At 37.1% G+C, this 60948-nt stretch overlaps 1 protein-coding gene across 1 annotated transcript; it reads left to right on the forward strand.

Moving 5' to 3' along the window:
• Positions 1 to 50548: 50548 nt before the first annotated feature.
• Positions 50549 to 52219, forward strand: LOC149250398 (putative disease resistance protein At5g63020). Its single transcript, XM_089453637.1, has one exon. The coding sequence runs from the start codon at positions 50549 to 50551 to the stop codon at positions 52217 to 52219; it is 1671 nt and encodes a 556-aa protein (XP_089309763.1).
• Positions 52220 to 60948: the final 8729 nt, after the last annotated feature.

The raw sequence follows: 60948 nt of genomic DNA on the forward strand, positions 1-60948 counted from the left end.
AATCCCCTTAAACTTCTTTGGCATCCCCATTTATCCATTATGAGGTATGCTAGCTTATTATATTCACTTTTATATCTCAATCATCTTAATGCTTATACAAACAATGAATCATTGGTTGACACTTACTATAATAAAGCTAACTTTCATGACATTTTTCATGCTATTTGATAATACTAAATTTCTTATACATGAATTTCTCATCAAGCTACCTATAAACACCTTTTCAATAGGCATGGGTCCAATGAATCCTAGAATCCTCCTTAAATTCCAGTATTGTCTATGATGTGGGAATTGATGGGTAATATTCTGATAAGAAAGTGAGCTTTTACATAAACTTATGCTTTCAACTTGAAGATTTCAATTCTTTGTGGTTTTTAAGCTTTTTATTTAACTTAACAATGTAAACTTTGAAACGGGAACTATAAACTCAAAACGAGAAATCTAACCAAAAATCCCCATAAAAACATGGAAAACATTTTAAAAACGAAAAATGTTGATGTTGGAATATTGGAAAGCCGGAAAATTTTAAACTTTTGACAATTTTTCAACCATTACATTATGGAAAAAAATTATGATTAAAAAAACTTTAAAAATGAACACTTGAATGAAAGAGTCATTATACCAGGAGCAATTTCTTTTTTAAATGCTCAAAATATGACGACTTTAAAATCTTAGCCTAAGACAATTTGACACATTGCAACAAAAATTTAAAAGTCAACCATCAAATTTACACACAGTGTAAGCAAACTCAACCGACTGTAATCAAAACTTAAATACCAACCATGAAATTGGCAAATTGTGAGGGAAAACTTGATCCTTTATAACGAAAACTTTAAAATCAACAACCAAATTGAGATATAATGGGACTGGGTTACTAGTCGAATATCAATACCGAACCTATAGGAAAAAATAATAAATAAATAAACAGTCAGCCAAAGAGGCCCAACCCAGCAGCCGAGCAGCCCTCGGCTGGGCAGGCTAATTAAAAAAAAAAATTATGAACATTATTAAAAAAAAATTGAAGTTGTGGGCTTGTAGGCTGATTCCTGGAATCAGCCTGCAAGCCCCAGGCTACTCTGCCACTGGGTTGGGCAGCCTTCGCAGCTCCGTGCAGCCACCAAGGCGGCCCAGCCCAACGATACAATGACCCTAGGCTGACTGGCTGATTCCCAACCCAAAGACACTTGGTTGCTGGTCTGGGCCGCCTTGGTAACTGCGTGCAGCCGTAAAGGTGACCCAATGGCCCTGGGTTGGCTAGTCGATTCGGAGAATCGTCCAACTAGGCAACGATTGTTGGGACGCCAAGGTGACCTAGCCAAGCGGCTGAGCGGTCATGGGTTGACCGACCGATTCCGAGAATCGGCTAGCCAGGCCAAGACCGCCTTAGTGGTTACACATAGCCGGCTAAGGCGGCCCAAACTAGGGCTAGTTGGTCACTGTGCTGGGCCACCTTGGCTAATTGCACACATCCGCTAAGGCGGCCCAACCCAGCGGCCCTGGGCTGGACAATCAATTCCGAGAATTGCCAACTCAGGGCCGCTCAATCACTAGGTTGGGCTGCCTTGGCAGGCTGTGCACAGACTGACAAGGTGGCCCAATCCAATAGTCGAGTGGCCCTGGGCTGGTCAGCTGATTCTCAGAATCGACCTACCATGACTAGGCTTCAATTTTTATTTATTTTTTATTAATGTTAATAAATTATTTTTATTTTTTTTTAATTCTCATTTTTTTAATGTTTTTAAATTTTATTTTATTGTTTTTTATGTTTTTTCCGTTGTATTTTTTTATCTTTATAAATTTTTTTAATGTTTTTTTTTAATTATTTGAATTTATTTTTTTTGGATTATTTTTTCATTTTTTTTTAATTATGCGTGTTTTGAAATATATATAACTTTTTTATAGCTTTTTTTTCAACATTTTCTACAAGTTAATTTTGTCCTTTTTTTTTTGTTTTTTTTGTTTGTCTCTTTTATATATTTTTTTAATATATTTTTTAATGTTATTATTTTTTTTTTGCAAAAAAAATAAAAAATTTCTTTAAAAAAAAGCATTTCAAAGAAAAACAAAAAAACATATGTTTGGAAATCCCTTTAAAAAATTAACATGCTAAGATGAAAAATAAATAGAGAAATACTAAGGACACAAGAAAATTTAAAGTGTCAAAAATGTCTTTAAAAAAGAATGAATGCTTATGTTGAATGTTTTTCAAAATCCGCATGAAAATCACCAACATTTTAAAAAAATTGTTTATATTCGATACATACAAAAAAAAAAAAATTAAAGTGTCAAAATTATGGTTCAAAAAAAAGATGTATTATGAATCAACACTTTTCAAAATCGATTGTTTTTTTGCTACCTCAAAAAAGTGGATAATCGTATCAATTTTCATTTCAAAGTTTACATTGTTATTTGTAAATAAATGATTAAATAATTTACATTTTAAGAGATTTGATTCATCTTTATATTTAGTAGCTTTGAGATTAAGATAAATTTTTAAAATATAATGTAAATAAATTTATCAAACACTAAGAGAGATCAAATTTTTGAAGTGTAATTTTTTATCATTTATATACATAACAACATCTTAAAAAAATAACATAATTACATTTTAAACTCAAATCTATTAAACGTTTAGAAATATAAATTCATTAAAATGTAATTTTTTTATCATTTATATATATATCAAATTCCTTAAAATGTGATTTTTTTTTATCATTTATATATGTATTGTTTGTATCTACTAAGTAAAGAAAAATGCCACAGATATTGGAAGAGCACCTTATGTATATAAGGTGGTAGTCAATATCCTTCCCAATGTAATTGTAAAACTAAGGATGCTCACCTTCTAAAAGCAAAATGAGGGGATGAGTTTACAATGAGATTTGAAAATAAAGTAACATATAAAAATAACAAGCTTTTTTAACTAACCAATTGTTTTATATGACATTCAATAAGAAAAATGTTTTTAATTCAATTCTTAAAATTATTTAATCATGTATTAATCTTTTAAATTCTATATAAATAAAAACAGTTATTTTATTTCATATATACTTTTAAATATTAACAATACTTTTTAAAACCACAAATACCATATTTTTATTAATTTTGATAAAAATCAATAATAATAATATTATTAATTTTAATTTATTTAAAATCTATTAAAAATATTAAAATAAATAACTAAAATTTATGATAATTACAATATACTTTGCATTTTTAAAATATAAATTCATAATTTTTTATATATTAAAAGATTAACTTTCGTTTTTGCTCGAGACATTAGAGGTGATGGGAGCGGTTCGTCAGATTTCGCAGCAGAGGAGATTAATAGAGAAATGATGGTCGAAGGTAGTGACATATCGGAAATCTACCGGCGGCAATCGGAAGTTGAACCCAAGTGGTACCCCGCGGACAGGAAAACGCTTTATTTCCAAAGTAGGATGAACGCAAAATCCCTATATGATTTCCTAATTTGGGGAGGTTCGGAGAATGCAGTTGAGGGGAAGCAGCGACGAACTAAGACCTTAGAAAACCAGAGATTGGTGAGTGACAGAGCCATGGGTAACATGGAAACCAGACAGAAATTGAGAGGGGCAGAGGAGCAGCACAACGCAGAGGTGGGAAACAGGAGCTGGAAGGGTAAAAGCATTCTGCAGGACGAGCAGCCGTTTAAGATATGGGATGTTGAAGATGATTCAGAAGAAGACCTGGGTCCTGATGAAGGGAGAGAATGCCTTCACCCTCAGGAGAACTCTGCGGATGATGTTAATCAGCAGACGGGGGAGGACCAGGCCGAGTCGCTGGATATGAATGTCCGACGATATGGCTTGAGGAAACGAAGCAGAACTCCCAATAGGGAAGGGGACTCGGAGCGGAAAAAAGGCCGAGGGCAGAGGAAGAAAGCGCAGGAAGAGGGGGAGAATTCCAAGCGCGACCAGAAAAAAGATAAAAAGCAAAAGAAGACTGTGAACCATAGGATTCGAAGGGCTGAACAGGCATATTACCGCAACTCCAATCCTGCTGTGCGCAGAATTATGCAGTATCTTGAAGAGGAATCGCTACAGGATCAATCTGCAGAGGAGATGGAAGAGTGGGAGTTCCTGCTTCATGACCCTGGTCACACCAGGGGGCGAATGTCATTATTCAAACAGTCTCTTCATATCTATTGGGTAATGAAGGGGCTAATGGCAAAGGCTTTGGAACAAGTGGCAAAGGAGATGGTTGAGTTGGCCCAAGAAAAGCCAGACATTCGCAGAGAATTGAGCTTCATTCGAATAGTAATGGCGAGGCAGGAGGAGAAGCTGGATGCTATCCAGCAAATGCTGAACCGGGACCATCCAGAACCAGCGGGAGCAGCCAACCAGCAACCAGATGGGGGCAACGATTGACATAAGATATGTTTAGAAACTGCAATAGTTTTTTTTATTATGGCTTTTTACATGTTAAAGATAGGGAAAAGCAAGTAGTGCAGATCAGTAGTATTAGTAAGTCTCAAGACTGCATAGTTTATTTAGCTAAGACAAACAGACTGTGGACCTTCTATTTTTTGGCTGCAATTAAAAACTATAGGTGGATTTCTGACCCGGTTTCCCCACGTGGGCGGGCTGCAATATTTTTGAAATGATGTAATGTTTTGTTGATCAAAGTAATAGAAAGAGTACCATCCTAGCTTACAAAAAAAAAAAGATTAACTTTCGTTTTTATTATGACTAAAATATGTATTTTTCTACATGGTCATCATTTTCATTAGGACTACATAGTCATAATAATGAGATTAACTTTCATTTTCATTATGACTAGACTATGTATTTTTTCACAGTGACATCATTATTAACCTTCACTTTCTTTTACAACATGGTCACAAATGATAAGGGAACCAAAATGTAAATTTACTCTTACAATTATCTTCTCAATAAACATGACGGGATGAAAATGGATAACCTCATTTTCTTAATAAAGGTTACAGTGATAGGAATGTATAACAAAATGGATAACCCTCATTTTCTTGTGATGGCAATGTACCCTACTAAGACCCATAGAAATGTATAACCCTCATTTTCTTAATAAAGATAAGAGTGACGGAAATCTACCCTAGTAAAATTGATGAAAATGTGTAACCATCACCCTTTTAATAAAGGTGAGAATACAGACCGATCTACATATTTTTTACATTTCATTTTTTATAATAAAGTTGAGAGGATATAAGTATATAACTTTCATCTTTTTAATAAAGCAAAGGAAAAATGTTTTCAATTAAATAATTGTTTTATTTAATATTTAATTTAATAACTTAAAATTTATGTATTTTTTTAATTATATATTAATTTTTAAATTCATTTTTTTCTATTATTTTAGATATATTTTAAAATTTTAACCTTACTTTTTAAATTCACCATGATTTTATTAATTTTAAAACTAATATTAATAATAGTGTCAAATTTAATATACTTAAAATTAATAGTTAGTATTAAAAAAACAATAAAATTAATAAGTAGAAAATTACCATGTTTAGAATATGTTTTTTATTTTTAAATTAAAAAATCATTATTTTTTATATGTTAATTTTATTTTAATTATTATTAACTTTTATTCTCGTTGGATTGAGGATTGCTCAAAAACTCTAATGTAGTATTCATGAATGAGAGGCACAAATTTATTATAATGGAGAAATAATTTTGCTTCATTTTTTATGTGAGTTTTTGGTTTTGTACAAATTCTTTGTAGATTCAAATTGTTTGTGTAATTTTCTAAAACAAAAGACTTGAATCTACTCTACTCATTAGCGAAAACAATTAATCAATTGAGAAATCACAACATAAACATGAGACAAGATTCAATCACATATGCTCAAAGATTTATCTAAGGGGAAATCAACTACTCAAAACCCCATCTTATATATATTGCCGTAGTCAGAAAACAGAGAAGAAATACAATGCATGTTCAATCCTAAACAATCTCTGCACAAGTATAATCTATCTCGCTGACTCTAGCCAATGCTTAGCCAATTCTGCTACTTGCCAAGCTCCTATTTCTTTGGAAATTAGCCCCCTATTAATTAGGGAAATTCCCAAATAGAATTGTGCAGTCCTTGTAGGCCCTTCTTTGACTGCATGCACCACTTGTATAGCTCGAAAGATTATACAACTGATAATACATTGCCCTTGAACTCCAATCTCAACTGGGTAACTCGAATTTCATGCATGCATGAGTTAATTATAGTTGATTTATCAGTTAACTGGTTGAACACTGAAGCTCCACCCCATTGCTAGACCTCCTACAAGTTCCTCCAACAGTTGGAACTAGTTTAACTAAATTTAACGCAGTTTAATAGAATTAAATTATTAAAACTCAAACAAAACTCAACCTAGGATCCTAAAATTTAGGAACCACTCTACATGACTCAAGTTAGGCCCTCAACTTGAATTAATTGAGCTAACTAGGTAGAATTAAATTAGTTAACTAATTCTTGTTGTCTTCTGATGTGGAATTACAATTTTCTCCAAATTTATCTCAAGGGAAAATTAAATAAGATTTTATTGTTGTCATTTTCAACATTACCACTCAACAAGAAAGGGAAGATGAAGTGTCAATGCCACATCGCTAAACCGTGCAATATAATCTCCATGCCAATAGTAGAGGAAAAGAAAAATACAAGAATCTATATGATAACAACAAGAGGGGTTTAGAGTTACCTAGGTTGTGGTGACCTCTTTGCATTAAGGGTGAACAATTGAAGAGGATACTTGCATGACAATTTCTTTGAGAGCATGCGAGATGATGTGGTCTTCGTTTAGAGAGTGTTTAATTCTCCATGCATTGTGTATCCTCGTGCCCCACAGTACCAACACCAAATTCTCCCCCACACTTCCTACTCGCAAAGCCACTCTTTTATCAGTTCTCTCCAGAGCCTCTCGCAGGTATGATAGACATTATTACCCTGACTTGCTTGTAATCAAATGCTTATAGCAACCCAAGATTTCTCATGAGCATCTATCTAGGTCACCTTCACCAAGATCCTGAGCTTTTTCCCCTCAACTCTGTGACTCTACCAAACTCTCTGACCTCCTTTCCTCTTTTGTATGTTGCATCCCATGGTCGATAAGTTAATAAATACTCACATGCTTATGCATGCATGGCCACCCCCTCCATTTAATGCGTTCATCTTTACAGGGTGGTAGGAACGATCCTAAGCCCACCATTCTCCTTGATTGACATCTCATCAGAGATAGATATTTTAAATTTTATATACAGATAAATCTCTAAATTCTTTATTTATATAATTAAAATACCCATATTAATTTTTAATATATTATAAAGAATTGTGTAATTTTAGGATATAAGGAAAGAAAATATATAGTGGAGAGAGTCACACCAATAGCTATTATTTTAACTTATTTAAATAATATATTATTTTAGATTTTATTATTTTATATAAAATTAAATGTTTATTTTTTATATAATTTAATTTTTAGAAAGAAACTCAATTTACAATCAATGTAATAATATAATATATATATATATATATATATATATATATGTATGACATAATCCCAACGGATCACATCAACTCAAAAGACTATATTTTTTTTCCAGGAAAATGAATCATATTAGTTATATCTTTGGTTATGAGAATGCCCATTTCATCAAAGTAGGTATGGATTTTCATATCTATTTTATCATAGTGGGTTTGGAATTTCAGTTGAGTCGCATGTTAATCTTATCGAAGTAGGTTGGTAATATCATGCGAGACAAAATTAGGTAGCAATGTAGGTTTGGAATTTCAACCAAGTCGCATGGTAATCTTATCAAAGTAGGTTGGTAATATCACGGGGGAAATATTAGGTAGGTTGGTAATATTATCCATATGGAAAAGTTGTATTCGAGATATGAAAAATGATATTAGTTATATCTTTGGCTATGAAAATGCCCATCCCATGGGCTATGAAAATGCCCATCCCATCGAAGTAGGTATGTATTTTCATATCTATCTCATCGAAGTAACTTTGGAATTTCAGTCGAGTCACATGTTAATTTTATCGAAGTAGGTTGGTAATATCATGTGAGGTAGGCTCACGGTGATGGGGTGTACTGTTAAGTCACTTTTTATGTGAAGGTCATCAGTTCGAAACTCCGTGGAAAAAAATCTAGCCATGTTAAGGGTTGGTGTGGCCTAGGTCAGGTGCAATCCTCAAGTGATTTTGATGGCTTAGATGTCCCTAAGTTGCATTTTTTCAAGACATAGGTCAAACCTGATGTAATATCTAAGAACTTAGACCACTAGACAAAAAAAAAATATCAAACAAAGAAAAATTAGGTAGGTTGGTAATATTAGTTATTGAAATAGGTTGAAAATATCACATGAGGCAAAATTAGGTAGGATGGTAATATTATCTATATGGAGAATTTGTATTTGAAATAGAAAGTGCATGAAGAGAAAGTTATGTTTGAATAATATTTTGAAAATTTAATTGAAATAAACCAAAAAATAAAAGAAAGGAATGAGATTAACTGCTCCATTTTTATCATATTTCAAATTTCCAAAATACAATAAAATCAATTAAATGTAAAAATTAAATTAATGTGTGTATATTTCGTAGATCTATCCAAAATTTGAAAAAATCCATAGGAAAAGTTGTTACATGAATAGATATCCAAGACTAATGTGTAATCTATCCAAAAATTTAGTATCACATATAAAGGTGTTGATATAATAATCAAAACATATGAAGGCCATTTAGTCTATTATATACAATCGCTTTAAAAATCCATAACAGAAAGTCTAACATATGGTGCATCTAGAATTTAGACCCCTATCAAGGAAAGGTATATGAAAATACTCACGTAATCTGTCATTTTGAGACTCTAAAATCATCCAGATAGCATGACTCAGCCTAAGGCCCTCCTGAGAGAGGGAGTATGCCTTGGTGTTGACTTCCTTGTAGACATGAGAAATTGTGAACATTTTAAATTAATCTTTTGAACTATAAATCTCATTGACAAGAGGCACAACCCCAAAATTATGAAATATGAATGCTCCAATGAACCAATTGATAACCAACATTGAGTCTCCAAAAAATTGCAAAGATTGAATATCTTTTTCAAGGGAAAAAGTAAGGAGGAGCTTCAATGCCATTAATTCTTTGAAGTTGTTTGTACCTTCACCCAGTCCTATTTTCATGTGGAAGAAATGAGACTGAATCAAAAATAATATCGCACCTTCTCCACAAAGTTTCTACTCACCCTAGGCTTCCCCATCAAAAAAAGCCCATGACCTAGATTTATCTCTTTGAGCTTGTGTAATAGTCTTGCTACAATGATATCTTTGAGGCTTTGATAGAAAATCTAATATAGTAATGGATTAAGACGCAGTGATCTTCGAAAGTGATGATCGATCATTAAAGATGGATTTATTCCTAGAAATCCATATACCCCCACATATTAACAGAGGCACCACCTTGAAGGATCTAACCCGCCTAATAGAACACCATTCCAATAGATCCTCTCCTTGCCACTAACACTTCAGGCCAAGTTTATTAGAAACTAATTTCCAAGCAAATTTTTTGTACGGGAAAGTGACCAGCATATGATTCACATTTTCCTCTGCATCTTTATACAAAACACATCACTTGGGTCCTTCAAATTTCCTCTTACATAAATGTTAAGGGAATAAGTCCCCTAGGGCTTTGGGTCAGAACCCCAACAGAGCAAGAGTAATCTACAGCAAGAAACACGCATACAACTCAGGCAACATGCTTAAATAAACAAACTATGCGAGGATGAACATACCCGGATGTCCTTCGTTTGGGTAGTTCCATCCAGGGTTCAAACCCTCTGCAACTCCTGACGATCTTCGAATCTGCAAATCAACCAATTCAAATACACATAGCAGCATATAGATAAAGCATTTTAGTGAAATCAACTTTATATCATATAAGTAAATAGTTAGTTATACATCAAAATAGTCATTCATACATAAACCATAACAATAACATCTGATGCATAAACAAAGTCGATCTCAGGAACAAGACAACGTTTCTTTTTATTGTAGAAAACTATAATAAACATGGAAAGAGTTCACCTGAGTCTTCCTCTTCCGGCTCCAAGCGGAACCGTCCTCCAGGTCTATCCAGTCCTAGTCTTCAACATCCTCCTCCCATAACCAATACCATGATATCTCAAGCAAGTGAGAGAATATCAACACTCAAGGAAACAAGGGTTTCCTGAACTTGGGTAAGTGCTTGACGCACGGGGATACTTCATACTTGATCAGGGGATAATCTCAGTATAGTAATTCTATCATTTCTCTCCTCCTTAAAGCCTTCCCATTGAAGTCTTTTTATACTTCTCCCAAATTATTTTTTTAGTTGGGAAATAGTTGGGAACAGTTGGGCCATGGGCACTAGGAGGTAATCAACAAGTAAAACAAGTGATATCTGCCCATACTTAAGGAAATTTAATTTTTTTAAGTGTTTTAACACATATACACAGGTTGGGTATAGACTAACCCGCGTGTACATGCTTTTATCACAGGGCAAAGTAGTGTATAGGAAATAGAACACTGTTTTTCAAATATTTAGACCAAGTTTGGAAGGAGGGGTTTCCCTAGGCCATAAACCAAGCATCACAAATACCAAGGGTGATATTTGGCGCTATAATAGATGCCCCCTAATATATGAGGTCAAAAGGGGTACATGATGGCCGAAATGTATTAAGTATATGGAAAGGAAACTTGTCAAAAACTGAGAAGGACTTCACCAAATTTCAGCCTGCCAAGCCATCAAAAAGAAGAACAAAAAGAAACTGTTGTCTGAGGCGGGCATACCCATGCTCAGAGAAAGTAAATCATGTCCGCATATCAAGTACAAGCGGATCCACTATGTGTATAAGTATAAAGAATTGAAAGTACATAATGGATCATCTGATCGTGATCAAACAAGTACATGTTTGAATATCACATATAAGAAGATGATCAATGAAGCTGGAAGATGAAGTTGATCACTGATGTCAAAACTGATCCCAATAGTACCAAATGAACATGATGGAATGAGATGATACTACATTGCAAATCAGATGCCAACATATAAGATGTCGTTGTGAAGGACTGCAACATATAATGTGAAATGGTGTCAACTAGCAGCAACAGGAGCAACTGACAAGTGAACCAAAGAATGTTGATGCAACCCAAGGTCTTCACCGACCGCCGTGGTACATTTCTACATAATGGGAATAAATGATCTGAATTTGACCATGTGAGAAATTGTTTGATTACCAGTCATTTATGTATACTGTTAACAAACGCGAGACTACTCACTGATAATGATAATGAGAGTCAAGGTACCCAATACAATCTAACAAGTGCGAATAAATGAGCTGAGGTCAAAAACTTGGAAGAATCTATCAATCAAGGGACAATGATGGTTTCCCACTGTCGATAGCAAAGGATCTGCCACTGACGATTGCAAACCCCAAGGTACTGCCAAATGGACTCTAGATCTTTGCCCCATAGCAATGAGTCGTAGTCGATAGGAAAAGATCCACTAGAAGGAAGGCATTAAGGCATCCTTCATCAATCTAGTGCGAGTGTAACCCATAGGCCAATAATGTGGAAGGAATCGAACGAAAAGGATGTAGTAACTTGACCAAAGCACGTTTCTGACGTACACGAGATGTAGCTAGCGTAAAATAGAAACCCTTTGAACCAACCAATAATAAAAGCTGACACAGAGGCGAGGAATCCACCAATAGGGTCAAATGGAAACCAAGGCACTGCACGAATCCCAATGTGTGATAATGAAAGCTGATGTCGAACACAAGGGAAACCACTCAGTCAAAGACCCATGATACTGATCGATGTTGAGCACAAGGTGACCTATCAATAATGAAAATAGGGCCAGGGTGCGGCTCTAGGCCTACCCTTAGAGCAATATGTCATCGTCGATAAGGACAAGACCCGCCAACAAGAAGTCAATGGAGACCTTCTCAAACCAGCACAAGCGAAGGACCAATATAACTGATGTGATGAAAAACAAGACACTGACAACCATGGATGGCCGACTGAAAAATAAGTCAAGGGACACTGCAGAGAGGCCGACTCAGGCTTACTTCCCTTGAACAAAAGCACGACTCAATGATGACTATGTGGCAGCATATGATAACTCTGTATAAGTTCGTCATGCAGGAGGCATGAACGAACTCTTCATATGATTGGAAGAGATAACCAATCGGAGGAGAACTGATTAAATAACAAGGTTAAGGCTTACCTAAGTCAAACTAAATCCCGCCCAAAATGGAGGATAGAATTTCTTTTGAGTTCTTTGTTCAAGGGCAACAGAACTGACTCTAGCTACCGATAATATATGGAAATTTTGTCCCGTTCCCACTCTTTTTGGAATATATAATTTCTTTTGTCTTTTTCTTTAAGCTAGAAAAAGAATAAAAGAATGATATAGTACAGTGGAAAGAACGAGTGTCAGTGAAATAGATGATCTAGTTCCTGGGATGGGAACATTCCTATGCTCAATGCAGGGAGGCGAAGCTAGTCAAGGACACTCAAAGGGATGTTCCTTCCACGGGTCTGAGGGTGTGTCAAGTTGCAGAAGCTAAGGGATTGCAAGTTTGAGTTTGCAGAAGACATGGTCAAAAAGTGGCTTAAACACGAGTCCAAGTGAAGCCGACTCAAGGCCAAAAGGTGCAAATGGTCAAAATGCAATGCAGTAGTACAACTCAACACAAAGGAGCCTCTAGGGTATAAGTCCAGAATGAAGCGAAGAAGCAAAGAGGAATGAGTCTTCAATGCAAAATTCATGGCGAGACTAAAGAGGACTCCTGAGACTACTCAATAAAACAGCATGGGCTACCAATGTCAGCGAGGTGCTAACTATGATGCCCATGTAAAGGATGGCTCTACCATCGTGTCATGATTTAAAAATCGGTGAGTGAACATGGTTTACTAACCATAACATGATGGGATCGACCCTATGGTAGGTGTATCGACAAATGGAGGCTAGTATGCAAAATGCAACGGAAAAAATGGTTTCCCTAACCTATATGCCAGTGAGTAAACGATACCTACCATGACAGGTCAATAGTCATGGAACCGATGTGAAATTTCTGAAGAAGTGTCCAAAATTTCCTGAAAAAACAACCTATTCCCGAAAATCCAAGCTCACAAGTTAAAAGATTCATGAGATGAAAAAAATCAAGTTTTGAAAAAAAAAATTGACATTTCCAAAGCTATAAAATGACCTTTTGACTCACCATTTGTACCATTTGTGTTGAGAGCAAAAACTGTGGAGAAAAAGAGAGCAAAATTGCCCTCCAAAGAATTGGACCGTTCAAATTGGATCAAAATCATCAGGTAACCCCCAATTCAAGCTTGCATTACTTTATGATTGTTTTTAGAAATTTTTATTAAGGTTTGACCGTATAATTTATGTTAAAAATTTCAATGTGGCGTATACGCGGGTTGGATATAGACTAACCTGCATGTACATGCTTTTATCACAAGGCAAAGTAGTGTACAAGAAATAAAACACTGTTTTTTAAATATTTAGACCAAGTCTAGAAGGAGGGGTTGCCCTAGGCCATAAACCAAGCATCACAAATACCAAGGGTGATATTTGGAGCTATAACAATAAATTATCCCAAGTTGGGAATTTGTTCTCGAAGTCATACCATATGAATAATCTAGATGTTGTTGGGCATTTTAGTTTCCAAAGTGGCTTCCACTATCCAACCTGTGCCTCAGGAAGTCTATCTACAATAATATGAGAGTATCCTAGTTTTGGAGAATAAAAACCATTTGGATAAAATGACCAAAGTAATTCATCTTCTACTTCATCAAACCTGATATGATTTTCCCTTAACACCTTTATATAACCATTCCATGCTAATTACATATCCTAAAGAAGGGTCAATTGTCTTCACGATAACCATCCTAGGGCCCATAAATTATTTCAAGTTGGGTCTATTACTTGATTCAATGTGATCATACCTACTTTTTGTAGATAAGTTGTCAGATCCAGGGGCAATTTGTGATCATTATTACTTCCAAACCATGGGTTTAAACCGATTCTTATGTGGGATCCATCTCCAATTTTCCATGCTAGACAAAAAGTTATCAATGGAAAGGAAGAAATGAAAATTTTCCATATGATTAATGCATTCATACTCTCCTTATTTGGAATTTGAAACCATTCCTCTATGGACAGTGGATAAATATATTTCTTATGGACTATCTTTGTCCATAAAATCTGAGTGGTGAACAATCTCTAGCTAACTTTTGCAGCTAGTCCTTTTGAAAAGAGTGGGATTTTTTTTAGTCCCCATCCTCCCCAAGCCTCCGGAAGAGAAATTCAGTCCCATTTAACCCAAGGAAGAACAAAATGATCAAATGACCCTAATCAAAGAAATTTTAGATAGAGTTTCCTCATACTTTTCATAATGCCCTTTGGAATCTAGGAGAGAAACATCCAGTAAATTGGAATGGCTTCAAGGACAAACTTAATTAAAGCTAATCTTCCTACTCTAGACAACCATCTTAGGCTCCATATTTTTAACATCTTTTCCATTTTGGCAATTAGTCAATTCTAGTCTATTGTATTATAGGAATTAGGCTTTAAAATAAATCATAGGCATTTTAACCTTCTTCCACAATGGACAAAGTAAGTGGAAATTATTCATACAAAATAAGGCGCTCGTCATTGCTCAGACTAGAAGATGAAAAAATAGACATTGAAATTTATGATCATACCTATAACTACTCCAAAAATGATGAGAACCTCCATTAACACCATTGCATCTATTCTTGACCAGTCGTAGAAAATAAGAACTTCATCAATGAACAACAAATGTGTGATACTTAGACCAGTGGTAAAAATTAGACTATGTAATTCCCCACTTTGTTTGGCCTCCCCAAAGATCCAAATAAGGCCTTATGCAACCAAAAAGAAGAGGAGGGGAGATAATGGGCACCCTTGATGTAGTCCTCTTTGTGCATGAAAATAAGAGGCAAGGCCATTTATGAGAACAACAAATGAGACAATATATATATGAAACTCATGAACCAATTTACAAAATCCAATCCAAAACCTAGATGCCTAAGAAGATTTTATATATATAGCCAACTAAATTGGTCACAGGCTTTGGATAGGTCAATTTTCATAATTGCATTGTTTAAATTCCTCTATTTTATACAGTGAATACCTCCCTAAGCCACCCCTATAGTCTCATGAATATGTATCCCTTCCGAAAGACCAATTTTTTCTTTTGAGGTTGTTTTAGATGAGATTGGCTTTAGACGACAAGCAATTACTTTAGAAATAACCTTATAAATACAGTTGCATAATTATATGGGCCAGAAATCATCAAATGTAGAATGTTAGTCCATCTTCATAATCAAGGAAATGAAGGTGGTATTGAAAGAGGCGTGGACATGACCAATAGACCTTAATTGTTCCACTACCCATACAAGATCTTCCCCCATAATCTAAAAAAAGGTCCAGAAAAAATTCAACAGACCATCCGTATGGACCTGAGCTTTTGTTCTTTTTAAAACTTGACAGAATTTCCTTCAACTCTTCCACATTTACTACCTACATCAAGTGTGCATTGTCCTTCTCATTATTGAAGCTAGGGAATTAAATATCCAAATGAGCCACCTCTACAATTATAACTCCTGGAGTAGACTTAAAAAGATTCCCAAAGTGGATTTCCCCCATATTAGCCAACTCTTTGAATGAAGATGCATTATTTCCTTCTTGGTCCTATAGATTCCATATAGTGTTTCTTAATTTCCTTCCTTTGGTGAACTTTTGGAAAAAAAAATAATGCTCTCATCTATGAATGCTAACCATATTGCTCGGTTCTTGAGTCTCCATGTAGCCTCTTTTTCCTCTAAAATACGTCTTTTCCTAGCTTCAAAACTGACAAGCCTTTCTTTGTATTCTTTTGAAGAGAACCCCTCTAAGTCTTCCTCAGAGATTTAATTGATTTCATCTTCCATTGCATGAAGGTCATGTGAATCTCTTTTTCATTTGAGAACAAACCAATCAATGGTAGCCATTTCCACTTATTTAAGGTTCTCAACAAATTGGAAAGTTGTGGACACATTAGAGAGAAAAATGAATTGACACCATTTGGCCTAAACCAAAACTTAAAACTCTTCATTATTTATCCAATTTTCATTTAATTTAAATGGACAAGGTGGATTCCTTACATGGTATTTTATTTCCATAAATCTTGGTGAATGATCAGATCCACCACCCACCCCAATCCATTGAAAAAATAATGGCAGAGCTTCCACCATATTCTCAACTATCAAAAAGTGGTCAAGTCTTTTAATGATCCTATCCTCCCCTATCCTATTGTTCCTCCAAGTAGGTTTTAATTTTTCCAGTTCTAAATCAACTAAGTTAAGCTACATCAAAAAATGTTTGAAAAAATCAATAGAGTTGTCTTCCTGAACCCTCGGTCCCCAAATCTCTGCCACTCCCAATGAAAAGTTTAAGTCCCCTCTAATTATCAAATCATCAAATGAGGTAAAGGATTTCCAAGATAGGTATTCCTAGAAAAGTGTATTGTCCATATATGGCCCATAAACATTTAGGACTAGAAATTTTGTTTATCTCCACTAATAAAAATTTCATACCTAGTGTTATCGGGAAAAGTGTCTATCTAGATCTGCTCTATCCCACTAAGGTGTGACAGCGACCTTAGAAACAAACAGAGAAAACTACTTTTGTATTCTTCTTTATGAACTATAAACAAAAAGGAATAGGATGAACCAACCTGTGTCTTGCGCTAGTCCTTTGATCCAATCTCTCTCCTCTTTGACAGCTTCCAGCTACCTGCTCTCTCACTTGCCCAGCTTCACCAAGTACCTGTAAGATCACAGAAGAAAGAAACTATACAAAGACATGGGTTTATATTCACAAATAACTTAGGATCAGATTTAAGTTAACCATACAAATGTAACAAGCATCAATGAAACACAAGCATGGAGAAGAAACTCAAATAGTTTTATTGATATACAAGAAGATCCAGGAGGAGTTACAACCGATGATTCCTGACCCAGCGTCAACCTCCCAGCAAAGAAGTCCCTTCTTCAACCCCAACAAAGCATAGATCACCCAATTCTCTGATATGTATCTCAAAACCAACAACAATTCCTTACAATGTGCAAAATTCCAGCCTCTAACCTCTGGATCTCTGGGATGAGAGATCTATATATAGATATTTGCAGAGGTGTGAGTCAGCTCTGGGTTTTTTATTAGTGTCTTCTCTCTGATAGTTCTTGATGCCACTTGGAGATCTCATTGATCTCTTACTCATCCTTGGGCGATTTTGAGAGGTAAGTGTCCCAGGAGAAGTTTTTGGAAGATTCCATGATCTCTCCACCTCGTGGAATGACTCTGCCACTTGTCATTTCCCACTCAACACACCCTGGTAGTGCATTTAGGTGTGTTGCAACGCACCTAGCTAGTGGACTTAGGTGCTATGCAACGCACTTGGCTAGTGGAGCAGCTGAAATGATCCTGATTTGACTTATTCTGAGCAGTTTCTGGTGGAGAACTTCTGGGAGAAGCTGTAATTTGTTGACCTTGTTCCTTTAGGAGTTAGAACAACACTTTTAGGGACTTAGGAGCCCTTGGTTTATGGACATTTCATGCTTGGTGCTGTAAGGCACAAAAATGTCTATAACACCTAGAACCAAGTCCAACCCCCAAGTGCTTATAGATTTAACAAACCGAGGGTTCCATCCAAATGCTAGACCCCCATATCTACCTCAAGTATCCAAGCAATGAAACTCCCATCTAGCTAACAATGACCCAAGCACCCTTGCTACCACATCCCCCTCTCCTTGATCCAAGTTCGGGTGTGAAGAAGGACCTTCCCAAGACCTTTTACTTTCTCGATGTGTTAAAATTGCTTTTAAAGCAAAATTAAGGAATCCATCTAGATACTGTAAAGAACAGGAACATAACAATCATCAGCACATGAAAACAAAAGCCGTTGATAACAAAGTTCGTCTAGGAGGGACTACATCTCCGGGCCCCGGTGTCACAATGGTGTAGGCCGCTGCATTATGTGTTGTCAATAAAGATGATGTACACAGAGATGATGTCTTGATCATACAAGGATGAATTCCCTCACGCAAGAGTGGCTCTAAAAGATGTTCCGCAACTAGAACTCTCAATCAAAATCCTCCTATCAGTATGACACAAAAACAAGCATGGTGCGCATCCCGCCAACATGGCACAAAAGGGATGTCAAATCAAAACACATGCATGACGACAACAAGAGTATCCCAACAACATACAACAAGGGATCTCAAAGAATAACATAAAGAGTTATGACAGAAAGTACATCATATGAAAGATTCCGCATAACATGAAGCAAGGAATCGTGACAACATGAAATAACAAGATCTTGCATCAATCATCAAACATGGATCTGTACAACATAATGCAGAAAGAAGAAGTACATGAATACATCATATACCTCACCACCAAGGGCCACCTAAAGCAAAGGTTGTCAAAGTGCTGAAGCTTGCTGAAACATCGAACTCACATCATCGATCACAAGAAGAAGATTGTTCGCACATGAAGATGGACATCTGCACTAGCACTTAGAAAAGTGACTGAAAGAAGAAATGAGAGAAAGACAAATCTAAATACACCATCAGATTTGTGGCGTCAAGTAGTGCTAAAATGACTATCCAAAATCCAAATTCAGAGAATTTGAAAATTTGGAGCATAAAGAATCTTTTAGATTCCTTCGGGATTCCTCAAAGATTCTGTTTCAGGGATGCGCTGAAAATCCGCTGCTCAAATGTCAAATCTGATTTCCCATTAGCATCCCTGTGAAAAACCATGGAAAACAAGTATAAACTCGACCATATTCTAACAAAGTGAAATTTTACCTCGGGAAAATTTCATTGCTCATGGTTCTGCTCCCTGTTTTTGTTGAAATCATGGTTCCACGTGCATTTTAGAATTTACTGGAAGATGCAGACCTCAGATTGAAAAACAGATAGCACCATCATGTTCGTGGCGACGAGAGGTGTAAAATCCATATAAAATTTGTCAATTTCTGAGAAGTTGAAAATTTTACCCTCTTGCAAAATCCATGATTCTTGCATTAAAAAATTATTACACTGACTCGATTTGCGTGCCAGCTCTTGTTTCAAAATTCATGCCATCCTTCTCTTCCCAGCTTTGGTAAAAATCTGAGTTCATATAAATTCTTGAGCGAATTTACCAAACAATTTGTTGTAGTGTAATTGGTAAATTATTAAAATAGTGTGGTTAATTTTAAATAAGGTCGATTTTTTTGGTTTAATTACCAACCCAATATCATATGATATAATTTTAAAGTCGAACTTGGGGTGGCAGGCCCGTACATCACATGGCCCGCACCCATCCCATGAATTCTCCACCTTTTAGAATGCACGTGGCTTTAAGTAATACATAACTGTATACCTTTTTGACTATAACCATATGCATTGATTTTTGAACTGCTCCACCATGCGTTGGTTTTTTTTTTTGAAGTTTGTTATAACAAAAACTATATATAAAATAACTTTGTCATATAGCTTTGCTTAATAATTTGGTTTTGATTATATATACAGATATTATATATTAACCTTTTTCCCCTTTTTAGTTAATATATAGTTTTTTGGTTTAATTGTTTTATATAGTTATTAACTATATTAAAACAATTTTGTTATATGGTTTTCTTAATTCAAAATGATTTTTGTTGCTTGTGCAGGGTTAAGAGCTACTGGAGGGATGCCAAGTGTCAAGTTGCCATGTGGGTCTCACACGCTGATTGGGATGCCATGTGGCGCACTGTAGGCCTAATTTTTCTCTTGCCATAACAATTTCTGAAGAGCTCTATCTTTTGCATACGAGCTCAATTTGACGAACCGTTCACACCACCGAGATCAAGAAGACGAGCCCTCTCAACTGATGCCATCACATTCTCCTCTCTGCCATTTTGAATTTCAAGCCTTATTCATCCCCTTGATGTCTCGAGATCCACCTAGATCAATCCTCCCCACTAAGGAGCTTTTGGTCCTCCAAAAGCATGAAAAATAATCTACATCTTTCTCTGTACCCTTTTTGCACCACAAATGTCCTAAAAAGGTCTCGCTTCCATCTCCTTCACCTTTGTTCTTCGGAGCCTTAAGCGACGAACCGACACCTGCTACTTCTACAACCTGTAGTACATTGTTTGCAAATCACATGCTTTGAATAACATGACCAAACTAAAGACCTAAACATCCCATACTTTCCACGAGTTTATAACACATACTCGATGGTTAAGTTTACAACAAGATGGACGTAATACCCCAGCTATGACAACAAGGCCAACTCATCATGGTTGCTTCAAAAGTGACGAAAAACACATCATCACTACAACACATGATTTACATTCACAAGGCCAAACACTTATTGTTTCGACAAGTGATGGAAACATAACATCATTGTTAGAGTTTTAACATGCAACTCAGAATATGACTCAAAACATGACCAAACATCATTCTTGTTGACCAAGTGATGGAAGACACATCATCACTTTTACACTTTAAAATGCAATAAATGATTTACAAAAGAATGACCATGAAATGACAACATGTCTAAAAACCATTTTTCACTGATCAATGTGAATGGGTCACCTCCTTGTGGTGATTTTTCTTGTCGAACAACTGCTCTTCTTGCTTCTCGCACCAACGCTTTGTCATTAAGGCACTGCTCTGGATGAAGCTTCCAACAAGTGGCTCTTTGATGGCCATTTCTGTCGCAATGACTGCAGTAGGTTTTATTCCTCCATATCTGCTTAACATGTTTATTTTCATGCTGTCGAGAGGGTCTTTCACGCCTCATGAGTGTTGCCATTCTTTTCCAACACTTAGAAAAGGTATGGTTAGGTAAACCACAAAAAGTGCATGTTTTTCGATGCCTTTATCTTCGTTCATTATTAACAACATGATCATAATCAAAATGAGCATTTGAAGATCGAAAGTGATTATACCTTCCTTTGTTGTTTCTGATGTCAGCATGGTGATGAGAGCTTACCTCAGCTCTCTCCCTACAATGGGAATTGCCCTAGGATGATGGGGGTGCTTTCCCATCATTCTCTTTTGATTTGGAAAGAATTGACGAGGGCTTCTCATCTGTCGTTAGTGGTTTGCAAACTGTCTCAACACACTCTTTCCTGAAATACCCAAGTCCTGCTTGACGAGGTAATTCCTCTACTTTGATGCGGCTGACAATGCCTTGGCCATTAACGCCCAAGCCTTTTCCTTCATACCCCATTCTCTTCAATAATTTGGAGCCAATTCCTATGGAGAACTACTTTTTACCTCACATGAGTCACGCTGCAGCGTTTCCAAGGCCTCGTCCTTTGATTGTAGTTGTCGTAGCAAACTTTGTTTTTCCTCTTTTTCTTCATGCAAGCGCGAGAGGAATCACCGATAATGATAATGATCCTCAAGGTACTGCAGTACAATTCACGTGGTGTGAATAAAGGACTTGGCGTCGAACACCACGCAAAATCTTTCGGTCGAAGGTCATTGATGTATACCTGTCGCCGAAAGTGAGAAACTTGCCATTGAGGCATGCAAGCTTCAAAGTACTAAATGGGGTGTTCCTAGATCAACTTCTTGGATAATGAGCTGATGTCGACAAGAAATGAACCGTCATAGGAGGGCCTTAATGAATCCCACATCAATGACACGGAACGGAGCAAATGATTTTGATGGAGGTGAAAACGATCTGATGATATATGGTTCAGGGTGCCGGTCATGAAAGAATGGAGTATAATGTATGGTAGTGGGCGGGACACAGGTGGCCTTTCAGGATGACTTCTCTTGAACATGTCAGCGACACTTAATGTGATGGATTGGTAGCATTAACCCCAAATGTGGATGGTATGGCGAGACCATGGCGATGTGACCGGTGAATGAAACAACCCAACCCGACTCGGGCACGGAGTGGAAGTGTCATGTTCAAGAGCGACTTGCTACCAATAAAGATTCTTTGAGTTTTCTTCCCAATTTTTCCCCAGTCATTGCTGACCAGTACCTCTTTATTTTTGTCAAGCTTGAGGAGGATAACATATGCTTGTTCTATAATCTGCCCTTCGGGAAAACCCATCGCTACGTTTTAACGAGCCTAGCGATAGTGAAACTCGTTCTCGTCTAAAGACAAGTTTGTCGCTATTAATCTTTTTAACGAGTCTAACGACAAAGATAACTCGGTCCTTTTCATTTTTAGAGAGTCTGAAAAGGTACGTAAAGGTAACTCCAAAATTCCTTTTTCGTCATCTAATCCCTTAAGTCCGAAAAAGTATAAAACAATACAGAAGGGATGAATTTTCGATTAGCTTTAACGAGCCGAACAAAACAAGCGCTCGATCTTTTTGTGCAATAATCCCTCAGGTCCAAAAAGATTAAAATCTAGAGGAGGGATAGCACTTCCGGTTGCTTTAACAAGCTGGAAGGCCAAAACTCGGCAATCTTTTCATATTTTACAAGTCAGTTGAAAAGAGCTTAAAGAAGACTCGTCTTTTGAGGAACGAGTGATAAAAAGGGTAGCAGCTGATTCCAGGTACGGTTTGGAATTTTCCAATCATGACAGTGTCACAAGGATGGCTAGTGAAATCACTCTTCGCAGCTATTCCTCAAAATGGGTAAACAATCAAATGGAGGTGAATGATCGGCCAATGGAAAAGTGGAGGTGACGGTGCAAACACGACCAAGGCTTTAATGGTTGAAATGCTACATTCACGGTGGTTATTTACCAAGGGGATAGTTCATTTTTTAACGAGCTTAAACGCGGGTGGAAACATTTGCTCGGTCTTATGTTTATTTTTTAAACGAGCTTGAACTATGCGCTAAAACTACTCGACTAATCCAGCCATATGATAAGAATGTCTCATATAAAAACGGCAACTTTTAGAGTTTTGCCCCACATCCTTTCTTTATGAAAGTTAGGCGACGACTAATCCTACGAGTTTAAAGGGTTAGAGGTCCTAAAAATTTAAAAAATAAATAGCCGCCCATCGCTTGCACTCCAAAAGGTTTGCATGCCCCCAGGTATAAAACAGAGTTTCAAAGTTGCCTCTACTTCACTTCCGCCAAAACATTTGTTTTACCGAGAGAGGCCTACCTCTTACATGTTACCCAAAGATTGTTCTATTCACACAGCAAACAAAACACTTCTTCGGCAATGTCTACCGAGATAAACAAAGGTAAGCGACGATGCCCGCCAACTCACATAACTTTGACAAGAGAATCTTATTCTAGAATAACCCCTCTTCCAATCACGGACGGGGTACAGACTAGTCATATTCTCCCGCGGAAACCTACCCTATACCCAAAGTTTTCCTGCCGAAGCAGGCCAGGACGCATGCCCCCTGGGTTTCAGTCATATCCCTCTGAATTACTCGCGCTCATCGGGAGGACGGACTGGGGATTGAGACATTTCTTGCGTGAAGAGACCATTTAGGGACAATATATGACTATTTGCTATGCGCGATCCGGGAAATGAAAGCTGGTCCACGAGCTTGACCACTCTTCCTTCGTGCGGAAAGCACATTACTCTAAAGAGTGAGGAGACAATCGCTTCCATGCAATAAATATAGTCTCGTCCAAGGAGTAGGTTATAATCCAAGGGTCCTTGAACTACCATTACGTTCATGCGAACTGTCTTCCCTCTCAATGTTATGGGCACATCGGGAAGGATCCCTAAAGGTCGATTGGTTCCTTTATCAAAGCCTGTCAGATTTCTCATCTCAGACAAAAGCGATGGTGAACCAAGCGCTTTCCAAGAAGTAGAGGAAAGGATACTCACAGAAGCCCCCTCATCTATGATGGTACCAGCCATGACCATTGTATATATTTGAATGATAATTCGGAATGGTATGCTCGCTGGTAGGCGGGCTCTGCCTAGTTGATTCCAGTCGAAGGAGACAACTAGGTTGCTTGGAGGTGGGACTGAGTAGATGGCCGGGTATGGCTCTGACGAAGTTCCTTCCTGCGGTAAAGGAACAGGTAGATTGCCCCCATGTTCGTTGGAGTCTGTGTTTATGAAGAGAATTTGGACGGTGTCATCCTTGTTCTCTTCAGTGACTGTATCATCTGAAGATAAAACCTCTGAAGGCAAGACCGGGTCAACTGCCGCCTTGACCTTTTGACTTTCGTCTGGTATGGATTCAGTTGGTTTATCTTCAATGATAGGTGCTTCAGCCGACCACCTGAGCGGGCCAGCTGGATTCTCAACTAGTGACGGACTCGGCAAGAGTTTTTTATATCCAGGAGGAAGTCGTAACGGTGAAACCGGACGATCATCCAAAACTCTTTTAGCTTCGTCTAAGAAGGGACAACAGTGGAGGGCATGATTGCCTTTGCACAGTCTACAGGGAAATCTAGCTTTCCCTTTTTGTCCTGGGGCTTCACTTTCACTAGTTGACGGTGTGCTTTCAACATGATCATCAGAGGTTGACGACACCGGGTTGTGCAAACGAGGAGACCAGTCCCTTAGTATCCGGGGGATGCAAGGACAATCTCTGTGAAAGTGGTCTCCTTTGCAAATGACGCATGGCGATTTAGGCCTAGTCGGTGCAGTGTGTGGATTTTTGTTAGACGACACTCGTTTTCCCCCATTCGCCTTTGGCTCCTTCTTCTTCTTCTCTTTCTTCTTCTTTTCCTTCTTCTCCTTAGGAACTTGGCTTTTAGCTTTACCAGTTTCGTCAAGCGAAGAGGAAGGAGGAGAGGAAGAATTATAGGAAGTAGAAGGCTGGTGGGTAACTCTGGAGTCGTCTAATTGCTGATTCGATTGTTCAGGAATGGTGGTGTTCTAAACGACATTGGTTGAGAAGAGCCATACTGGCAAGCCAATTGTCAGTCCTGGAAGCGACAATGTAGCCATATGGGGCGCACCAACATCTCCCCAAGAGGAGAAGGGACTAGGATTTCCACCAAGGGGAATTCCTTGGTTGGTAGGTTCCATTTTCTCAACCTAAGATCAACGTAGGAAAAGGGTATGAATATTCCGTTTAAAATAAATTTTAACACGCTTTGACACAACTTGTTTTTTCAATTTTTAAGAGTCGAGAAAAAACAAAAGATGACTCTAGTCTCCTTCGATTTTTAATGAGCGTGAAGTGACAAGTGCTCAGATGGACCTTTTCTGTTAAGGAGTCTGAAAAGGAACGAAAAGGACTGCTCTGGAGGTCTAGGTAGAGGGAGTACCAAACCAATCGCAAAACTGCGGAATACGTTTTACGGTACGGCAGTCAATCTTCCCGAATGTTGTGTTCGGTGCATTGCGATCAGTAGGGCGGCCGACATGGCTTCCTATGGATAAAGGATTTAAGCCTATAGGGGTCTCCCAATATATACTCGACGGTACGTGGGAGCACAAGTCCGTACTGGCACTTATCGTCTCAAAGTGGAGGAATCACCCAACCATCAGTGAGGACAACAGTTACCAGGCTTTACGACGCCAGAATACGTTTCTATCCTATACCTCTAAATGTTGTGCGTTAAGTTCCGAAGCGTTGTTAAGTTCATTGAATTTATTTTAAGTTGATCTTTCTTATGAAGTTTGCCTTTTGGGATCACCACGAGATGTAGATGTAATTCCTAAAATGCAATCTAAAGATGATAAACAAACTTTTATCTCTTTTTAGCAATGAAAATCCTAGCTACTAAGGGAAAATAAAGACACAATCTTTTCGCAAAGAGCAAAGAGCACACTGTAAATGCACTTTTCCTAAATCAAGCCAAATAGTCTGCCAATATGCAAATGCACATGCATGTGTTTTGTTTTTCACTTTCTTAATATTGATGCCTAAAAAGAAAGTTGTTGTACAAATCTGAATTTGCTTTCAAGTGACAAACACAAACAAGCTTCTTTTCGAAATCAAAAGGTAGAGATGATTACGACACTTTATGATTTTGAAATAAATACTCGTTTCGACACTATAAAGTCACAAATTCGAGCCAAAGGCAAAAGTAAAAGCATAATCGACTATCAACAGCAAATAAACTTTCTCCTATGATCAAAATCGACACTTGCGACAGATCTAAATCAAAGGACGACAGTACGACTATTCTACTTTTGCAATGGAAAATTGTAAACAACGCAAAAAACACATAAAAACATCTACAGATTCTTTTATACAACTGAGGCGGAATATCAGTAAGGAAAAGGGGTTTGAAACAGTGAAATATTGATCACAGGCTGTAAAAATCAGAGACAAAACTGAAAAAAATGAAGCAAAGAACCTCAGCTGCACAAGGCTAGGCTGATCAACGCACCTATTACACAGAGAAATTGCATTGCAGCGCAGGTTTCCCTCTCGGGAAGTGCGTTGAAATGCAGAACCTCTTCACAGTGCCTGCGCTGGGGTAGAAACGAGAATTCTATCCGGGTTTTGGGTCACAGTTTGCAGTTTTATCTTTGGTTTTTGGCCGAGTAAAAGCAATCAGTAATGCACAATCAGAGGCAGATCTAAGGGGGGTCTAAGAGCTATCACAAGGGCAATCAGTTAGTCTATGAATCAGATGTTCAAATCATAAACAGATCCAGTGAATGGACTAAAGCAGCAGATGTCTACTTTGCATTTGTTAAGGCAAATGCAGTTCGATTGCTACTTATAAGTTTATGAAATAAACAACAAGAGATACATAAACAAACTAATTAGACACGATCCCCAGCGGAGTCGCCATTTTGTTATCGGGAAAAGTGTCTATCTAGATCTGCTCTATCCCACTAAGGTGTGACAGCGACCTTAGAAACAAACAGAGAAAACTACTTTTGTATTCTTCTTTATGAACTATAAACAAAGAGGAATAGGATGAACCAACCTGTGTCTTGCGCTAGTCCTTTGATCCAATCTCTCTCCTCTTTGACAGCTTCCAGCTACCTGCTCTCTCACTTGCCCAGCTTCACCAAGTACCTGTAAGATCACAGAAGAAAGAAACTATACAAAGACATGGGTTTATATTCACAAATAACTTAGGATCAGATTTAAGTTAACCATACAAATGTAACAAGCATCAATGAAACACAAGCATGGAGAAGAAACTCAAATAGTTTTATTGATATACAAGAAGATCCAGGAGGAGTTACAACCGATGATTCCTGACCCAGCATCAACCTCTCAGCAAAGAAGTCCCTTCTTCAACCCCAACAAAGCATAGATCACCCAATTCTCTGATATGTATCTCAAAACCAACAGCAATTCCTTACAATGTGCAAAATTCCAGCCTCTAACCTCTGGATCTCCGGGATGAGAGATCTATATATAGATATTCGTAGAGGTGTGAGTCAGCTCTGGGTTTTTTATTAGTGTCTTCTCTCTGATAGTTCTTGATGCCACTTGGAGATCTCATTGATCTCTTACTCATCCTTGGGCGATCTTGAGAGGCAAGTGTCCCAGGAGAAGTTTCTGGAAGATTCCATGATCTCTCCACCTCGTGGAATGACTCTGCCACTTGTCATTTCCCGTTCAACGCACCCTGGTAGTGCATTTAGGTGCGTTGCAACGCACCTAGCTAGTGGACTTAGGTGCTATGCAACGCACTTGGCTAGTGGAGCAGCTGAAATGATCCTGATTTGACTTATTCTGAGCAGTTTCTGGTGGAGAACTTCTGGGAGAAGCTGTAATTTGTTGACCTTGTTCCTTTAGGAGTTAGAACAACACTTTTAGGGACTTAGGAGCCCTTGGTTTATGGACATTTCATGCTTGGTGCTGTAAGGCACAAAAATGTCTATAACACCTAGAACCAAGTCCAACCCACAAGTGCTTATAGATTTAACAAACCGAGGGTTCCATCCAAACGCTAGACCCCCATATCTACCTCAAGTATCAAAGAAATGAAACTCCCATCTAGCTAACAATGACCCAAGCACCCTTACTACCACATCCCCCTCTCCTTGATCCAAGTTCGGGTGTGAAGAAGGACCTTCCCAAGACCTTTTACTTTCTCAATGTGTTAAAATTGCTTTTAAAGCAACATTAAGGAATCCATCTACATATTGTAAAGAACAGGAACATAACAATCATCAGCACATGAAAACAAAAGCCGTTGATAACAGATTTCGTCCAGGAGGGACTACATCTCCGGGCCCCGGTGTCACAATGGTGTAGGCCGCTGCATTATGTGTTGTCAATAAAGATGATGTACACAGAGATGATGTCTTGATCATACAAGGATGAATTCCCTCACGCAAGAGTGGCTCTAAAAGATGTTCCGCAACTAGAAATCTCAATCAAAATCCTCCTATCAGTATGACACAAAAACAAGCATGGTGCGCATCCCGCCAACATGGCACAAAAGGGATGTCAAATCAAAACACATGCATGACGACAACAAGAGTATCCCAACAACATACAACAAGGGATCTCAAAGAATAACATAAAGAGTTATGACAGAAAGTACATCATATGAAAGATTCCGCATAACATGAAGCAAGGAATCGTGACAACATGAAATAACAAGATCTTGCATCAATCATCAAACATGGATCTGTACAACATAATGCAGAAAGAAGAAGTACATGAATACATCATATACCTCACCACCAAGGGCCACCTGAAGCAAAGGTTGTCAAAGTGCTGAAGCTTGCTGAAACATCGAATTCACATCATCGATCACAAGAAGAAGACTGTTCGCACATGAAGATGGACATCTGCACTAGCACTTAGAAAAGTGACTGAAAGAAGAAATGAGAGAAAGACAAATCTAAATACACCATCAGATTTGTGGCGTCAAGTAGTGCTAAAATGACTATCCAAAATCCAAATTCTGAGAATTTGAAAATTCAGAGCATAAAGAATCTTTTAGGTTCCTTCGGGATTCCTTAAAGATTTTGTTTCAGGGATGAGCTGAAAATCCGCTGCTCAGATGTCAAATCTGATTTCCCATTAGCATGCCTGTGAAAAACCATGGAAAACAAGTATAAACTCGACCATATTCTAACAAAGTGAAATTTTACCTCGGGAAAATTTCATGGCTCATGGTTCCGCTCCCTGTTTTTGTTGAAATCATGGTTCCACGTGCATTTTAGAATTTACTGGAAGATGCAGACCTCAGATTGAAAAACAGATATCACCATCATGTTCGTGGCGACGAGAGATGTAAAATCCATATAAAATTTGTCAATTTCTAAAAAATTGAAAATTTTACCCTCTTGCAAAATTCATGATCCCTGCGCTAAAAAATTATTACTCTGACTCGATTTGCTTGCCAACACCTATTTCGAAATTCATGCCATCCTTCTCTTCCCAGCGTTGGTAAAAATCTGAGTTCATATAAATTCTTGAGCGGATTTACCAAAAAATTTGTTGTAGTGTAATTGGTAAATTATTAAAATATTGTGGTTAATTTTAAATAAGGTCGATTTTTTTGGTTTAATTACCAACCCAATATCATATGATATAATTTTAAAGTCGAACTTGGGGTGGCAGGCCCGTACATCACATGGCCCGCACCCATGCCATGAATTCTCCACCTTTTAGAATGCACGTGGCTTTAGGTAATACATAACTGTATACCTTTTTGACTATAACCATATGCATTGATTTTTGAACTGCTCCACCTTGCGTTGGTTTTTTTTTTTGAAGTTTGTTATAACAAAAACTATATATAAAATAACTTTGTCATATAGCTTTGCTTAATAATTTGGTTTTGATTATATATACAGATATTATATATTAACCTTTTTCCCCTTTTAGTTAATATATAGTTTTTTTTGGTTTAATTGTTTTATATAGTTATTAACTATATTAAAACAATTTTGTTATATGGTTTTCTTAATTCAAAATGATTTTTGTTAGTTGTGCAGGGTTAGGAGCTACTGGAGGGATGCCAAGTGTCAAGTTGCCATGTGGGTCTCACACGCTGATTGGGATGCCATGTAGCACACTGTGGGTCTAATTTTTCTCTTGCCATAACAATCTTTGAAGAGCTCTATCTTTTGCATACGAGCTCAAATTGACGAACCGTTCACACCACCGCGATCAAGAAGACGAGCCCTCTCAACTGATGCCATCACATTCTCCTCTCTGCCATTTTGAATTTCAAGCCTTATTCATCCCCTTGATGTCTCGAGATCCACCTAGATCAATCCTCCCCACTAAGGAGCTTTTGGTCCTCCAAAAGCATGAAAAATAATCTACATCTTTCTCTGTACCCTTTTTGCACCACAAATGTCCTAAAAAGGTCTCGCTTCCATCTCCTTCACCTTTGTTCTTCGGAGCCTTAAGCGACGAACCGACACTTGCTACTTCTACAACCTGTAGTACATTGTTTGCAAATCACATGCTTTGAATAACATGACCAAACTAAAGACCTAAACGTCCCATACTTTCCACGAGTTTATAACACATACTCGATGGTTAAGTTTACAACAATATGGACGTAATACCCCAGCTATGACAACAAGGCCAACTCATCATGGTTGCTTCAAAAGTGACGAAAAACACATCATCACTACAACACATGATTTACATTCACAAGGCCAAACACTTATTGTTTCGACAAGTGATGGAAACATAACATCACTGTTAGAGTTTTAACATGCAACTCAGAATATGACTCAAAACATGACCAAACATCATTCTTGTTGACCAAGTGATGGAAGACACATCATCACTTTTACACTTTAAAATGCAATAAATGATTTACAAAAGAATGACCATGAAATGACAACATGTCTAAAAACCATTTTTCACCGATCAATGTGAATGGGTCACCTCCTTGTGGTGATTTTTCTTGTCGAACAACTGCTCTTCTTGCTTCTCGCACCAACGCTTTGTCATTAAGGCACTGCTTTGGATGGAGCTTCCAACAAGTGGCTCTTTGATGGCCATTTCTGTCGCAATGACTGCAGTAGGTTTTCTTCCTCCATATCTGCTTAACATGTTTATTTTCATGCTGTCGAGAGGGTCTTTAACGCCTCATGAGTGTTGCCATTCTTTTCCAACACTTAGAAAAGGTATGGTTAGGTAAACCACAAAAGTGCATGTTTTTCGATGCCTTTGTCTTCGTTCATTATTAACAACATGATCATAATCAAAATAAGCATTTGAAGATCGAAAGTGATTATACCTTCCTTTGTTGTTTCTGATGTCAGTATGGTGATGAGAGCTTACCTCAGCTCTCTCCCTACAATGGGAATTGCCCTAGGATGATGGGGGTGCTTTCCCATCATTCTCTTTTGATTTGGAAAGAATTGACGAGGGCTTCTCATCATCTGTCGTTAGTGGTTTTCTAACTGTCTCAGCACACTCTTTCCTGAAATACCCAAGTCCTGCTTGACGAGGTAATTCCTCTTTGATGCGGTTGACAATGCCTTGGCCATTAACGCCCAAGTCTTTTCCTTCATACCCCATTCTCTTCAATAATTTGGAGCCAATTCCAATGGAGAACTACTTTTTACCTCACATGAGTCACGCTGCAGCGTTTCCAAGGCCTCGTCCTTTGATTGTAGCTGTCGTAGCAAACTTTGTTTTTCCTCTTTTTCTTCATGTAAGCGCATCTTCAATTCATCGTTCTCTGTTTGAAGATTATTCTTCTTTTGCTTCAGTTCTTCCATGGCCTCTTCTGTGGCTTGCAACTGACGCTGCAATAGCTCCTTTTCCTTTTTCTCTTTCTGTAGAGTTTCATACATGATTTCCACTCTCTTGGAAATGTTGACCATGGTCTCGTACATTTCTCTTTCATTCTCTGTTGCTGCAAGTTCCATTGTTCACATTGAAATTCACGTACACGAAAAGACCGCTCTGATACCACTTGATCCAGGTCCGAGTGTGAAGAAGGACCTTCCCAAGACCTTTTACTTTCGCGATGTGTTAAAATTGCTTTTAAAGGAACATTAATGAATCCATCTACATACTGTAAAGAACAGGAACATAAAAATCATCAACACATGAAAACAAAAGCCGTTGATAACACAATTCGTCCAGGAGGGACTACGTCTCCGACCCCTAGTGTCACGATGGTTTAGGCCGCTGCATTATGTGTTGTCAATAAAGATGATGTGCACAACGATGATGTCTTGATCATACAAGGAAGAATGCCCTCACGCAGAAGTGGGTCTAAAAGATGTTCCGCAACTAGAACTCTCAATCAAAAGCTTCATATCAGTATGACACAAAAACAAGCATGGTGTGCATCCCGCCAACATGGCACAAAAGGGATGTCAAAGCAAAACACATACATGATGACAACAAGAGTATCCCAACAACATACAACAAGGGATCTCAAAGAATAACATAAATATTTATGACAGAAAGTACATCATATGAAAGATTCCGCATAACATGAAGCAAGGAATCGTGACAACATGAAATAACAAGATCATGCATCAATCATCAAGCATGGATCTGTACAACATAATGCAGAAAAAAGAAGTACATGAATACATCATATACCTCACCACCAAGGGCCACCTGAAGCAAAGGTTGTCAAAGTACTGAAGCTTGCTGAAAAATCGAACTCACATCATCGATCGCAAGAAGAAGACTGTTCGCACATGAAGATGGACATCTGCACTGGCACTTAGAAAAGTGACTAAAAGAAGAAATGAGAGAAAGACAAATCTAAATACACCATCAGATTTGTGGCGTCAAGTAGTGCTAAAACAACTATCCAAAATCCGAATTCTAAGAATTTGAAAATTCGGAGCACAAGGAATCTTTTATATTCCCTCGGGATTCCTCAAAGATTCTATTTTAGGGATGAGCTGAAAATCCGTTACTCAGATGTCAAATCTGATTTCATCATTAGGATCCTTGCGAAAAGCCATGGAAAACAAGTATAAACTTGACCATATTCTAACAAAGTGAAATTTTACCTTGGGAAAATTTCATGGCTCATGGTTCTGCTCCTTGTTTTTGTTGAAATCATGGTTCCACGTGCATTCTAGAATTGACTGGAAGATGCAGACCTCAGATTGAAAAACGGATAGTGCCATCGTGTTCGTGGCGACCAGAGGTGTAAAATCCATATAAAATTTGTCAATTTCTAAGAAGTTGAAAATTTTTCCCTCCTGCAAAATTCATGGTTCCTATGTTAAAAAATTATTAAACTGCCTCGATTTGTGTGCCACCTCCTATTTCGAAATTCGTGCAGTCCTTCTCTTCCCAACTCTGGTAAAAATATGAGTTTATATAAATTCATGAGCAGATTTACCAAAAGATTTGTGGGAGTGTAATTGGTAAATTATTAAAATAGTGTGGTTAATTTTAAATAAGGTCGATTTTTTTGGTTTAATTACCAACCCAATATCATATGATATAATTTTAAAGTCAAACTTGTGGTGGGGGGCCCGTACATCACATGGCCCGCACCCATCCCATGAATCCTCCACCTTTTAGAATGCACGTGGCTTTGGGTAATACATAACCGTATACCTTTTTGACTATAACCATATGCATTGATTTTTGAACTGCTCCACCATGCGTTGGTGTTTTTTTTTTTTTTTTTTTTTTTTTAAACAAAAACTATATATAAAATAACTTTGTCATATAGCTTTGCTTAATAATTCGGTTTTGATTAATTATATATATATATATATATTAACCTTTTTCCCCTTTTTACTTAATATATAGTTTTTTGGTTTAATTGTTTTATATAGTTATTAATTATATTAAGACAATTTTATTATATGGTTTTCTTAATTTAAAATGATTTTTGTTGCTTGTGCAAGGTTAGGAAGCCACTGGAGGGACGTCAAATGTCAAGCTGATATGTGGGTCTCACGCGCTGACTGGGATGTCATGTGGCGCACTGTGGGTCCCATTTTTCTCCTGCCATACCAATCTTTGAAGAGCTCTATCTTTTGCATACGAGCTCAGATTGACGAACCGTTCACGCCACCGCGATCAAGAAGACGAGCCCTCTCAACTGATGCCATCACATTCTCCTTTCTACCATTTTGAATTTTGAGCCTTATTCATCCCCTTGATGTCTTGAGATCCACCTAGATCACTCCTAGAGTTTCTTGGAGAAGTATTAGAGGGTGTTTTAGCTCAACTAACCTATGCAAGACAATTTTTTGGATGGCCTAGCTAGGCCCCTATAATTAAAGGATTGAATAATCTTGAGGTAACCCATTCACAAGCTTTCACTACTCTAAGCACCCCAATAATTGAGTTGTTTCTTGGAAACCAAATCTAGTCGAGCCTTGTCTTAGGATTTGGCTAATTTAGAGTTTTGTCCCTAACCTTTACTAGCATTCACACTCTTAGGATTACGACCAAGCCCCCCTGGTTTTCAAATGAAGAATTCTGGACACAAGTAAGATCATAATAAAAGGAACAAGAACTCCAGGCAATGTTTATATCTTGTAAGGCAGCCAAGAACAATGTTACTTAAGAAAATATGAAGAAAGCTAGCTTTGGCACAAAAGATCGGGACACCTTAGCTTTTCTCAATTATGCAAATCAAGCGGAATGGGAGTAGTAGGTGACTTACCCAACATCTCTCCACCAGAAAATAGCATTTGTAAATCATGCCAATTTGATAAGAAAACAACAGTTTAGTTTAATGCTAAAGAAGGTACTTCAAGTAAGCCACATGAACTTATTCATACTGATTTGTGTGGTCCTATGAGAAATAAGTCTCCTTGGGGTGAAAAATACTTCATATTATTCATTGATGGTTTTAAAAATAAGTGTTGGATTGACTTTCTTAAACATAAAGATGAAGCATTTGATAAATTTAAAGTATTTAAGGCTCTCGTAGAAAATGAGTTAGATTTGAAAATCAAATGTCTTAGATCTGATAGAGGAGGGGAGTTTATATCAAATGAGTTTTTCAATTTCTATGAAAAACATGGCATCAAATGACGTGTTTTATAGCTAAGACTTCTCAACATAATGGAGTGGTAGAAAGAATGAACAGAGCAATCCAACAAATGGGACGTGCCATGTTTCATGAATCACGAACTCCACATACCTTTTGGGGGAAGCAACACATACAACCGTGAGTATACTTAAGAAAGCTCATGTTCAAGTAAACAGTGATAAAAAATCCTTATGAACTATGGTTTGGTAAGCCTCCAATTGTCAAACATTTTAGAGCAAATGTTACATAAAGAAAAATGATGATAAGTTTGGAAAGTTTGAATCTAGAGTTGATGAAGGAATCCTCATTGGATACTCTTCTAGAAGCAAGGGATATAAATGATATAATAAAAGGATTCAAAAGATTGTTGAATGGATTGATGTTGTGATTGATGAAGCATCCACAGGTACCAAAAGGGAGCTCCAATGCCCTGACTTTGTTGATTGGCTCCTACCAAAAGGGTGGACCATTTTTCATAATATTTCATATTAGATCCATTTTCACCATTAAGCCTAAACCAAGTAAGAATTCTGAAACCAATCACTAAATCAAATCACCCAATCACTGAACCAACTGAATCATTGAATCAATCATTGAAGCTTAATCAACCAATGCGACTAGATCAAACAGATCAAATCAATGAACAACCATTCATAAGTATACCTTACCATGTATTGTTCATCACAGAAACCAAATGTTATTGCAAATCCTGATCAAATATATGTTAGAATGTATACACTACTGTTCAGAACCATACCCACGTATGTACATGCTTCCCCTTAAGAAGACCTACATATAGATCTCAAATTATTGATACCTGAATTTGAATCACTGTAGCACTAAATCAATCGTTGGATCTTATACTGAATCCATCACAGATCACTTAATCAAATACATATCACCATACACTAGCATCATCCATAATCAATATTCCATTCCATGACCAAATCAATCGAACCAGTACTATCAAACATAGATTATTATGGGAGAGACACCATTGACAGACAACATCAAACATAACAAACTGATCAAATATCATCAACAACCCATACTGCAAAACCATAGCATGTATACACGACTTTTACAAAGCACATTCACATATGTACGTGCTTACCATTCTTAACACCTGCATATAAATTCTGAGTTTTCGCAAAATATATGTGCGACTACTTAGAAGTAGATACATGTATGTACATGACTTCGCAGAGGAAAACCAACATACAGATATAAAATCATTGAATCATACCTTCGTTGCAACCACAACATCTATCAAACCCAAATCTCAACTACACACCATTACAGTCACACATCATTATACCATTATCATAGATCTATCAAATCATAAATAGATTAACCAATATGTATTCATTTCAGATCTATCAGATTTGATCCATCTCCAAGTTCCCTGGTGCACACCTGTTTCAAATCAAATCATTCATAAACAATTCAAAATTTGCACACCCAACACCTTGATATTTATCTCTTTAGATAGTATTTTCCTTAGCCAATACCTTAGGTAAATACCTTGGTTAAGTTATAAGTATTATTTGATAGGATCAAATATTCATTGTTGCTTCCAAATACTATGGGCCAATAGTAACCATGGTAAAGGCCCCTGGTATTCATAATACCATGGTGTGGATTATGTATGCGACTTCTCTTCACCATACCTGTGTATGTACGTGATCTTGCTTCACAGGACTCGCATATACTTTCTTACACTTTATCTGTGCCATCCATTTGTCTCTGACTTGATATTTCTTTGTTCATATCTGCATAACCATCATGTTGACATCTTTATCAAGTAGGTTGTCATCAATGAGAACACATTAGATAATGCCAACACATTGATGATTGCAAAACAAAGTGCTTGCATCTAAATAATTGTTATAAAAAACAAGAAAATTTTTGGGTTATAAGTCACCATTTGTGTTAAAATTTACTTGCAAGGGTTCAATCAATATTCACTACGTAAGTTATAACAATATACATCATTGGTTTTAAAAAGTTGATTGGTCTTGTTTTCATCACAAAAAAAATATTCCTATATGTAGATAGACGTGGAATATGTTTCTTTAATATTAATTGGTAATTTATTCCTCAGGTCATATGAATAGTAGATATGATTGCCATAACACATAAATGATTCATTAATAACATAATTAACAGTGTATCACTTGAAACATTACACTATTAAATGTAAACTAATCCATATAAATTAATTAAATTATTAATAAACAAAATGAAATAAAAAATTTAATTTCAAACGTAAAACTAATTCAATATCAAAATAGATAATAATAAAAATACATTATTTAAAAATTATGAAATTATATACTTTATCACCCATAAAATCATTTTTTAATATAAATGATAAAAGTTTTCCACAAAATCTGAGAAGAAGAGATCATTCATGCACAAGACTTGCTGATAGACTGGAAAAAGCCCTCCAAACTATATCTAATGTGCACGAATAAGTTGTTAAATTAAAATAATTGGCCTACAAGCAAAAGACATTAAAATAGAAATATACAAAAGATTTATGATGGATTACGTATTATAAACTATATTAAAAATGATGAATGATGTGAAAAGGCATAGGAAATCTCCCCATATCAATCGTATCTCACCAAATGTTGAATACAATTCTCAGGTCTGTATTACCGTAACGTTGCAAAATAAGAGTAATGCCCATAAACCAATCAAACTGCACATAAATGAATGAATTGAAGAAAATAAATTAATTTGATTTTATAAAGTTAATATTATGTATGGTTATTTGATTTTTAAGTTAAATCAGGAGATAAAAGAATGGGTTACAGCTTGGAATAATAATGATGATAAAAAATAAATGTAAGGATAATAATGATATAAAAAATAAAATAATTATATTATTAATTTTTTTTTAATAATATTGTGTAATGTGTGATTTGTTTAATTTTTTGATAGTGATTTTATTTATTATTAGAAAATCACGGAGTAAAATTTTGGACAGATCACATAAAGTATAATTCAAGGAATTAAGTAATTTTTAATAATATAACAAATTGCTAAAGTCTTCCATTCCTTATAATTACACTACACAATATTATTCGGGAAATCTCTTCAATCACTTTCCATAAAAATTATAAAAATAAAATAAAAATTATATTAGCATTTGCACCTGATGTTGCAAAGAAAACGCCGTAAGGCATAGAGTGTGGAAGAATAGGGACATGTGAATGGGCATTGTTGAAAGCAAGGGTGGATAATAATGAGTTGCAATTGAAATTGTTAGTTATGTGTATACTGAATATAGATATTTTTTAAATAATAGTGTGTAGAAGAATAGTGATATGTGAATGGACATTGTTGAAAGCAACGGTGGATGATATTGAGTTACACTTGAAACTATTAGTTATGTGTGTTTTGAATATGGATAACTAATAGTAGTGTGTGGAAGAATAGAAACATGTGAATGGAAATTCTTGAAAGCAAGGGTGGATGATAATGAGTTATAGTCAATGTCATATAGAGGTTATCCATTATTCATGTAGCAGTTGTTGTTTATGTGAACATGTTTTTGTACATTATTTTAAGTTTTTTGTTTTGTATTTAGAGATTTTGTTTTTCCATATGTTACATATTTAAGAATGAATTGTCACTTTTAAATAGGGCACACAAGGTTGCTAGCTGTCACAAAATATTCCACTGACTATAAATATGATTTTACTTGTTGTATAATTCGATTTACCATCATGCGAGTAAAAATTAAATATCCTTTTCCTACTACGTGGTTCTGTCAACTAGGGGTTTCCAAAAATACAAGTGAATTCCATCAAACTCCTCACTAAAATCAACTCTCGGTGAAATTTTCGTAGATATAGGGATGCACAAATTCCTTAACTTGCCAAAACTCTATTAAAATGACATTTTTCTCTACTAACTTCATATGAGATGTCGTGAACTTTATTTTGGATAAAAATTTGACTGTGTTTTTAATATCCCAATTCATGTTCTGTATCACTCACTTTTAAAGGCTTGAAATGCAAATTATGGTTCAAGCCACAACTTTATAAGGAACATATGCACAGAACATGCTTAGGACAACCAATGCAAATTATATTTGCATTATTTAACAAATCCTGCTTAGTAGAAACACTTGTGATAGCTATCAAATTTCCAATTTGTCTATCTTCAACTAAACCCCTCTGACAATACTGAGATTGCCCAAGAAAGAGCAACTAGAATGAAATAACAAGTTGAAATATCATCGAAAATCTATACCTCTGATTGTATATGATGGCTGAAATGTATCATAAAGATACACTTTTGTCAAAGATAGTTAAAAATAATGCTAGAAAGTAGCAACCATAAGCTTAACTGACAACCTCTGCCCACTCATTTCCATTCAAATCCCATGGCAGCAAGGCCTAAAGTGCCTACCAATAAAAAAATTGCTTCGATGAAATAAGTTGAAAAAGACCCCATCCGACAACATACGATACGAATACTATCTTCCCCTGCCTGTCACAGACCAAAAAAGGCCACATATCATATACAATAAATGTAAATGTGTCAGCTGAGGGAACCAATTACCCAATATTATAGATCAAGTCCTAACAAAACTCCAAAAAAAGGCCACATATCATATACAGTAAATGTGTCTGAGAAACCCAATTACCCAGTATTACAGATGAAGTCTGAACACAACTCCATTGTTCTACGTGCTCGGTAGAATAGGAATGGTCACTGCACCAAACCCCATTTTCTTGAGTACAATATATCCATTATAGTAAGTTTTAGATTAAATTTAAAACATGTTAATTAAATTTTAATATGAAATTTTAATGGTTATGAAGATGAAGCATTAACAATATGATTCCTTTCTAAAAAATTGTTTATAATTTTGTTAATATAAAAGTGAAAAATTAATATAATAAATTGAATTAAATTGTTTTATTATTATTATTATTTTAATTTAATGTTTCGTTATGCATACTAAATATTTTTTTCATATAAAACTAAATTTTAAATGTTTACTCATTTACAAATACTACAACACATACCCCTTTTTCGGATTGATGTTTATGAGTAGTAGGCCAAAACTTGCCAAATGCTTCAATTTCTTTTCCAAAATTTCAGAGATGCCTATTTGAAAACCCTTGATATATCAGTGTTTGATCTGAACAGGTTTCGAACATACTGGTTGTTGGGTTATAGAGATTTTTGTAAATTGCTACCAAGCAAGGAAGAAGTCAAAAGCAGATTGGTATTAAAACCATGGCTGCAGCTCAAGGACTTGTGTTCTTGTCCCCAAATAAGACACTGCAACTGACATATGAGGGTGAGTTTTATGAGGTACTCATAGCAAAAGCCCAGCTCTCTGTTATAGCAGAAAAATGGGGCATACCCTCATCTACAGATATTGTAAAGCAAACGTAGCCACATTTTGAATATTGCTACAGGGGCTTAGAGCACACTATATTGCAGGCTGTAAAGACTCCTCTTTCAAAACAAAATGGAAAGATAAGATGAGAAAAATATTGGATCATAAAGCAATAGAGAGTATAGTGGAAGCATGGGATCCTTATAGTTATTGTTGGTCCTCCTTAAGCCTTGCTAGGATTGGTGGCTTAGGCAAGAATAGTGATTTTCTAGGTATCATTTTTATTTTGTTGCTCCTATGGGGCTTCTTAGATTCAGAATTTGAAGGGACCCAACATGGGAAAAGTGTTGTTTGGTGGCTTGCCTGTAACACATGAACTAGTACTTAGCGCCAGACAACTCAAGAGTGTACAAATTTCGAAGGACAAAGGATAAAAAGGAGTTACTATTAGAATTTAAAATACCCTCTTAAAAAACTCTACCTGGGATTTCTTGAAAATTTTAATTTACCAGGCTCTTCATTTCATCAAAAGATAAGAGCATTAGGGTAAAAGAAGGATTGAAACTGAAAAGTAATGAACTGTTATCATTTTTTTCCATTCTAACAGCGTCACAAAACATGTATGTACTAGTTCACTCTAAATGATGCATGATTTATTGCAGAGATGGTAAAAAACTCAATGCTCATTTCTTTTGATCTCACCGGAAATTCGCATTTTAAAATCTTCTAAATCTATTAAAATAGTAACAATATTACAAAATTATATCCTATTTTCCAGTGATTAGGAACTTTACGGCCCTAAAAGCTTTATTATGAGTAAAATATTATGTTTTCATTGTCTTCTAATAGTTTTGTCTGAACAAACTCCAAATTTTTTGCACCATTCTGACTTGAACTAAATGTGCAGGTGGTATATGGTAGGTAGACAGAGTAAACCTGCAATTGTTTTGGAGAAATCTGTAGAGCTTGTCAATCAGTAATCCTTCAAAAGGACCAATGCTCTTATTAGTCTTCAATGTGATTTTTCCTAGAACATACACAACCCTTGTATTCTTTGCCAATTCAAGCTACTGCAATTCCTCATCTACTGATCCAGGTGGATATTGGTGGCCACCTGCCAAGTCCACCTGGACCCCCACCATTGTCTTTCTCAGCATTTTCAGTTTCCTTAATTGTAGCACAACTTACTATTTTTAGCAGTTTTTCGGGTCCTGAACTTCCGGAGCCGTTTTGAGGCCCTAAACGACGTTTTTTGGGGAATCCGGGGGCAACACGAGTCCATGGAATGGACTGGTGTTTCCCGTTCCAACAATGATAGTGCTCGGATAGATCTTTCTAATGAGATATTGTACGCGTCAAACGGAGATCATATGCCAAAGTTACGACCCCGGGAAGTTGATGTACCAACTTACCCCCAAACGGGGCCCACAGTTTGGCGTTTCATCTCCTATGGTTAGGTTTTGGAATGTTAAGGGTTTTTCCATTGTTTATCAACAATAAATAGGCCTTCGAGCCTCATTGTAACACAGTTCAGAGGCATGTGGCCATCACATCTCTTCTCAGAGATAAGCTACCATCGCCCTAGCTAGTTTATTTCCATTTCTGTTTGTAAGCATATTTCAGTATTTTCCATTAATGAAATGAAGTATTATTTCCGCTGCATCTTTGTGTATATGGTTATCTCTGTAATTTGTTGTGTTCCTGTTTAAATCTGGATCAGTGGTATCAGAGCGGTCTGCTTTTTCTCTGTTTTTCTTTGCATGTCCCCAACAAGGTCGGGATATAAGGAGTTAGGGCTTGAACTGGTTGAACCTTTGCAAGACCAGCGTCGCAAATCCCGACGGCCTCCCATGGTGGATGAGAAGAAAGACGAGGGGGCAGGAGATCCCATCAAAATCTTGCTCGAAGAAGCGCTCGAGCGACAACGGAACGCGATGATGGACAGCTTTGCGCAGATCCTTCAGCGGCTACCCAGAAGCGGCGCATCGGCTTCCAGCAGCTCCTCTGGAAACGCCACACCCTTTAAGGTACAAGTTAATTTTGAAATCCCCATATTCGAGGGTCAGATAGACGCCGATGCCGTAGATAAATGGTTAAATCTGCTAGAGGGTTATTTTTTTGTTCATGAATTTTCGAGTCGGGAAAAGATTGTTTTTGCTCTTCTCAAAGCAGCCCCCCACGTCAAGGACTGGTGGGAAACCTACTGCGAGCAGAAGGATGAAAGTACTGTCTCACTATTTTCAGCTGCACCCACCTGGGATTCGTTCCGGGATGGCATCAAGGAGCAGTACTACCCTGTCGGAAGCTATGAGGATGAATACATAAAGTGGACCACGCTGCGGCAGGGAAGGGACCAAGACGTGTCGGAGTTCACCAATCTTTTCCATACCCTTCACACAAAGTTGAGTATCAAGGATTCGGAGCAACATTTGATACTCAAATACCGTGGCTGCCTGCACAAGTACATCCAGGAAGAAATACAGTTCCTAAACATCCCCTCGCTCGGCACAGCATACCGGTATGCCGTCAAGGTCGAGCAGAAGTTTAAACAAAAGAAGCGAGACTTTGGATCGGCGAATCCAAAGCAGGGGAAAGGTGCCCCTAAACCACAGAACAAAGGACAAAGCCAAGGCGGGACAGCCCAAGACAACCAGCCGAAGCTGCAAGCAAAGAGCAACGCCGCGAAGCCGAGAAAGGACACTGGAAAATGGTGCGAGTTCCATAAGAGCTCCACTCACAACACAAGTGAGTGTCGGGACAAGCAGTCACTGGTGGCTGAGCTAAAGGTTTCAGAATCAGATGCATTTTCCGACTCTGAGTCAGAACCCGATAAGGGGTATGAAAAAGGGAAGCAGATCATTGATGCGGATCCCAGCGCCACTGTTGCTACCGCAAAGATCCAGAAAAATGAACCCGAAGATCCAGAGGAGGAGGAGCGTCTCTTCCACTCCCAGATGTGGGTAAAGGGCTCCCCGATACAGTTCATTGTTGATAGCGGGAGTCAAAAGAACCTCATTTCGGCAGAGGTCGTGAAGCGGTTGGGCTTACCGACCACAGCACATCCACAACCATACACCATTGGGTGGCTTCACCAAGGTCGAGATCTTCGCGTGAGCCAGCAGTGTCGCCTTCCATACAACATCAAGCCCTTCACGGATGAGGTATTGTGTGACATTGCTCCCCTTGAAGTTTGTGATGTATTACTAGGACAACCATACTTGTGGAAGCGACATGCTGTGTATGAATCAAGGCCCCGTGTTGTTATTATTACATTGGGAAATAAGTTGTTCAGGATACCAGAGGTAGCACCACCTGCCGCCATCTCTTTGATTACTGCAAAACAATGCAGTAAGATCATTTCCAAAACCAGGAAATTTGTTTTCCTGATGATACGCCCTCAAGGGAAGAAGAAGACAGTGGCCGCGGCCTCCAAACGGGGTCCCTCTGCACGGCAGCTACAGATGGACAAGATTGTGGAGGAGTACAAAGACATCTTCACCTCCTCGGCAGGGGTTCCTCTGCACTGTCAAGTCAAGCACTCCATCGATCTGACCCCAGGTGCGCCGCTACCCAATGGACCAATTTATCGGCGCTCCGTTCTGGAGAACAATGAAATCAAGAGGCAGATTCAGGAGCTCCTGCAGAAAGGTCACATCCGTCCGAGTTCTTCGCCCTGTGGGAGCCCGATAGTGTTGGTACAGAAGAAGGATGGGACGTGGAGACTCTGTATTGACTATCGGGCGCTGAACAAGATCATTGTTCGTAATAGGTACCCGATCCCGCGGATTGATGACCTCCTAGACCAACTAAAGGGGGCGAAATATTTCAGCAAGATCGATCTGAAGTCAGGATATCACCAGGTACCAATTGAACCCTCAGATGTGTGGAAGACTGCCTTCAAATCCAAGGAGGGCCTCTTCGAATGGTTGGTCATGCCTTTCGGATTGACGAATGCTCCTGCAACCTTTATGAGGCTAATGGATGACATCTTGCGGCCATTCACCAACTCCTTTGTAGTAGTATACTTGGATGACATTCTGATCTTCAACCAGAGTTGGGAAGAGCACCTCCACCACATCCGACAGGTTCTCCAAACACTGCGGCAACACAAGCTATGTGCCAATTTGGAGAAATGCACTTTTGGCATGACCGAGGTTCAGTATCTGGGATACATCATTGATGAACAGGGGGTGCATGTCGATCCAGCCAAGGTCCAAGTCATTCGGGATTGGCCCTCTCCAACCACTCTAACAGAGCTCCGCAGCTTTCTAGGTCTTGCCAACTTCTACTGCAGGTTTGTGTTGGGATTTTCTCATATTTCTTGGCCCTTGAGTCAAGTCACCAAGGGCGGGGCGAAAGCAAAATTCTTTTGGTCTGAATCTCAACAGAAGGCATTCAGGGAGTTGAAGGATCCCCTCTGCACGGCACCAGTGCTCGCGTTACCAGATTTACAACAACCATTTGAGGTCGAGACAGATGCCTCTGACTATGCTATTGGGGCAGTCCTTACTCAACATGGACATCCAGTGGCATATCACAGTGAAACACTTTCAGACACAGTCCGGAAGTACCCCACTTATGATAAAGAGATGTATTCCATTGTACAGGCCTGCCGACAATGGAAGCATTACATTTTGGGGAAGGAAACAGTCATCCACACAGACCACCGACCTCTGCAGTTCATACAGACCCAAGGGAAATTGCAGAATGATCGCCATCAGAAGTGGTCTACATACCTGCAACAGTTTCACTTGAATATCAAGTATAAAAAGGGCAGCACCAATAATGTTGCAGATTGCCTCAGTCGACCACCGATCATGGCGCTAACCACCGTGCTCAACTCTTGCGGGCACGAGACTTCTGATTGGCCACTTCTCTACAAAAGCGACCCAGAATTCGGCCACACATACCAGACACTCTTGGAGGGTCGGCAGGTTGCAGATTTTCACCTCCAGGATGCCCTATTATGCCACCTCGGTCACCTTTGCGTTCCTTCAAGCGAGCGTGCCAAGATGATTTGGGAAGCACACTACAGTCGGGTTGCTGGGCATTTCGGGGTCGAGAAAACAGTGGCAGTACTGCAAAACTATTTCTATTGGCCGAATCTTCGACAGGATGTTGGGAAGTACATCCGATCATGTACTGCCTGTGCCATTGCCAAACCGACCATTAAGAAGCAAGGCCTCTATACCCCGTTGCCTACCCCTAGTCGACCTTGGGAATCCATCTCCATGGATTACATGTCAGGCCTTCCTTCCACTAAGCATGGAAATGATTGTGTTTTTGTGGTCGTCGACAGGTTCTCAAAGATGGCCATTATGATGGCCTGCAAGAAGAATATCACAGCAGAAGCCACTGCTAAACTCTTCTTTGAACGAGTGTGGGTGCACTTTGGGATCCCACAGTCTATCATCTCAGATCGGGACAGTCGGTTTCTCAGCACCTTTTGGTCCAGTCTCTGGTCAATGCTGGACACCAAACTCACGAAGTCCACAGCCTTCCATCCTCAAACTGATGGCCAGACAGAGGTTGTCAATAGGATGATTGTGCACATTCTGCGCATGTATAACTCAAAGCATCCACGCACATGGGACGAGAGCCTCCCCTACGTTCAGCACAGCTACAACCGAGCTCTTCACAGCTCCACTGGCCATAGCCCTTTTTAGGTGGGTTTGGGATTCCAGCCACTATGCCCCATTGATGTGGCCATGCCACTTGCAGCTACTCACATGAATTCAGCTCATGTCCAGTCCGAAACAGATAAGGCCACCAACTTCATTGAGCGCATCCAACATATTCGCCAACAGGTCCATGACATTCTTGAGAAATCAAATGCCAAGTACAAGCAGCGACATGATCAACATCGGGTGCCACACAAGTTTCAGGTGGGCGACAAAGTCTGGTTGCATTTGCAAAAGGAACGTCTTACTGGAGCCTATCGGAAATTGAAACCACTCCGATATGGTCCTTACACCATTACTAAGGCTATGGGAGACAATGCATTTGAGCTCAACATTCCCCCATTCCTTGGCCTGCACCCAGTATTCAATGTGGACCGCCTTCGGCCATACTTTCCACCATTGCTAGACACATCCGACATTGCAGAACAGCTCAAACCCACAGAATTAAATCCAGATTGCATGGAACAAGCTGCAACTAATCGGATCATGGACACACAGATCAAGAACACTCGCCAACAGAATATCCAACTGTATCGAGTTGTCAAAGCGGGCCAACTCCTTCAGCAGGGCAAGTGGCTCACCAGGGAACAAGTTCAGCAGAAGTTTCCTCATCTCATGGAGGAGCTCAACGCAATGGGGACCATTGCTTCCTAAGGGGGGAGGAATGATCCAGGTGGATATTGGTGGCCACCTGCCAAGTCCACCTGGACCCCCACCATTGTCTTTCTCAGCATTTTCAGTTTCCTTAATTGTAGCACAACTTACTATTTTTAGCAGTTTTTCGGGTCCTGAACTTCCGGAGCCGTTTTCAGGCCCTAAACGACGTTTTTTGGGGAATCCGGGGGCAACACGAGTCCATGGAATGGACTGGTGTTGCCCGTTCCAACAATGATAGTGCTCGGATAGATCTTTCTAATGAGCTATTGTACGCGTCAAACGGAGATCATATGCCAAAGTTACGACCCCGGGAAGTTGATGTACCAACTTACCCCCAAACGGGGCCCACAGTTTGGCGTTTCATCTCCTAGGGTTAGGTTTTGGAATGTTAAGGGTTTTTCCATTGTTTCTCAACAATAAATAGGCCTTCGAGCCTCATTGTAACACAGTTCAGAGGCATGTAGCCATCACATCTCTTCTCAGAGATAAGCTACCATCGCCCTAGCTAGTTTATTTCCATTTCTGTTTGTAAGCATATTTCAGTATTTTCCATTAATGAAATGAAGTATTATTTCCGCTGCATCTTTGTGTATATGGTTATCTCTGTAATTTGTTGTGTTCCTGTTTAAATCTGGATCATCTACAGAGGAGTTACTTTCTACCAATGTATTTTTGCTTGCATAACTTCTGTCATGTGAGGAGGAATGAGTTCCTCTGAGCTTGAGATAGTCTTTTATGCTTTCAACAACTTGGTTGATAAATTCAGATCCTTTAAATTGTTGGGGCATCTTTGTAGCCATATTGGGCTATGCATTTATATACACTCTTTGGCTCTAGTTTTCCAACTATAAATCTCTTCGAAAAAATCATTGTCTTGACTGGAATCATTCTTATGATGACAATGACAAGAACTTCATGCAGAGACCCCACATTCTTTTCATAATGTTCAATAATCGATGGTAAGCCAGAAATAAGGTCACTGTAGAAGAAACAAGTTCCTGGTACATGTGAATTCACTCGGGTAACCAATCCATTCAAAACTTCTATGCTGAGTTTTCTTCGTGCTAAATTTTTATACTTTTTCTACCTTCCATATTTCCAAGAGAAGATTATGGTCAGAAAATTAGGAAGGGACACCAACTTCCTTGTGGAAACTTATTCAATATAGATGATAGATAAACGCCTTCAAAGATAGAAAAAAAATAGAATGAAGGGTAGTATAAGAAAAACATGTATGTTCAAAACCACAAGCATGACCAAGGTTACTATGCACATTGTAATGAACATAACCCCAACAACTGCAACCCCTGCACCACCAAACACCTAAAATTATCCTTGGAAACTCAAAAGAATCCATAAGAAATACCAAATTCTGTTGTCAAATATAAATTTGGATATTCTTACCATGTGCATTACCAATTTGTGTTCCATCCCAGAATCCTACGATAATTGCAATGTAGATAACCATGAGAACATAGTTAACTTCATGTGAATAGATTTGACCCTCGTAATTTTGGGAGGTATGCAAAATCTTCACTTGAGGGAAGCAGCTAAGAGCCATGGATTATTTTATGATTGAGAATGTTGTTGCAATCAATGCTTTGCTAGCTACAATGGCTGCTAAAGTGGCAACATTCCATCCATAGAAAAATGAAAAAACATAACTATTCAACCTATCTTTTACATAGATTTTGAAGGGTTACAATCAGAAGCATCCAAGGGGTGGTAGGAATGAGAGGCAGAGGGGGGAAAGGTTATCTTTTACTCCAATCGAACTACATAATCAACCTTTTCTTGGGGTCTACTATTGAGATCAAATAATTAGGCTCAAGCCTATGCTCTCCTTCAAGTATTATCTTTGGCCCATTCTCACAATATTTTTAACCTTGTGAATATTAGGGATTCTAAAATTATCATATGGTACTAAGAATTCTTCCAAAGGATATGTATCTGAAGAAAATTCTCAAGCGAGTTTGAGCCCTATTATGATTTTTCATTCTTACAAATTGTACCATGTGTTGAGGTAGAATAATAGTGAAGATGATAAGTATGATAATCAAGGCACATCCCTGGCCTTGGGTAAAATATTAATCAGTGACAAAGAAAAAATATATTACATTATTTAATGAAATTGTTGTGGGTTAAAAATTATCAAATTTTGAAAAGAAAGTGTGTCAAGTGGTGTTTCAAAAAGATAATATTAGTCTCCTCTTCCCAGTGCTTGTTAGGGCTTGTTTGAGTTTTGGGTATGTGAATCTGGTGCCAACAACATGTAAGGGGTCATATCAAATAATATTCATGACCACCTCCTTTCTAATTTCATTAACTCTGTGAATAATAATTCAAGATGGTCTTTTGTCATCTTAGAAATGACACATTTTAGGGCTTTTGGGCCCTATTTGATTGATTATTACAAGGGATTTGGGCATAGCTTAGCATGTGGAAATATTTTGGTAGTGATTTGAGATGTCATTTCCATGATTCAGGTTATTTGGAAGAGATTATATCATGATTAGGAATTAAATTTTAATTGTGGTTTGTATTATTTCCTTGCAAAAAGCATTGCAATGACCATAGGAAGGTAGATAGATTTATGGGTACACATATATTACCTCCCAGTTCTTCAGCGTTGCAAGGTGTGTGACATTATTATTCATTATAATTCACTTCAATTTATTTCTATGTACCTTTTTTCCCCAGTGTAGGCTCCTCTCTTCAACTTGTTTTTTGGACTCCATTGGATTTTTAATGGAAAGTAAGGCCTAGATTAGTAGAATTTTGTTGCCGTTTTTTGATATTTCACATGGAGTGGTTGAGGTAGAACATTTAGGATGAAAACCAATGCATCAATGGGAATACAAATATAAGAACATTTCTACTTATTCATGCAAGTGGTAAGCCCCTTCTTTGTCAATTCAATGCAATATTTAGAAATGCTTTATGTCTGGCAGTCATGTTGGGTTCTTTCATTCCCTTTTATTCTGTCATTGAAATTTTGTTGAGTTTGTTTTTGGCCTGTATTTAGGTTGGTATAAACCCTTGCTGGAATTTTAATTTGAATTTGAAGTTGATGCTCCTAAGAAAGAAATTTTTCAAAGAATTTCTATTATGGCTCACCATTTTGGTAAATTTAGTGTCAACTGATGGAGTAGATGCAACAACTTCATGAGGAAGTTTTTACTCTGTTGTTAAAATATAATCATATACAATGGAAATATTCTCAGGTCTGTATGACCGTAACGTTGCAAAATAAGAGTAATGCCCATAAACCAATCAAACTGCACATAAATGAATGAATTGAAGAAAATAAATTAATTTGATTTTATAAAGTTAATATTATGTATGGTTATTTGATTTTTAAGTTAAATAAGGAGATAAAAGAATGGGTTACGGCTTGGAATAATAATGATGATAAAAAATAAATGTAAGGATAATAATGATATAAAAAATAAAATAATTATATTATTAATTTTTTTTAATAATATTGTGTAATGTGTAATTTGTTTAATTTTTTTGATAGTGATTTTATTTATTATTAGAAAATCACGGAGTAAAATTTTGGACAGATCACATAGAGTATAATTCAAAGAATTAAATAATTTTTAATAATATAACAAATTGCTAAAGTCTTCCATCCCTCATAATTACACTACACAATATTATTCGGGAAATCTCTTCAATCACTTTTCATAAAAATTATAAAAATAAAATAAAAATTATTATTCGGGAAATCTCTTCAATCACTTTCCATAAAAATTATAAAAATAAAATAAAAATTATAATATCTCACAGATTCCACCTTATCAATTAAAAACTGCTACACAATTTCGAAAAAGTAATTATTTATTCGTTGCATTGGATGCCCATCTTCCTCAAGAATTTTACAGCAATTCTAAGATTTTTGCATACATCTTCGAAAGGCAAGGGGGTGTTTTTCGTTTTACCGGGGGTGTTTTTCATTTTACTGGAAAAACCATGGCTGACCCGGGTTTCGTCTCTGGATTTATTGGAGTGGGTATCGACAGGCTAACACAGCAGATCTGTGATTACATTAGCGTTGCAGTGCGGTGCAAAAAAGAATTGGCGTGTCTGAAAGATCTGGTAATAAAAATTGAGCCTATCATCATGCAAATTCAGCAACACCGCCAAGAATTCAATACGAAGAAAGATATAAAAGAGAAAAATATGAAGGCTTCAGCGATTAACGAATGGCTTAGAGAGTTAGAGGCGCTTCTACGACAAGCATCAGTGATGGTCCAACAGTGCACAATATCAACGTGGGACCCTATTTCTCGGTACCAAACCAGCATGAAAATCACTCGTCTGATTTCAGGTATCAATGAACATCTAAAGTTGTCTCCTTTGGTTCTGATGGCTCAAACTCAGGAGCTAGTAGCTGATGCACTTGAGCGGATCAATGCCCACATGGATTCAGGTTCGTCCACTTTTAATGCAAGCACTTCCCATGCCTCTTTTTCTCCATCCGCTTCTGCAACTGTGAAGTTGATCGACGAACCCCTGATAGTGGGACAAGACAAAGCTTTAGCAAGCCTCCACAGGTTGGTGATAGATGATGCAGAGGCTAGCAAAATTGGCGTGCTTGGGAAGGGTGGATCAGGAAAAACTCTTCTTCTCAAGACACTTTTCAACAGCCAAGAGGTGCGCAATCACTTTAGTGAAGGTTTATTATTTTGGCTCACTGTTTCCCAAACTCCATCTGTTTCAAGCCTTAGGAACGAACTCCGTAGACAAGTAGCCATACAAAAGAATGTAAATTTGGTTGAGAATATAGATGAAGAAGGTGCAAAAATATGGTTGAACCAGGCTTTGCAGCAGAGTAGAAGATTTGCGTTATTCCTAGATGATGTATGGGAAAAAGATGCTGCGGAATTGTTGGAGGGATTGGGCATAGTGCGTGCTGTAAGAGAACACCAGTGGAAGTCCAAAGTCATAGTAAGTTCGAGGGATCGCTGTGCAGTCTTAAGAATGGGAGTTGCAGATAAGCACAGGATAACAATGGAAGACTTGGTCGAAGATGACAGTTGGACGTTGTTCGTCGATCATGCATTTCCATATAATAATAATAGTAGAAATCCGCCATCAAATATAAATGTGGAGAAGGCGAAGCACGTGTGTCTGAAGTGTGGAGGGCTTCCCCTCGCAATAAAAGTAGTAGGTAGGGCAATGGCTGGTATAACAGATACACAACAGTGGGAATGGGCTGCCCAGAGGCTGCCAAGCTCCAACAGCCTCTACGATTGCTTAAGGTTGAGCTATGACGCACTGGGTAAGGGGGCCTTTCAGGCGCAACTGTGCTTTCTATACTTAGCTGCAGCTTTCGTAGAAGATGAAATTATTCGTCCCTACGACGTGATTAAGTTGTGGGTAGCAGAAGGGCTGCTCACAAGGAAGATGCTACAAAATCATCATCAGTCTCTCGATGATCCATTCGAGATGGGAAGGCTCTATCTGAACCTTTTAGCAGATCGTTGTTTGGTTGAACCGATCATAAGAGATGTTGAAGGGCGCGTAGAGTTCTTCAGAGTGCATGACACCCTGCGTGATTTGGGAGTCCGAATTGCCGAGGAGGAAGAAAAATTCTACTGCCGTGTCGGTTGGGATTTGACAGTGTTTAAATGGAAATGAATGTGCAGGACGGACCCGAATTTTGTTGAATAAAAATAAGTTGAGTTCTCTTCCTATGTCATTCAGAGCTCCAGAGATATATTCACTTTTAATGGATGGAAACAAAGATTTAACATCAATTCCCAAAAGGGTTATTGGAAGTATGATCTCTCTCAAAGTTTTGAATTTGAGTTGGACATCAGTGCACAAGTTGCCAGAAAGTCTAGGCTGTTTGAAACAGCTAGGATGCCTCAGGCTAATAGGTACGCCAATCAAGACACTACCTGCCTCTATTACAAATCTTGTAAACCTAGAGATCCTCGATCTCTACCGCTCTAGCATCAAAGAATTACCATCTCAGCTCCATAAGTTGAGATCCCTTAGGTATCTAGACATGGAGCGCTGTAAAGATTTGCAGTTTCTTCCTTGTACTATCTCACGGCTTACCTCTCTGCAGTATTTATCAGTGTATGAATGCACAACTCTTTGGAAGAAGAGTGAACGCCAAAGAATCCAGAAAGTCGCTTCCATTAACAACTTGGCCAGTCTCAAGCATCTCATAAGGTTACATCTATCCAACAATGGAGAAACTGTCACCGAGGGCACATTTGGGAGTATGACTCAAATGGATACTCTCATCATAGCACTCACAAGGATGGAAGGTCTACCGAGTGACTTCAGTAACATGTCAAAGTTGAGGCGACTGTATCTAGAATGTGCTCACTTGGTTAAACTGGACAGAAGTTTTTGTGAATTCCAAAATATGAGCAGTCTTCTATTCGACAACTGCAGTATGTTGGAAGAGCTTCCACGTGATTTGCACACCCTGAGAAGTCTAAGGCGATTAGAAATACTTTCATGTCCTCAGTTAAGGGAATTTCCTCCAGAATTTGGCGATGAAGGGGCGTTTCCCTTGCTGGAGATATTTTCGCTTGTTGGATTGGATAAATTGGAGGAGCTGCCAATACTAAAAGATGGAGCAATGCCTTCGCTTCAAACATTTACCATGATGGAATGCTATTCAGTCAGAGAACTGCCAAAATGTTATTTTCATCTAAGGTCACTTAGAAAAATAAGAATCTATGGCGGTTCAATAATAATGGAAAGTTCACCAGTGGAAGAAGCAAATATGAGAACAGAAGTGGTATTAATGTCTACAGAGGATACTAAAGAAGCTAAAAGGAAATACCTTGGAGCAAGGCAAGAAATTATAAAAAGTTGGCTTTACAGTGAATTATGGTGTAACGAAATTCAGATTTTTCAAAAAAGTGTAGATACACCATTTTCATGAATATTATTAAATTGTTTATTATTAAAATATTTATGAGTTCTTAATTGCACAAGTTTAAGGATTTTTCTTCATAAAAAAACCTTCATACAACAATAAAAGATATCATACTAATGAAAATTCCAAAAATATTAATAAGTGACACAATCAGAGTGGCATTTGTACTCTTTGGAAAACATTAGTATGTGACACACTCAGAGTAGGCATTCTAGTCATTGCAAAGTTATGCAAACTTAAACTTTCAAGACGGTTTTCATAATGAATTTTCGTTATATCACACTGAATATATTTACAATTATATTCAATTTTTTAGTCCCTGCCGACATGGATTATAGTAATCAAAAACAAAGAAGATAGCATTATTTGATCTGTTTTTAATTCGGGCTCATGAGCTAATTCGGGCTCATGAGCTATAAACAAAGTTTTTAGAGACATTAATTTATCGTGTTATTTGGCCTTTTCCCAGGACCGAAACTGAACCAAAGCTAAAACAATAAGTTATATTTTTGTTTGTTTGATATTTTCAAACTTGTAAATCCTACAACCTAAACTAACGTTAACATTATGAGAGGAAATTAAATATTAGCTCAACTCTCAAAAACATGCTAGTATATATGAACATATAAGCATATAAGCATCCGAAGGTTCCTGGCTACTCTACATGGTGATTTCACGGCACATCTATATTGCATGTGAGTGCTGTTGCTTCTGCTGGGTCCAATCCCACAATGTAGGAGAGGGGAACCATGTTGGGGTAGCCTCATCTCCGGTGTTTACAAATGGGTTTTGATTTCTTTATGCCGAATATATAGATACCAACTATATTTTTGGTTTCGTGGTTTTTGTATAATTGCATAATTGTCTGTACAAGGTTTTCCTACTAACTCATTTCTCGTCTTGTTCTGAGCATATCCGAAGATGGCGCCAAGCTCTATCTCTGATTCCTGCATTTTCTCATAGGTAACATGGCTGGCATCCCTATTTTAGCCTCTTAATGGTTTCCCATTTTCTGGTCTTTATCTTCATTCAAGGATTTGATTCTTACTGCGTTTTCTTTTTCTTTTCCTATATACTCTTGGATGCACGTATCCATCTCTCACTGGTCTAAGATTTGTGTACGATGTGACCAAGGTTTCTTTCTCTGATTACTTATGGGTTAACCTGAATTCTTCTCAAGGTCGGTGGAATTTCTTCATCTCGTTGGAGTTTTGGTACCACAATTTCTAAAAAAAAAAATGTTTTCTTACCTATGCTACCGACACTAGGGTTCAACATTTCCGTTGAAAACCCTCAGGGCTAGATGCATTTGCTACCGACACTAGGGTTCAACATTTCCGTTGAAAACCCTCAGGGCTAGATGCATTTGTTGCCTGTTCTACGGGAATCTTCCTAGTGTATACTTGTCTATGATACTTTGCATGGCAGTTTATAACCAGCCTTTCTTGTACTTTGGCCCTATATCTACCATGATTGACTCTATTTTAATTTTGGTACTGAGTTTATCTGATCAATTTATTTTGGTGGAGAAGGAGTGCACGTCCTTGGCTTATGTTAACTTGACAAACATATTTAAAATACATTCAATTATTATGATGTTGTTAATGGGTCTGTGTCGATATCACGATGAGGGACTCCCTTAGTGCTCTGTTTTTATCTGTATAACGAAGATATTATTTCTGCTTTTATATATGGTTCTGTGATACACAGTTATTTCTATGGCAACAAACAGTGCTGTGGAAAAAAGTTATTTCTTTACTGATATGTTGCGTCTGTCAAGATTTAATGATTCCAGAATAGTTTACTGTTTATTACCTATTGGATAGCTATTATTGTTCTACTTCCGGTTTCACACATGCACCATTGGTTTCTCCTTTTTCCTGAATTATAAACGAAAACCCAAGGAAATTATATATGGAGTATTTTTCATTCTTTTGATCACGTTGAAATGTTGAGGTTAATACCATCCCTTTAGATGTTAACCTACCACATATACCACATATATCTACTAGCGTAGTTTATAATTCATGTTTTCAAGCCAAATTTATCTCTCTGATTACTGTTGTTTCCGCATCTCCAGTCTGTCGATTGTCTTAGTTGGAATATGATTCCTCAACCCCAGATCGAGCTGTTGTGTTTGCTTTTGCTCCCCGAAGGGGTTTGATCTGGGGGACTATGGAAAAGCCTCAATCCATCTCTCAAGCGATCAATGAACCTGTAACACTCGTGTGTTAGTGTGTTATTCTATTCTTCTAATGCTACGATCAAGATTCGGGAACAAGCTGTTATATTTGTTTGCTAACATCACTAGAGAAATTCAATTAGAAACATAGCCCTCTTTAATAAGAGTACATAATAAAATGGATATCATTGTTACAAATACCTATAATTTTCGTAGGAGTACTCTATTTGTCTTCCATAATTCTGTTCTTAACTAAATCTTCATTATATACAATTCATATATTTCAATTGGTTATAATCTTAAAAGGACTAATTTTTTTTCTTTATTATATATAAAATCTTCTCTTTCATTCCTACTGTAAATTCTCATTATTTATTTCTTCCCCTTTACCAAAATACTTGTGGTTCAGTAATATATAACTTCTAGTCATACTTTCCACACTCAGTCTATAATAACTCGTCTTAGGATCACAATTCATAAAGATAAGGATAATGATAATATCTCGAGAGGTGCCACAATATAAAAGCGTTCAATTTGTAAATACTGACCTCGATTCCGGGTTTTGAAAAGATCGGGAGAGAGTAAGTTCCGAATGCGAAAATTGGAATTCCGACACTTTAATGCTGGCTATACATAACTCCTTTAGAGTGGTTACCTAACTTAAGGACAGAGGCCCAACCAGCGACAGGCAGAGGGATCTCCACAAATTAACCGATACTGATGCAACAATTGCTGCATTAGAAGAGCAGCGTCAGAATGTGCAACAGTCCATTGAAAATCTTGTACTTCCTCTTCCCAATGAGGTTAGATTATCGGATTTCAGTAGAGCTCCACAACTAACAAGGAGTAGAAGTTGTATAGCTGAAATAATGACTAGCCCTCCATCCTCTCCCTCTTCTTGGGTGACAGATAGTTTTGGGCATAACGAAAACACTCCACCAGAAACAGCTGGCTGGAAGAGACCCGGGAGCTTGAGGAAGAATCTTTTTCATAAAAATGAGGGTAAAGAACGCAATGTGTTATCCACAGACAGCACTGAAATGCTTGAACGAAGTGCTTCTTTTGACATAAAAAATGTTAAGAATATGTTCAAGGTTGCCTACCTTAACCAAGCTCCTTCAGATTATCCCAAACAGGATGTATTGTAAGTAAGAAAGTAGCAGCTATACAGCTGAAATATCGGGGCCTGGCCCCTCTCCCATTAAGCTTTAGAGGTACCACTCCCTAGAAGCAGCACCAGATTAGGGGATGGAGTCTCTAGAAGCCAGGAATACGACAGTTGCTGGAAGGTATAGCCTCTATTAACTTCTACCTTTGTTTAGTCTTTCACCTTACAGAAATACAGTCTATGTTGGTGTCCTAGAACATGAGGTCTTTAAGTTACCTGTTACCTTTTAGAGCCACTCTTACAAAGACGGAAAAAGCAGACATATTAGGGGATGCGTCGGGATACACTAGAAGCCAGGCTTGCCAAGTAAGACTCCAAACTGTTTGCTCTTTACTACTTTCGAAAAAGAAATCTGTTTGATTGGTTAAAGCTTAAAAGATTTCTTTATATCTTTTTCTATCCTTAATTTCAGCACAAGATTCTATTGAAGTACAATCCTATTATATACAGTTTCAGGTTTTAGGTCTTTCTGCATCTTGCTTGATTCTTTTGAAGTACAATCCTATTATATACAGTTTCAGGTTTTAGGTCTTTCTGCATCTTGCTTGATGTACATTGCACTGGCTGGGGGATTTCATAAATTATATCATATTCTCTCAGTCTCTCTGAAAGCTTTAGGATGTGTTCACATTGAATGCTCACCATCCTTTGCTAGAGTATTGTGTTTCATTTGTGCCGTCGTGAGACAACTCTGGAAGAGATCTCACATATATCTAATTTACTTAACATGTAAATGTTCTAGGTTTGACTTTGTTTTTTTCGAAGAAGTGGAATGGAATAGTGCACTGAAATTGCTGGACTGCAAATTACCATTGTCAATGCTGTTGTCACCTGCATGGGAATGGTCTGAGATCTCTTATGGCACATAAGCAACAATCCTAGACTACTTACTTTATCTTTCTGGTGGTGTTTCTTTGCACTGAAATTGCTGAACTGCAAATTACCAATGTCAATGCTGCTGTCACCTGCATGGGAATGGTCGGAGATTTCTTATGGCAAATAAGAAACAATTCTAGACTACTTATTTTACCTTTCTAGTGGTGTTTCTTTTTTTTCAAGCCCGCTCATGGCAGGGACTTGCTGCCATGCAGCTTCTCTTATTTATTATTGAAAATGCATTTAACTTCCAACCTGTTACTTGAAAGATTTCCTACCAAAGATCCCTTTGAAAAGCATTAGTATGTGATACAACAAGGCCAGGCACTGTCTTAATTTTTAATTATTCTTTAGGCAGTTCATTATGAACGATACCATCACATTGCACAAGAGGATAACAATCCATTACACGGATCCTATATTCTATGTAAGAAGACATTTGGAATTGAATTCATATTTGTTTCTGTGTATATACAAATTTTATAGAAGGTAAAGGATGCTGAAATCATTTTTTTAACCGAAAATAAAGATTGTTGAGATCATTTTATTTCTCTTCACTTAATTGAATGATTGAGACATCTTTTCTTCCATCTATGGCTCACATTTATTTATGTGGTATGTGTTTTTAGAAGAAAGAAAATGTAAAATACTAAGCAACATCACCATCTCTCAACTTCATTATCCAAGTCCTTGTAAATCATTGTTCTTCTCCGCAATAATATAACTATTAATTAAAGGAATGAATACTCAATTGATATCAAACACTATTTCATTTACCTTAATATGATTTTTAGAATTTCGGTTTTGCAGGACTAGCAGGGCCTTTAATCAACAATGCTCTTTTACCCAGCGAATTATTTTAACGGATTACATTGTAATTTTTTTATTTAATTATTTGTTAGAAGTATATAATAATTCACATTACTTGTCTCTCATTAAAATTTTGCCAATGTTTTTATAATTTAATTGTGTAATTTTTTTTTAATAAATAAGTTTTTAAAGATTATAAATTAAAAAGTGATAATTATACTTTTAAATTACTTATTTAGATCAAATTTATTATTATTGAAAAAAATAATCACATATTTAAGAAAATGGTAATGGTATAATCCAATCAAATTTTAATTTTTGAAAAAATAATCATTACACAAATAAAAATGTTAATAATACTCTTACAAAAGATTAAAAGATATAACATTGAAATAAGTGAGTGATTTAAAAAATATAATATTAAAAGAGGTATTGTTAAACTAACTTAAATGCTAAATGAAAGCATTATAGGTTAAGAACTAAAAAAAAGTTACATATTTCTTCAGCTTACTTTAACAGAACTTATTATGAAGAGAGTTTTTCAAGTTTAATGAAAATCTCTTTTCTATAATGCCTAATTTGCAGCCATCTTCTATGGCTGTGCTGATTTTTATTTTCACTTTTTTTTATAATGATTTTATTTTAGTTTCTTCTTATTCATATGATGGTAGTGAAGATGAGAATCTATTATTGCCTACTCAAACTCCTTTGATTGAGTTCATTGAACATGATCCTACACAAACACCACAACTTTTTAAATGGATCCATACACCAAGAGAAGAACATGGTGATCTGGTTGGTGACCCTTTATATTAGTAACGTACATGTTCACATTACAATGAGATTCCTCTCTTTTATCTTAAGTTTCAGATACTTATGTTAATTGTCCCATAACTAGTATTAAACTTCATTCTTATTATCACTAAAATATATATTTTTCTCCATGGCTTTCTCATTATTAATTTTAGCTTTATTAATAAAAATGATAAGGAAAACCAAAATGCAGACTTCTTCTTAAAATTATTTTTTTAATAAACATGAAGGGATGAAAATTGCTAACCCTCACAACAAATGTGATGGTAATGGATGGTAATAGAAATGGGTAAAATTCACTTTTTTAATAAAGGCGAAAATAAAAACCAAATTACATATTGTTTCCCACATATCCTAATTTTTAATAAAGATGAGAGTAGAGACCAAACTGGATACATTTTCCCACATGTCATCCCTTTTAATAAAAATGAAATGATGAAAGTAGAAACCAAAGTATACACTTTCTTCCACACTTCAGCTTCAAAAAAAAAAAAAAAAAAAATATATATATATATATATATATATATATATATGATGAAAGTAAGTATTTCTCACATGAGAGTGAATACCAAAATACACATTTTTTTCCAAATAAAAATGATGTTATGGAAGTCAGTAATCCTCACCCTTTTAATAAAACTAAAAGTAGAAATACATAGTTTTTTCCATTGCCCATCTTTTTAATTAGTTAAAGTGATGGAAGCTAATAACTATCCCATGAAAGTAAAAATCAAAATACACACTTCTGCCACAACCTCATTTTTTAATAAAATAAAAGAAATAATCTTCATTGTTTTATAAAAGTGAATAATATATCAAATAATATGTAAAAACCTAAATACACATGTTTTCCCATACCTCATCCTTGTAATAAAGATGAAGTTAGAAATATAAATAACTAGACACCTTCTCTCCGTTTTTTAATATAAAAAGGAAATGATGAAACATTTTAACAAAGATGAAAATCAAAATACACTTCTTTTTTCATATTTCAAATTTTTAATAAAAATCAAATAATAAAAATAAATAAAACTCATCCATTTTATAAAAGTAAATAAAATAAATGATATTATTAATAATATATAAAACCTATATAGATATATATATTCCATTTTCTATTTTTTTAAATTGAAAAATGCAAATAATCTTTATAAAAAATCAAAATCAAAATATACTTTATTACTGGAATCTTATTAGACACATTGTAACCAAGAAACCAACAACCAATTATTACTAGAATCTTAATAGACACGTTGTAACCAACAAACCATTATTATTAGAATGACATTTGTATGGTTAATTTGTTAAATAAATAATATATATATATATATATATATATATATATATATATATATATATATAGTTTTTTTTCATTAAGATGAAAGGGAGTAGTTTTTAAGTGTGATTTCTATGGTATTTTGATTGTGAACTTGTGATTTCAATGAATCTCTGTTTACAAATTAAATCAGAAAATAAATATGAAAACTTTCCAAAAATTCACACTTAAAGACTACTCTAAAATAAAAGTAACCCTTTGTGACAAAGCCACAAACTACTATTTGTATCTTTTTAAAATATAATTAGAAAAAATAAATTTATTTAAATATTTTAAATTT

The sequence above is a fragment of the Pinus tabuliformis genome, chromosome 7, assembly GCF_031772625.1.
Source record: "Pinus tabuliformis cultivar Carrire ecotype Pingquan chromosome 7, CPIR1, whole genome shotgun sequence".
Taxonomy (NCBI): domain Eukaryota; kingdom Viridiplantae; phylum Streptophyta; class Pinopsida; order Pinales; family Pinaceae; genus Pinus; species Pinus tabuliformis.

Coding starts and splice junctions, on each gene's coding strand:
- LOC149250398 (XM_089453637.1), top strand. CDS start 50,549: ATGGCTGACCCGGGTTTCGTCTCTGGATTTATTGGAGTGGGTATCGAC.